General features: G+C 35.0%; 1 protein-coding gene across 3 annotated transcripts; it reads left to right on the top strand.

The window, feature by feature from the left end:
• Window positions 1–30,616: 30,616 nt before the first annotated feature.
• Window positions 30,617–44,682, top strand: LOC113556353 (Y' element ATP-dependent helicase YJL225C-like). 3 transcript variants are annotated; one of them, XM_026961232.2, is made up of 5 exons: window positions 30,617–31,117; window positions 35,645–36,729; window positions 38,267–38,343; window positions 39,643–39,878; window positions 42,342–44,682. In XM_026961232.2, the coding sequence occupies exons 2-5, from the start codon at window positions 35,761–35,763 to the stop codon at window positions 42,374–42,376; spliced, it is 1,317 nt and encodes a 438-aa protein (XP_026817033.1). In that variant the 5' UTR covers window positions 30,617–31,117; window positions 35,645–35,760; the 3' UTR covers window positions 42,377–44,682. The 3 variants fall into 3 exon arrangements, with proteins under 3 accessions (XP_026817033.1, XP_026817035.1, XP_026817034.1); XM_026961234.2 differs by having other exon boundaries at window positions 39,643–39,722; XM_026961233.2 differs by having other exon boundaries at window positions 39,643–39,846; window positions 42,342–42,384.
• Window positions 44,683–60,655: the final 15,973 nt, after the last annotated feature.

Below are 60,655 nucleotides of genomic sequence, written 5' to 3' on the forward strand. Positions count from 1 at the left end.
GTTTTCATACGAACTACGTAGTTTTACTAAAAGCCAGTGAATTTTAACTAATTAATATTGGGCTATCACCGCACGTCAAACGTTTCAAATTAAAAAACAACAACAAGGGAATTCACCTCTGCTGTATAGTAGGTTTCAAGTGCATATGTACAACGTAATTATAAGTACTTATAGATCACTGTGAAATGTAATAAATGTGTTAAATTTGAGTTCAATTATATATAATTGTGTAGATAGAAGTGCGAAAAACGATTCCGATTAAAAGAGACAAGATAATATCTATAGATTATGTCAGAATTTAATTCTAATTTCTAAGTAGAGATTATATGTTATTTTATATTTAAAATTTATAATGTTATTGGTATTTTTTTAGTTCATTACGTTGAGCTAATTTTCTTCAAAAACATTACATACAATTTAAATACAGAACAGTGTTAATAAGTTTGGAGTATAAATTTAATTTCCTATTTTCGACACCCCAAAAATACCAACCAGAGCGGATTCGCTACTCTTAATGTCGATAATTGAAGTATATTTTTTTTTCAAAAACGTTATGATGATAGACAAATGACAAAAAAAATAAAATAAAAAACAAAAATCATTGTGAATATGCTTCACTTATAACCTAAAACTAGTTAAAGTGTACAATAATAATATTAATTTTAACGATCTACAATATATTTAATAAAATTCATATATTAATACGATATATTAGTAGTATAATAATATGCGCAAGCTCGACCACTGTTGACGATTGATATTATACTTTATTCCGAGATGTTATCCACGTTTCTCGAATAAACATTAATCCCCGTGTACCCATACATATAATATTATATAATACAACGCACTAAATTTGGTTACAATAAACACGTTTTTTAAAAAATATTATTTATGATCTCTCTATACACACACAAATAAACAATACATAAGTCATAAACCATGTCACTAATATATAATACAGATCTACACATATTATACACGCAGATTTATACGAATATTTTTATAGGTACATCCACGTTTCGTTGCTGTGCGTGATGTATAAAATGGAAAAGTTTATTTTGTTTATATATTAACATAAAATAATATGTACGGTAGGTAATATTATATAGTAATACAACAAAAACGTCGCGATATGTGACAATTTAGACGATGAGATGGACGCATTATTGACTGTCGTCGCACACGTCGCTGTGGAAAGTATAATGTAGAATAATATATTATTATATTAAACATGTACCTATATATATTGTGTTAACTATTTAAATGCATAACACTCGAACAAGGCGTCAAAATACAGTCTAAACACAGAATGATGTCTCGCTGTACCTGTCCGACTGCAGTGCCGTCCATCACTCAGACCCGACCGTATACACTACGTATTCATGGCCATCGCCATCGTGACCGTAACTTGTGATGTTGTGGGGGGAGATGAAACAGCGGCGACGGCGCTATATAGATGTGTGTCATTATATAATAATATATTAATAATATACCATAGACAATGCATTGCAAGACGAGCCAATAATATGCGCACTGATACGTCTGCGATAATACGCACCTATATTCAACGCATACACACACACACCACTCACACGTAGATATATCATTTATTTGTATATATATATATTGATTATGGATATAGCTAGGTACTGTTACTTATATATACGCGCCGGAGGTGTTGAAAATTAATTGTTCATCGACCTTGTCCTGCTGCGCGAGACGATATTATTATTATGTCCTTGCAACCGTGTAGCCACCCCTGCTTTAGGCGATTGAGAAAATATAATAAGATGTAGAAATGATCGAATACAACGTGTTTCGTTTTTCGTTCAAGTATAACTATAAAGTTCACCCTCAAACTTTTTATGTGCAGTCAGATTGATAAAGGTAAAATGAACCGATGATTTGAAATAGTTATTACTTATTTTTGATCGATACCCCATTGACCTGCAGAATATACAGGTACAGCGCTATCAACCGTGGTGTTTAACCAAGTTGGCTGAATTAACCATCGAAGGAAAACTATTGGATCAGACTCGACCGCATATATACACGCACAGAACAAGGAAGGTGCAGCGAAAATGGTCATTTAAATGATACACAACACTTAATTATATTAGACTTTCGACTGAATATGATGGTCATCTACAAAACTTTATCAAAGTAACCGCAGAGACTGCAGTAGCCTGGCTAGAATCATTAGATATTGAAATTAAATAAAAATTTATAAGTATAAATGTTTATAGGTGTTAATAATAATTATTTGATGAGTTATTATTTTTCATTTTATATCATAGAAATAAATAAATAAACTATCAAACCCGCGCGAATGAACTGGGTAAACATTAAAAATTCACACGTGTACACTATACACATTAAAGAACTTTTTTCCTTCGTTTGTATATAATATAATGTCATATTTTTTTGTATTGATTCACTGTTAAGAATATATTTTTTAAATATCAGAAAAAAAACATGGTTTACATTTACATTGTTATAATTTTACAAAAAATATATTCAATATATTTTGAAAGTTCTTTAATAGATATCAATATTTCATTTGAACTTGATAATTTTATTAAAAATATAATAAAAATCGTAATGATTAGTTTGCACCTATCTATATTGTATATCAAAATGCACAATTATTTGTTACAGTTTATCGGTTATAATCCATTCTATCACAAAATGTTACATTAAATAAAATAATCAGTAAGCTTAAAACAAACTCTTTTAATACATTCGATGAAACATATTAACAAGTAACAACACAAAGTATAAAATAAGATTGCATGAAGAAAATATTAAATTGTTAATGGATTTAAAACTTAAAGATAATTTAATAATTTGAGCAAATTCACAAAGGAAATCAAAAACCGCGTCACGGCTTGAGTTTAAAAATCGAAAAGTTTTATCAATGGTTTATATTGTTAATCGCTTGAGCTTTAATCGTTAGTACTGCGGCAATTGTTTCAAACTTCAATATAAGTAAACAGTTCTTTGATATATAATTCATATTTTGTATTAATCATAACATGAATTCATCAATTAATTATTTTTAATAATTAGATAGATTTTTGTTTTTAATCATACGAGCAATAGATCAATTTATACTATATTATAGGTATGTTGATATATTTATAAGCATGTTTTATACACATTGAAACAAATTATGTTTTAAAAAATATTTCACAGAATTATTCCAACAGTATTTTCCCACGATATAGTATGCTTTAAGTTTTTGGAACATATTATAACACATAATTAACTCCCTTCAAAAGTTATAATAGACTTTTAAGTTTGATAATAAAATGCTTCCTATAAATGTATATTAAATGTATATACCAAAATACTGTATTTTAAAACTACTATTAACAGCGTAGTAAACTATATTAAAACACACACACACACATACACACGTGTTTATAAAACATTAATAATATGTGTGTAAAAGTAATAAACAAAATTCAAAAACAATTATTACTACGCAAAGTTTTGTAGACATTTTAAGTATAAGTAAATTAAAAGCGATTGTTAAGCTTTAATACGGATTAAATTACTTACAAGAATAATCACAGTAAAAATGTAGACTAAACAATACTTAATGGTTTTATATTAAGAATTTAATCTTTGAGAAAACTTTACACGTAATACACACGTAGTCATTATCTCAGAATAATAGTAAAAGCAACCACAGTGTAATAAATTATTAAAAAGTCGAAAAACTATAGTTCATTGATGAAAAGTAAACTTAAAACGAAATTGTTATAATATTAGAATAGTCCTATTCAACGATATTGTAACTCCCTTTCCTCTGGTTTTAACGCTCCTCGACGTTTTATTTTATTAAGTGTGTAATTTATAACACAAACATTAATTAACAGTTGATAAAAACTTTGTAATCAATTGTGTAATTATACATAAATAAATTTACCGTTGGAACAAATTTATTTTTTTTTTTTTGCTGCACCACTGCTACAAGAATAAAAATATTAAATCTAATGAAATTATAATTCATTGCTGGCGTTTAAAATGTTTCCAACTGTTAATTTTATATTTTTTCATCTACATAAAACCCCATTCTACTACACTTAAAACGTTAATCGGTCCTGCATAGTAATTGGGATGGGTCTGGTACCTGTTCGAAAAAAAGTGTCCCTTTAACTAAAATTATTTGAACTTAATGAATACTATGCTTGTTCCACTGAAACGGATAATAATAAAGAGAGCTGCACATATGCGCCTATAATATGTATATATAGGTTTTATGTGATGTGAAGATACCTAGCTTAATGTATACGAATCTAATGTCATGTTATATTTTTGATTTTCCAATCTCGAAATTTGACTGATTAGGATAATAGTTGATGTTGTGTATACTATTTATATAAAGATTTTTTTTATTTTTGTAAACGATCGGCGAGAAAATATGTTAGACAGTGAAAGACTACGTGAAGTGCACTATTATATCTTGAGTTTTTTAAAAGTTACGTTTTCAAATTATTGAATAAGTATTATACAAACCATAGATCCACATATGTGTACGTATTTGTTTATTCAGCCAGGGAATACTTCAAAGACTTAATAGGATTTCTTACATTATAATCATTATACATACCCAATCTAAACTCTGAACGGCATTATAGGTATATATTAATTTTGGATTTACGTCAAATATTTTACGTATATATACATGCAGAATAATTATATCAACTACTTTAAGCCAATTACCCCGAAAGACGAGTTGTACATATTTTTTTAAAATCACGTGTCGTTTATTTTCGATAGATCGCGTAATGATGATCTTTCCGCTACACGCGTGTTACTTAATATTTACCCTTTAGGCTTTATGTGGAGCATCGAGTTTGTGTATATAAGTTTTATTACCAATCACTAACCATCAGTCGTCACGTATTAATAAATATAAATCTAACAAACTTGAAAAATTTTATATAATCTTAGATGGGATTTGGTTATGGACTTTCAGTCCATTCAAAACAATCGATACGTTTCATAATTTATACATAAAAGACTCTTATACAATAGCTTTTTTATCACTATTATTCGCTGGTACCTAAATTTTATCTTTTACTGAGTTTTACTCGATTTGTAGATTAATATTTATTTTATCAGCTCAGACTACTATAATATAAATAAAACAATTTTGGCTATCCAAGTTATTCATACATTTATATTATATAATATAATATATATATATAAATTAATACATTTTTATTAATTAAAAGTTATATACATTATTCATCATTATATTATGATATTACGTTGCCGACAAATATTAAACAACGTGGTTTGCAAATAATCTTATTGCACGTCTATTACCACAACCATTGAAATAAATACATTTTTAATTTACGAAAAATAAATCAACTGTCAAGTGATTAGATTATTCAAAAGTATCCGTAGATATAATATTTAAATCACTTACGAGTTTAGAACTATACGAGCATTTTAATAGGATATAATGTCCGATACTCTGATGTTTACAAACTCTAACCGTTTAACAAATAATTTACCGTAAAAAGAGATAAAATAAAATATATTCCTTAACTTTCAAAACTATTTTAAAACTTTACTACTTTAAATGAGGATTAAGAGTTTTCCAGATATTTATATAAAATTTATAAGTTTTAAAGTTAATAATCGATTATTAACTACCATTATTATAGAACACAATGAATTAGGTATTGTAAGTTTTTCAATAATGTAAATATGTAATAATAATATTTAAATATTACTTTCACTCAATCATATTATATACCGTAAGAAACCTTAAGTACTTCAGAAGTTACATACGGCTAATCGTTCAATTGTAAAACGATCACCAATTATTGTTCATTTGTCAGTATCTATATACTTCAAGTTGTCTATAAATTGTGAGCTATTCATTATTTAACTAAAGATTTGCTATAAAAATGATTACATATTTAAAATATTTTTTATAGAATTTAATGATAATTGCTGTCACATTAAACATGAAAAAAATACATCCTAAACATCGATTACTGACACACTCGTTCCAAGTAGATTATGCCCATCATACGCGAGTATGACACATATACCTGTGTTTTCGGTTAATAATATTGTTTGCTGAAACCTCGAAGTGTTAGTAAATGTTAAATCCGATAATTTTATAAAATATAAATAAAATTATTCAATATTGCTAATTTAATATTTTAATTTTGTAGAAAAAAATAATTTAAAAATAATTTCATCGTAAAACACATAACAATCCGCGTAATTATAATATAGGAAGTATTGTATAGGTATACGTACTAGATACCGCATTTATACTAGAAGAGATGTAATAAGGACGTAAATTAAAATAGAAACGTGTATTGATCGATTAGTTGAGATCTATATTTATAAATACATTTACATAATATTATTAGGTATAATTTATACATAAATAATAATAATAATATTAACACACGACGCCTGTCGCAGGTATACCTCGGTATAGTAGGACCTCGGTCGTGAATACCTACATAAAATGCATGCATTGACCGTCATAAAATTCTTGAATTTTATACTATAATACACACTATCGCATCGAAAAAAATAACGTGATACACCCCAGAAACCATAAAAATTAGGCAACATACGGTTTACGTGGAAATAACGATATCGCGTGGACGAAAACCGTATGCGATACAGAGAAAGAGAAAAAGAAACATAGTTTGAAAAACTATAGTATTTTTATAAGATATAAGCGTGTTCGTCACGACGGCAGTAATTTATAATAATGCAAAACACAGTTACTGTTCATGTCGACTCATCGGTTACCATATTATATTTGTTATGGAGACTAATCAGTTATCAGAAGTATTATGTGATTTTGGCGTTTATTTCAATACCACGGTAAACTAGATGCCGGACATATAGTAATGTCATGTAAAATATAAATATATAGAGTGATACACCAAGCATGTTTGCCTCCTTTTTTATTCAATAACGCAATCAATCGAAAACTGATTTTTAGAATCTGTAAATGTACTTAAATACAATATTTTAAGACCGTCGAGATGTTTTCTACTACTTAAGGAGTATCCATGTACCTAGACCTACATATAAATTTAATAAAAATTATTTATTGAATATATTATACTTTACAGTAAAATGTGGGTTATTATTTGAAAAACATAAGTTTGTATTACCACAAAACCCTCCTTAAGTATAATACAAAAATCTCTAGAATTTTAAAATCTGGTATTAGAGTACATTTAAAAAATCCAAAGATCCGATTTTGAATAGTTGCATTATTGAAAAAAAAGGGTGGCATGGTTGGTGAATCATTCTGTATTTATATTATTATATTTATATGGCTTACTATGCATATACAATAATACACCGGAATGGATTTTAGCATTATCGTTGTTATCATAAGATGATTATCGGCGATGGCAATAACAGTCCGAAACATACACCGTCGGTCATATCGGACGGTCGGCCGACTCGGCATCGATATTGTTGTCGGCCGACGGCACCTACGCGCCCTCCCGGCAAGCCCGCAAAAACGTCGACCGGTGCAAAATATGTGCCATAAACATGTTATTATACTCGCCACCGCACACAATGATTCCGTCTGTCGTGCGTATATTGTACTCGCTCGGTTGTTTGTCAAGCCTGAATAATCATCAGATGATATTTCAGCACGTCGACACAATGCATCCGTATATAATAAATATAATATCATAATAATGTACATGTTACCAATAACATAAAATTATAAAAAGGACGCCGTACCCACGTCTACAGTTGTTTCCGTCTTACAATCATACAAGGTACAACATAGCGAATTATTGTGTTCATCAGTCCCAATATCGTGTTATAACCATTATGCATCGAGTAAATCGACTTATAAAATATATGATATATTAATTTTTAAGTAAATTATGGGATTTTTTAAACTGTAATATTGTACATATTATCAAAACTTGAAAATCAAAATATCGTAATAAACCCCACGCGAAAACACGGATGATATTCTTAGGTGCCTATACCTTTAAGAGTTTGATAATATAGGTCAATTTACTCTATTATTACTGGAGGTTAGGTACTACACGTGTAAAATTGGAACTGCTGAACACAAATTTGCTGTCGTACGTTAGACGAAGACAACACGCGCAGCCACGCAGGTGTGGCGTCCACTTATCCACGATAATAATACGTATGATACGCTGCGGACGAGGCCGTCCGCGGTGTCGGACGGATGTTTGTCCGACAAAACGTTGCTATACTACTGCACACACACACACACGACACACCCATAAATAATTATTTGTGAAAATCGTTTCGCGCGAAAAGCGATCATTCAGCAAATTGCTGCAGTTCTCGTGTGTGAAATCAAATTTTCAAACACTGTACGAAATAATAATATTGTTGTCTTTTGCGAATCGCTGCAGTTGCAATATACTGCGCCGCTGTGAAATCGTTCGTTTCCGTTGCACATCGCGCGGCAACCGTGCAACCGTCGTATATATGTACATATTATATGTATTATACCTTATAGGCGTAATAGTTTACACGTGTTTCGTGCAATCCTTTATAATAATATAAAGCTATAGGTTTAGATTTTGCGCATTAGACATGCACCGTCGTAATATATGTATACGTTCAGACGCCGTTTTAACGCTGACTTCGGGAAACGGTGCACACGGAGTCGGAGTGCTGCATATTATATTTTATTATTATAATTTTATAATATATACTACCCACCTATATAGTATATAATAATAATAATAATATTGTGCGCGTACGTGTAAAAATAAATATGTTTTACGTATTGTATATAATAGTATATATTATATGCTATGTGTATATATTGTACATTATATTTCTGCTGAGCGCGTATGCTGCATACGTATACAATATATAATGACATAGTACTTTCCGGACGACAATGAATCAGCTCCGCGAGGTATATAGGCACATAATATATAATATGTATATAATATTATACAGGAGGTGTTCACACCGCGAGCGTTCTCCTTATATAGGTTATATAGGCGGCGATGGTAATACGCGCGCACTCGTGATATTATACATAATAATATTGTATAAACGTTAAGCCGAGTTCACAGCTACGTCGTCTGTCGTGTCGGGTGATGGCTTTTGTCGAATTCGGGTAATCATAGGCTATGGTATCATTCACTAATCGTCATGATCTACCAGGAAATTTACACCGAGTCGGTTCGAGCTCAACTTTTGGACATAACATGACAGACTACAAATAGCTGTGAACCCAGCTTTGTACGCACGATTACCCAGTGTTCGAATTTAGAAACATTTAAAGTGGAAGAGCTCAAAAATTATTTAACACAGACCCGTTCGAAGTTCCCCAAAATATAAACTTCTACAGGCCTACACTAAAATCTAAAATTGTATAAATTATAGAAAGCGATGAGGCGTCCTCTTACACCCCCACCCCCAATTTAAGCATATTGATTACCTATACGTAGGTATATGCAAGTATATGCCAAAGTGTTTTCGCAGCACATATTCAATATACAGTTTTCTTTTAATTTTTGACATGATGTAAATCATCGTATGCCGCAATGGTCCGTGCACTGTGGCGTGTACACACATGTCGTATTTTTTTTTTTAGCATTATTCGTTTGATCTGAATTTTTTTATTTTATTTAGTGTTTGGTCCGAGCGTATAGCGTTAAGATTTTCGGCCAAACCGATCATGTTCATCTATACGGTTGGCATTCCCAGTGGCGCCGATTGCTATATACCTTAACCGTGGCAGACGTCACCTGACGATAATACTATAGTAGGTAGTCCGTATGATATATAGGTATACATGTTATATATATATATATTAGGATACAAGCGCATGGATTTTGTCTCGTATTTTAGTGCAATACCATTTGAAACGTCCACGCCACTGGGCATCCCGTTAGTGTATGTATTATTGTGAGCACAATAACGTATATACTTCGCAACAAGGTGGTTCTTCTTTTGCTACGAGGAATTGAGAAACCCCCGCGGGTTAATCTTATGTGTGTCCAATTCTTAATCTGGTTAAAATAGTTTCTTCGTTTCGCTCGAGATCTGAGTTTCCCGCCTGACTGCTGATATTTTCTTTATTCGATTCAGTCTTGTGTTTTGATTATTGCAAAAGACATACCACCGGTTTCGCATATTACGTTCTGTGTTGTACGCATTACATTTCGCCGATTAAAATGAAAAAGTACACAATACTGTATGTACATGTGTTTCAATATACATAATAAATACATACTTAGTGCTTAATATTTTAATAAATATGTGTGCGCGCGCGTATTACACCCGTCGCCGGACGGGTTCGAAAACAACGCGAACAAGCGGTCGCGCACGCCTATGTTATAATAATATCATATTAGTTATCATTATATATATTATTATAAAATATTCGACGTGTGTCTGCCGTCTGGTGTCTATCGCGCGCGTGATAATCTCCGCGTAATTTAATTTAATTACGATCGGTCGATATTATAATATATAAAACACACCTGTCCTGCAACAATAAAAATATCTGTTGTTACTATATGATTATTATTTATTTTTTTTTTCCACTACACCCGCGATACCGCGAATGCTGCTGCAGAGAGAGAGAGAGAGAGAGAGAGAGAGAGAGAGAATGAGATAGATATATTATGATACGATATTATATAGAGAGACGGACAGATAGACTTTTCACGCGGTCGTCCACGTGTGCATTCACACACAGTCGCCAGCTAGCACGTAATACCGCGGACATAGACAGAGAGAGAGTGAGAGAGAGAGAGAGAGAGACGGAGAAAGCTTTAGTGAGAGAGGGTGCGAGAGAGAGGCGACACACATATACGCGCTAAGCGGCGCGGGGGAGAGTAGAGATCGAACGACGGACGACTAGACGAGGAGGGTGCGAGAGAGAAACGCGATGATGCGAACTACGGCAGCGCGTGCGAGTGTGTTCGGCAGCGGCGGCGGCGACCTTTCTATACGCATATAATATACGCGTATTTCCACGTTTATGTTATGCATACATATATACGTGTGCGTTCGCGTTCGTTTTATACACCTATATAATATTATACGTATTTCCAGATCTGTGTATACATACGTATATATATACAGACGTACAGTGTAATCTGCGTATAAACGAGCGCATATAATACATATATATATATATATAATATATGTGCGCGGCGCGGGCGTTCGCGAAACGAGCAAACGCTAGGCCGGTGCACGCGATTCCGTCGCGGCAACGGTTTAAACACACACACACACACACACGCGCACACAAGCGCGCGGTCGACAAATACGGTCCCCCGGGGGGTGCGCGCGTGCACTGCTGTAATATTCCAAACGCGAAGTGCACGCACACGCACGCAGACCACCCCACACTTCCGCGCCGCGAAACTTGGCCCCGATATAACATTATATGTTATTATTACTATTATTATACGTGTATACCTCGCTACACGGCCGTTTCCACGACGGCGGCGGCGGCGGTTTGTGAACTTGATATAATAATTATTTACAATATTATTATATAATATTATACATTATACAGTCGGCGCAACCCCGTCCCGCGTAGCGGACACACGTCGCCCGTCACAATCGTCGTCGCAGCCGTCCCGCACTGCTCCACACGCACACGCGCGCGCACATCGCCCGCATCCGAACTCGGGAGCTTCGCGTCAATTTGTCCGTCGCTCGTATGTTATAACGTTATACACGTATACGATATTACGTCCCGGTCGTTCGAGTGCGTGTGCGTACCTATATTATATACATATATATTTATGCGCGACCGGGTACTCCACAGTCTATACACTCATTATGCGCGTGTGAGTGTGTACTATGTGATAATATTATACGCACGTCATGTCGGCCCGCCGTCGCGGGGATTATCGCAGCAATCCGCTGGTATAATATATCGCACGACGATAATAATATATAATATAATATAATATATAACGCGAGCACGGTTGACCGACCTTTGTGTGCGTACACGCACACGTGTGCACAGTATTATAAAATACGCACACGCGCGCACACGCAATAATATACAACATCCGTCGTGCCCCCGTGACGCGCCCGCGGTGCGCTGCCGCCACCGTCGACGTCGTCGCCACCGCGCTCGGTGCATTCTGCGTGCGCCGCACAGATACGATCGAGTCGAAATTTCGCGCCCGCTGCCGACGTATCCGTGTTATTATTATTCATATTGTCATGATGTCACGAGAGTAGTCGCGCGACACACCTAACAACGACGATATTATTATTATAATATTATATTATAACGACGACGACGATATTATTATAACGTTGCGCGGCGTGCATATTATTATTATTATTATATACGCTAAATAATAACGATAATAATAACAGCGATATTAATGACCCGTTATTCCGCCGTCGCGTTTATGCACGCTCGGGTGTGCGTGCGTGCATGGCTGTGCGTGTGTTTACAATAGTTATTATTATTATTACTATTATTATTTATCGTGTATGTCGTCGTCGTCGTCGTCGTCGTCGAAAACGTAATGTGCTCGGCGGCGGAAAGAGCTGAGACCTTGAAACACCGCTGCCGTGTGTTGTGTGTGTATATAATATCAATGACGCGCACGCGCACACTATTGTTTATTATTAGCAGGGCACGACCGACCGACGGATACGGCGGCGGCGGCGGCGACGACGACGACGACGACGGTTTGAAAAGTATTTTTTTATAACATATTTTTTTTTATTTTCCGCCGAACCGCACAGCCCCGCGAGATATTCGCGTCACCCGACGTGCGCGCGTTACCTATATTATTATTTATATATTATATACACGCGCGAGTGTGTGCGATAATGTATAAATATATATTCCCGACGGACACCCACGTTCTCCGGGGCGTATATATATATATATATATACGTATACACACAACATTATAATATTATGATATTACTATCGTATATATTACACACACGCGCGCGCGCCGCGCTTGATTCAGGGCCGGATCGGCTCGGCGAGTTGTAAAATCTCGCCGGCAAGCCGTTCCGATAAAACGCAACACGACTCGAATAAATAAAATAATAATAATATATGTTGTGTGCGGTTGCGTCGTCGTCGTCGTCATACAGGAAACGATGTTATTACAGTCACGGCGACGCAAATCGATACGATTACAGCGGAGGAATAAAAAAAAAAACCAAATGAAAGGAATGGAAAAAAAGACGGGCCTTTTATACATTTATATATTTTATATATAAAAAAAAAAGAAAAAGCGGTGGAGACGCCCGCGCCGGCAGCAGACGCGCATTATCCCAAATCTCGCGATCCGCAGCGTTGACAGCGAGGAGCACGCGTGTCAGCGGGCCAACAAAAAGCGCATACCACGTGACGTTTTCTACCCTTAACAATATATACGTTTGGTAATACCTTTTTTTCCCCGTCGACCGTCGTGTACGCGTAATAATAATAATATTATATACCTGTACACGCACGCGCACGCGAGTGTAGTGCCTGTGACGATGTAGTGCCATGGTATATTATTTAGTTTTACTGCCTACTGCACGCCGAACAAAATGTTTATTTTACTATACACTTTTATAGTATGCGGCACAGGATATCAAGATATATTATACGCGCGACGTACGTTGCTCCTAAATCATTGTACTGCTGAAGCGATTGATTTAAAAAAAAAAAACCTCCCCCGTCCACAAGCACTACATAGCGCCCAAGACCGCGGCATTTTCGTTTTTCAATTAAATATTATCGGTTAAAGTTTATACAAATCGGGTATATAAACCTGTGTGTAAACAATTCAAAGTCAAAACTGTAATCGAGAAGTTTTATTTTAATCGGATAAAATATTCATACATCGAAAGAAAACTTTTAGAAAACAATTTCAAAGACGAATAAAAAATATGTATATTGTAAATATACTGCGTCGTTGTAGATAAACTTGTAAAGCTACTCCCCTAGTCTTCTGTTGTCGTTGTAAATTATCCATTTATTTGTATAATATTTACATATTATTATTACGATCATAGACATCATATTTACATTAAAAATAAATGCGCGCATCGCAATATAATATATCATATATGTTATACGGTATACTACGCGTTCGAGATGTACGTTGTACAGTATTGTTATGTTTTTTACTTATTATAGATGCATCGCGTGCACGTCACAATATGACACATTATAATTCCCGGAATTATTGGATCGAGTCATTTATTCGTTTCCGTTTTTGAGACCCGCGATCAGCGATCGCTCATATTTGCTCCGTTAAACCCGCCACCGCGGTTACTGCAGGCTAACTGCTCTGAATAACTATTATAGCTATCGACTATGCGCACACAATACACATCGCATTATTATCATATTATATAGTGCACGATAAAACGTTACACGGACCACCTGCACCAATATACCCGTCCGCCAAATTACTTTTTCCGTGTTATATATTATATCAGCTCCACACCGCTCCGGGCAAGTGTTCATTTAGATCTTATAATATTATTTTAATACGTTCACCGTGATCCAATAAGGGACATTTTATTCTCGCGTTCGCCCACATTCACTATGTATAATACATATTATAATATAGTGATATATCACGCGCGTATATACTGTACTGCAGCAGAAGCGGCGGCGGCGGCAGCCGGTCAAAGTGTTCGTATATAATAATATTATATATTATATATTTATATTTATATTATATATATAGTAAAAGCGCGCGCGACTCGGGAACACCGAGAATTTATAGCCAGTTGTAAGTATAAATAATATATATATATACCTGATATCTAAAGTTTTCGAATAACTCTGCATGTATAATAATAATAATATAAAATATTATTCGTAATAATTCGTATGTATATTATCGTAAGTGCGTGTGTATATTACGGAATATATATATAGATCAAACACCGTCGTCGTCGTCGTCGTCGTCGTATATTTTCTCCCGAAGCGTTTAATTATAATAAATAGGTGCGCACGATATCGTTATATTATACAATGGTGGAAGTAACGACTGAAACGCCAGTAATTTTATTCGCTATCCCGCGATATTGCTCCGCACAGACCGACTGCCATCTGCAGAACTTCCGCGAATATAAATATTTTAATTTTCGTTTTCGCTGAAAAGAATTGTGCGGAGAAAAACAAATAACAATAAATTAGTGTATTATGTTATCATTATTATTATTATTATTATTATTATTGTTGTTGTCGTTTTAATTGTGTTTTCGTTACCGCGCGAGAGACACCGTCGTCGTCGTCGTCGTCGTCGACCTAATTATTTATGACAGCCCCGCGGTTAGTGCACACTGCACACTGCAGCAGCGGCAGTACAGCAACAGCACTCAAATTAATATTAAACATCCGCGAAATGAACGCGTCGACGGCGCGTAGAAGATGGGCGCCCAGGGTGTATGAAAATAATATAATATATTAGGCGGGTATACACGAGAGTCTGCGGGTAGCCGCGGAATTCGCCCGAAATATAGGTTGTAAGTTCAAAGTCGTTCCGTTTTGTTTATTTCTCGTGCGGCGAAATTCCGCACGCGTGGCGTGATGAATCGTTTTTGTCCGGCGCCGCTCAACCAGTTTAACGCGTATACGTATATATGTATATTATTATAATGATATTGCGTTACCGACCGTACGTCTGGTACATGTGTATAATAAAATATTTTATTATTCGCCGCGATAACGTTATTATACAGCATTTCAACTAGCGTCGAAATTAGCATTCAAGTCGCTAAAATCTCCGACGATCGACATCGTCGCTGCAATGCCAATATATATATATAATGATAATATAATATATTATTATTGTTGTGTGTGTGTGTGTGTGTGTGTGTGTTCAATGCTGTCGCGTATATTGCACTCTTCTTGGTTCTTTATTACAAAGCGCTACACTGTTGCAACAGTCCGCACGACTGATGAGCGTCTGTCGGGTAAAGTGACATTTATATACTACAGAAGCGCGCGATTCGATTGAAATATTTAAATAAACGCCCGTTATTCATTTGTCGGTATACAAATACGATGTAGGTACATTTTTATCTTTTACACAAACTGTGCGAGGGAAAAAAACCATTAGTATAGTTTTTCGCTCGTTTCTAGACATTCGTATTATATACACTCATGATGCACGCAACATATATATGCAATATGCATACATACATACATAATAAATAATAATATACTGCATGCACGTCTAATACAGCTCCACTATATATAATAATAATAATAATATAGTCCGTAGTACTGCTTATTGCTGTTCAGGGCAGTCTTTTGAAATCCGTTACGTATATAACCACTGCAAGAGTGTTAACAATATTGTAACTTCCGCTAATGGAAAACTATTAGTTTATGTATATAGTACAATCGTTTTACGGTGGGCGCATGCAGTGCGTGCGTATTATAGCCGTATAGGTAGGTACCATAAAATTAATATATATATATATATATATATATATATATATGTGTGTGTGTGTGTGTGTGTGTGTGTGTGTGTGTGTGTATACATCCTTTATGTATCTATACGCGATTCGGAAAAGTGTGTAAAGCTGCGGTTAAACGACAAACAACCCTCGGTAACATTTATTCATCCATTAGATTAGACAAACAATTGGGGGAAGTTTATATATTTTGGGACTATAATATATATACGCATACCGTTAAAACGATTGATAATATAGTCAGTGTTTTTACGAGGGACCGCCGATTTTATTCGTCAAAATCACGACTGTTTCATCGCTTTCAAAACATATAACATGTATAATATAATAATGTCACGTAGACGTAACGTTACACTACCGTACTGTACATGTTCAGCGCTGAGAATCAATTTTCTTCCCCTTTATATTTACCTTATTTGCTTTAGACATTTTTTCTTCCCGTAAACTTTTTTTTCTTTTTAAGTATCGGTCTTACAACAATTCAAACGAACGAATTACGCGAAGAAAAAAAAAGAAAAACTTTCGTCGGCTTTGCGAAGTACAAAGAGTGTGGAGAAATAATAATAAATAATGAAGTGTATTATGTATTTTGTTTTCAAGTGTCGGGAATTTCATTACACCTGTCATATTATTATTAACAGTTGTTAATCGCGCATAATTACGCATGCAATTAAAGCGATATTATTAAATAGAGGGTTATAACAGCATTATTAACGCTAAAATGATTTATCGATTTCGTTATGGCGCTAACAAAACAATAGTTAAAAGTACGGGACAGATGAAATAAATTATTTGACCTGTTGAATTCAACAACGGCAGCTGTACGCAACATTATAGGAATTAATCGTATTTAACAAACCGTTTTGATTTCGGAAAATCGGGAAAACGTCTCGTCATGCACAACAAATAATATATCATACACACACACACACACACACACAAATATATATATACAAGAATACACAATTCATAAAATATATGTTCTCAAATCATAAAAATAATGGGATAATTTATTGTGTTTTTGGTGTAATTACATTGTATTCGAAATTTGAAAGCAAAATAATACGGCAGTTATTATCAAAACAATAATAATATAGGTGCCTACGTACAGCAAATATAGGTATATACATAAATAAATTTATCATGATGAACATGAACTACTTGAGTTTTCCTATGTACGATGACAATTTATTATTCGTGCATCATAATATTGTTGCACCCGAGAAGAGACGCACATTAAAAACACTTGCGTATAATACGACATACACGTATATATAGGCGTGCATTATTGATATTTTAAATGGCTATTTAAATATCCGATAATTGAAACATTATTGTCGGTGATTATTAGTCAATCGATAAATTTTATTGCAGTGCGTCAGTGTTAAGCAAATGATTTGAACGATTACATTTTTTGTGTAATACGATCATGTTAAAGGTATGTCGAAGGCATTATTTTTGGGAACAATTAACTTTCAATATAAATGGATGTCTGAAGAGTGCATACTGGACTTGGCATATTTTATAATAGGCATATTATTATTATGGTATAGTATATGCATACCTAATATGTTTTATACATATCGTAAATATTTGATTTGATAATTGTTAACGTAACTAACGCTATTAAAATTCAAACCCTAATAGCTGTTATTCAAGTAAAATAGATAATTCAATAAATACGTTATAAGATACGAGTCGGTGTATAATTAAAATTATAATACCATTAAATAGATGTTATTTTAATTATCTATTTTGTATAATATGCTGCGTTAAAATGTAAATATTGAAATTGGTTAATCAAATGTTGTCCTAAGTGGCTGAATATCAATATTTAATAGTATTTGATCCTCGTCAAAATCTAGTTCACCGCGCCGTTGAATGAAACGTATACATACATATATATATATATATTACAAAGTATAAGTTTGTAAACATGAAATTCCCGACCACGCGTTGGGATTATGCGGCGAAGTAAACACATTATGAAAATCGAATGTTTGTTTTATTTATACTGTTTTCAATTCCAGGCGTCTGCAGTATCATTTTGATAGATTTTCAATTTTGTCAATCTTACTATTACCCTAATAAACATATAAAAAAAATGTCATGTGCCAAGAGAAGTCTACTGGACACTTTATAACATCATCAAAACACTATACAACATGTATTCATATACTTTGCTGTGTATATGCGTATAAAACATTAGGCGCCTATAATATACGTCAGCGCAATATAATATCATATATGTAATAAAGTGTTATACGTCCACAGAAAATGGAAACTATATGATATTGTGTGTTATTGAAAGAAATCTTCGTAAACAATAAACATCAAAAGTGGATGAGTTCGCGTTTCAAGAACAACAATATTGACCAAAGTTCGTACACTTAACTTCGGTCCGGTTTATACGAGTATATATACCGTTCGCATTAAACTGACTGACAGCCAATGCAGACGGGTAAATCAAAAACCCTATCGTTGTCGACTTTAACCGTCAGTTAAACTTTTTATCAGTATACCACAGAATATTGTACTATATAATACATAATAATACACACACGTATTTTATAAAATATAAAATTATATATTTAAATACTAACTGATATATATTCAATTCTACTACGGCGCAAGTACGTAATTTATAACAATATTTATAATAACACTGTAAAATATTATAAAGTATAATAATGTACGTATCGCATACTCGCATATGCGCATATATTCATAGTTCATACATACGCAGTGTCCAATAATTATACGTGCCATTATATTTATCGAAACGATTTGTTTGGTTTACGATACGTATGTAATTTGGTTACCGTGATTTTTATTTTTTTTAAACGTTATATTATAATACGGCATAAGTAATAAAATTTAATGAGTGGATTTTATTCGTGTGTAAAAATATGTTGATGACGGTGACGAATATTAATGTAGTGCGTAGACATAGGTTAGGTTCTATTATAATATCCAATGATATTTCTCAAATATTGTTATGGGGAAATAATACGCCGTCAGATAAAAATTGGATAACTTTTTTTCTCTTATTTTTTTTTTTTGTTTTGTTTTGTATCAAGTCTAAAGACTAAAGTTCGATATATTAATTCGTTGTTAATACTTTTTTAATCGAAGTTTTGAATAATCTAATAAAATCGATGATCTAAAAATTAATTACCTTTGACTATTACATGTATATTTGTTGATAAGTACTCGATATATATAGGTGCTAACATGACGACTAAATCGAGCAATCAACTTCGATGTATTTTAAACGTTTGTAGAGTAGTTTAACTATATATCATTATTATCATTATATTATTATTGGACGAACAAATAAAAACAACAGTTTAAAACTATTAAAAAAAAAAACAAAACATAACCTTTATTTATAAATATCAATGAATGTATTAATAATATCTTCGTATCCCAGTGGTAACGCTACATTGTGTAGTTTTTATAAAGTGATAAATTTTCCGCGTGTCATTTAAAATCCATTATTTACATAGAAAATACAGCGGGACTTATTATGATGAAATTATTAATAAATAAACTTTATTAAAATTCAATATTTACACGCATAAAAACCTAAACTATTTAAACTATTTTTATTTTCTAAAGAATAAAGTTTTATGTTTGTTGAACATTTCTACGCGATTGCGTGTGCGTAGACGCGCAGTGTAAGCTTTATTAAGTTTAATAGATTTTGTTTTTTAGAAACAAAAAAAAAATATTGTAACTGTAATAATGATATATATATACAGCAGTTTTTAATGAGCAAACGCGAAATATTAAATTAAATAAAAAGTGTAAATGTGTTATACTTAAGCCGTTTGAATTATTATATATTTTTTTTTTCGAATTTAATTTTATCAATACACGATATTAAACTTAAGGACAGGAATAATGTAAAAAGAAAAATAATTCAACTAACGATATTCATTATCATTAAACCAAATTGTTTTTATTATTTTATGAACGAGACTACTGAGTGGAAGAATATATTTAACCTGTTGAGTTGAACAACAATCTGAAATCTTGCTAATTTATTCTTACGAGGGAGAATTAAATGGCATCACGGGAAAGTCTACTCGCGGAAGATTAATACTGTTGAACGTTTACTACTCGAAAAAATTAAAAAAAAAAAAAGAACTATCGTCTTTGATAAACTAGAAATTTTCCGGGAACACTACCAAACGAAAATATGTTATTATATTATTATTATGACCGGCAAAAGTTCACAATCTATATAGTATTTATATTAAGTATGTAAAAATGTGACATTGCGACCTATGATAATTAATTTTGTTAAAATACATAATACAATAATTTCAAAATTATTCTGTTGCGGCCTGTGTACATAGTATATGATAATATCATTTTTGCAATTCACGATTGATGTTCATCTGTAAAATAATGTACGGATCTCGCTTTGTGTGAAGTTTCAGATTTAATGTTTATGTGATTTATAAGTTTCAGTTTGAAATGTCGATAATGCGGGATTGTGTATATTATGTACAAAATACACTACAGTATAAACGCGTATACTCGGGAACTGAGATGTTATAACTACTTATTATAACTTATAGGAACGAACTAGTTGTGACAACAAAATCGAGCATACTATTGTACGTTATTATAATTTCAAATATACCTTAATTGAAGGCATATTTTAAAATAATAATTCGTAATGTGTACGAAATCGACACGACAAATTATTTTCTTCATTTTTACTTTTTAACACGCACCCGTTTCTAACGCTAATCCGTCTCGGCTCGTCGCGTTCGAAGCGGTGCACAACGTCGGCGACAGCGGCTCGTCGAAATCCGATCGTCGCGCGCCGTCCGCGTATTAAAAAAATAAAAATATATTCCGTTTCCATATTGTATTATGCTACGCGTCGTCTACTACACAGTAGCCGCAATAGGACGCACTTGGTCGAGAATATGAAAACGAATAAATAAAAAGTGTCGGTGGCACACGGCGGCGGCAGCAGCAGCGGCGGTGTGTGTGTGTGTGTGTTTGACGAGTTGGTTTTTTTTTTCATTCGTTCGTTCGATAAAACTCGTTCGCGTTTAAAGAGTTAAATCGACCATGTCGTCCTCGCCGCCGTCATCGTCGCGCGGCGTAACGGTCCGACGGCCCGCGGAATGTTTTTGTAGTAACGTTTCCGAACACGTGGTATACATAAAATTACAATAATATAATATGTATATTATTATTATTATTCGCTGCCGTACGCGGATTGCGATAATTTTGTACCTAACCGTCCTAACCGATTGAACGCCCGACTTTCACGAATTATTTTGATCGTCCGAAAACGGTCAGCTGCCGGGTATCGACTACGATGATAGGTTTTATATATATATATATATATATATATATGGTATATAATAATATAGCGAACGCGTCGTCGTCGTCATTCTCCGACGATGATCCATCGGCTATCGGCGATGGTGTGTTTTATTAAACCGCCACCGCCGTAGCTGCAGTCGCATACCGCCACCGTCGCCAACACACACGGCGGATATCTTTCTTCCTCTCTCTCTCTCACGCATCGTGCACACTGGCACTGCTGCAGTCACACTCTCTCGCCGCACTCTCATTCCGTCTCTCTCGCACGTATATCGAATGCCGTCCGGTCGGTGCGTCGCGACGTCGTCCACGGAATTCGTATCCATCTATCGATATAATATATATATATACGCATATAGGTATACACACTGACGACGACGACGTATATATCGTATATATATATAAATATACGTGACAGGAAACGTGTCCCGTCGGGAATAGGAGGAGGACGTAGAGGAGGCATTGCGGGGAGGAGGAAAGAATAGAAGACGAGTAAAAAATGGCACGGTGGAAGGAAACCCGCCGTGGCCCGCGAGGACACGGCGGACGGGCGCAGGAGGCGGAAGACCGAAATGACCACGGCGACCGCGGGCGGCAATCGATTGTGCCGGACAGTGGGCGCGCGCGAACAAAGAACCGAGAGGGACCCGGGGGGCGCGCGCGGTATCCTTAATTTCGGACAGCTTTCACCGCACACACGTACGTGGCCGTCCGATAGCACCGCCGCCACCGCCGCCGCCGCCGCCGCTGTCTGTGCGTGCGGCGTACATCGTACAGCCGGCGGCGGTGCGAGTGGATTTTGTCCACGGCGTCAGCGGGCAAAAGAGCCGCGGGCGTCGCACTTTAATGCCCGTGCATGCGTGTGTGCGTGCGTGCGTTGGAAATACGCGCTGGTAGATTGGAAAAAGGGGACGCCGCCGGAAAGTGCCGGGGTGCGGTACGGCGCGGCGAACGGGGTAGTGGTGGCCGGTGGTTTTTGAAATATATAGATAAAAGGGTGGAGGCGAGTTCGGCGTTGGCGGTGGCGGCGGCGGCTGGCTAGCTGCCGGACACGGATAGCACGACGGCGGCGGACCCTACTCACCCGCCGACGCATCGGGCCGCCGGCACCGCCACTCACACCCGGTCCACCCCCATATGCCATTATGATTGTGACCCGAGCTCAGCGGCGGCCGCCAGCTATCTCGCTCGCTCTGCGGCTCTCTCGCGTATACAAACACATACACACACACTACACTCTGTCTCACTCGCTCGCGCGCGCCGTTCTAATATCCGCTCCGAGTTCCCCTCCACCACACTCCCATCGCTATAGCCGCGGTCGCAGCCGCCGCCGACACACACACCGAAACCACTCGCCGCCGCTGCTGCACCGCACTGCGACTCGCTGTACACAGTACACGCACACACACACACACGCGCGCACTCGCGTATAATATATATATTATAATACTCTCTTCTCCCACACGCCTACGGGCATCGCGTTCGTATATATATATATATATATATACGTATATAACATATACGTACGCACACATACACACACCCCGCTGCCGCCACCGCCCGCCGGACCGACGGCGACGGTTGTCTGTCTGTCGTCCGTCTTCCGGGCCCGCGGATCGCGTGTTAAGCCCGCGGGACCTATCCCCGCGCCGCCACTCACCGGCCGGCCCGCACACGTCCGCCGTCGCACGGCTACCCGCCGGCCCGCCGACCGCACCGCACCGTCGACGACGCCGCGCCGCGCCGCGCCGTTGCCACTTACCCGCACACGCATCGTTGCCCCGGACACACCCGGCGGTCTTATCTGCTTCCACAGTCGCGGCATGCTACGGTTCTCTCGTACCGCCACCGCGCTCCGTCGACACCGCCGCGCCGTGGTCGTCGCCGCCAACGGCCTATATGCATCGCTGCCGCCGCCGCCGCCGCCGCTCCCCTCACCGCCGACGATGGTCGTCGTTTTCGTCGTCGTCGTTGTTGTCGTCGTCGTCGTCGTCGTCGTCGTCGTCGTCGTACACACTATATACGCACCGCCACCGCGCGCGGCTACATCGACCCAGCCGACCGTGTGATGGCGACGTGTTTCACAACACCCGCCGCCAGCCTATCGTATATGTGTGCGCGTGTGTATAATGCATATATATTATAATATATAATATATATGTACGAGGCGAGTGCACGTGTGTGCGTTCTGCAGTACGGTGACCGTAGTCGGCGGGGGGTAGAGGCGAGCATAATCATTAGCGCGCGCGGTTCGCGGAAACAAGGACATTATAATAATATATTATGCGTAGTAATATAATATATGTACGTGCATAATAGTATACTGCCCGCGCGCGCATTCGTGTGTGTGTGTGTGTGTGTATGCGGTGGCCGTCGTGCATACCGCCGTCGCTGTGGTATGTGCGCGCGTATGTATGGTGTGTGTGTGAGTGTGTGTAATGTGTATACCGGCAGCCGGTCGCAATTATCGACGGATCGGACGCGCGCGCGAGAGAGAGAGATAGCGGAGACGCGAGAGAGGAGCGACCGACAGACAGGGAGCGAGCGAGAAAATACAGAAAAAAATAGAAAATATAAAAGAAAACCAGTTCGCGGCGACGTAGGTTTTCGGGGGTTTTCGACGACGACGACGACGATATCATCCTCGGCCACCCCCTCCCCCCCCCCCGCTCGAGCGTCAACCGCTGCACCGTGCACGCCACATGCGTATCTACATTTATTATTTATACGTTGTGAACGCGTCGTATTTTTTTTCACATTTCTTTCTTTTCACATATAATATGTATTATTATTATTTGTTTTTTTTCCTTTTGCCGCTCGTAATAAATACGACGCATAGGCCGCAGCCACCGCTGTCGCTGCCGCTCACGCAGGACGGGCGCGGCGGAAAAACTGATTTCACTCCGCCTCGCAGAGCAGACCATTGTGCCCGTTCGCGCGCGCCAGTGTGTGTGTATGTGTACGAGTGTGTGTGTGTGAGAGTGTGCATGAGTACGCGTATGGCGTTTATGTGCGTATGTGTGTGTGTGTGTGTGTATGTGTGTGTGTGTGCGCGCCGCCGTCGCTTTTGTGTCGCCGTCGCCGTTGCACCGCCAGTGCACACGTTAACATGTCGTGTGTATTGTAACAATATTATGTTGTCGTCGTCGTGGCAAAAAGAAATATAATAATAATAATAACACACGAAACGCACGACGACGACGACGACGACGACGTGAAAATGTACGGGATACGCGTACATAATACCATCCGTTCTAGTGTAGAGAGGGTCCCCCGCGACCGTCGCGAACGACGACGTACAGGACGACAAAAAAAAAATAAAGTATACGTATTATATTATTATATTATATATATAATATACGGACGAACCGAGTTTCTATTCTTATTCTTATTATTATTGTTGTCGTTATTACTATTATTATTATTATTATTATTATTATATTTTTTTTTCCGTCCGTCCGTCCGTCCGTCCATCCGCCTTAGCGATTCGCAGCGGGTGTGTACGTGTTTGGGTCATTTCGAACGGCGACGCAGCGGCGGCGGTGGCCGGACCAATCGTTCTACAATGAATGTCCGTGATTTCGTCGGATATCTTTTTTTTTTCCGCAATAATAATATTTTTATACATTATTGTTATCGCGTAGGTATATACACCATCGTACACTATTGTATTACATTTACCGAGTGAAAAACTCGCTCGAGTATATAGGCACGTCCAATCGGCGGTGACCGTCGGGTCGATTTTTAAAACCCCAAGAATGCGCACCGCCACCGTCATAGCATATAGTTGTCGTCGCCGTTGTCGCCACCGCCGCGGCACGGGGTCTTCCGATTTCGCCATCGCCAAAACGAAACGACTGCAGGAGAGTACATTACATCATTATAAGTACGTGTGTGTGTGTGTGTGTGTGTGCGAGTGTGGACATGTCGAGGCGATTGGGATTTAGGACACAAAGGCCGATGCTGAATAATGTCGGCGGTGCCAACACCAATAATGGTAACATAATCCCGTACATTGTACTCGTCTCAAGTCTCCAACGAATAATGTTTTTCGAGGAATCGTCAAACGTTCACAAGCCACCCCGTAGAGTGGTCATAATATATACTCATACCTGCTACACCATATTATATTGTCTAATGTCAATATATTTTTTCAGTTACAATGCACACGTACATGATATCAAAGAGGATGTTCAGAGACAACGTCGAAAACATTATTTTCGTTATATTGTAAAGCATCAACTGTATAGTAGTCATATTCATAAATATATTATATTATATTATTGTACAAAGGTACTGGCGGGCCGCATCATATACTTGTACAGTTGCAGTGTTTAATGCGTTTAATGCGTTTATTGCGCCGCGTACAATATAATATATTTATATGGACGGTTGAAGGGATTAACTCTTATAATCTCCCGTTAGTATGCCATATTCTCCAATGCCCGGTTACATGCATGATATATTTAAAAACTGAAAAAGTCTAATGTTACCGGTTTCACTGGTCGCACCGCACCACGGATTCGATATAATTTTATTATGTACGCTGCCTAGTCCATCGATATTATCGTCGTCGTATACGTCTCAAAAATCGTATTAACGACATAATATTTTACTTAATATACGAAATTACAGACTGTAATAATAATACTGCGGTGTTCGATGGACGGTGATTAGAGCACCGTATATCTTTTCGACATTATTGACGGCATTAGGTATAGACATCTTATGTTATTCTCGCCGCCGCCACTAGACGGTTCCCCCTCAGACTTCCAGCGCATACCGATACCGCCACCGACTTTAAATAAACTTAACGACGAAATAATATACAAGTACTACTCGCACGATCACATAGACACACATACACAATGATTACGAGTTTTCAGTGATAGGTATACTATAACTGTTTATTATTTATACACACATTTGTATATATGTATAAAATAATAATAATATACTCGACGAGTAGAATAAAAAATAAATAAATAAAAAAAATGTCAACCGGTTTACGATATATATATATATATAAATTATTATAGCAACTGTTTTTCGAATACAATTTTCGTTCCTTAAATTACCGTCGTCGCATCCTTTCACTTCGGTCTAGAAGTAGGATGAGGCACCTGCAGTGTTCGTATTATACACGATCGGTCGCTGTTTGCCACCCGATAAACCACCTCCTGCGTGTATAATATGGAAATCCAATTTATATGTTTTTTACGCGGGCTCGATTCATGGTGCCGCCGTCGTCGGTGTCGACGGCGATTTTATACGAAACGCATAAACCGTGTAACGAGCTCCCGGAACTGAAATCATTTGTAATATTAATCCCCACCGGTAGGGTTCGTGAAAACGCATTATGAAAATCCCAATCGTTACCTCACGATATTCAAATTTCAACATTTTTCAATCGATTATAAGAGCGGCTATTATATATATATATATATATATATATATATATATATATATACTCTAATGTAGTCTATACGGCTAAGAAGAAAAAATATACGTACCCTCATCACCAATATATTGTCAGCAAAATTATTCGTTTGGGAATGTTTTTAAGTTATGTTTTTTTTCATAAAAATGTTAACCTTAACACAATAATAGGAAAAGCGAAAAAGTATTTTCCAATAATCACATTGGCAAAAACTATGAAATTCTCTGTGCGGTAAGACAAGCGATGAGTTGAGATACATTTAATACGCGAATTCAATCGTAAAAAAGAAATAAGAATCAATTTTGTGTATACATTTGGTAACGCAACACAAAACCCAAATATTAGAGAAAACTTTTTTCATAACGTAATGGAACCAAACAAAACGCTAATAAATTAAACCGCATTACAAAAATATCTGCATAATAATGGTGTCTGTTAACTTTAAAAGAAAAGCTATATATGCGAACGTTAAATAATATTTAATTTTATTGCGAAAGACGACCTTGATACAGAATAAAAGGTCTAAATAGAAATGAATAGACTTCTTATAATAATTCGTGTTTCTCAACTTTCTGGCCACGAGAGCTATTGAATTTACGCAGCTCGATATAGCAGACGCAAGCAACCAGCGCGGCGAAGACGTGTTTATTTATTTCCATTGTTTTTCATAACAGACGGTCGACGGACAATTTTGACCGTCAGTTTTTCGTCTCGCGTCGATGTCCAAAAATTGTACTATAAATAAACATGGGTATAGTTCTATGAAAAGAAAATAATGAAGCGAATAAATGAAAAAAAAGTGTACGCTGACCATACTGTATGTTTTAAAAGCAAACATTACGATGAAATGTGTTTTTGATTTGTCATAAAAATAAATATTTTCAATTATTCATAACTCGTGTATTTTTATTAGATCTTTTTTTCAACAATACTACACTTCGCGTTTTGACAAACCGTCCGGAAAAAAGTTTTTCACGCGAAAACTTTACGACAAACAACGTCAATATGGAAATGGTTTTAAGAAAAAACATTTTTTAATAATATCTTTGTAACTTATTATACGTGTTTATGAGTTACCGTCCTAGTAAAGGATTTATAATGTATTCAATGTAAATTTTTCAACACGGGAGATATAAAATTATATTTAACCCTGTCTGCATGTCGCTCGGCGCGAATAAAAATTAAATATGTAGCAATAATATCGGAATTGGTTGGTATATTAAAACGGTTTCTTTTGTCGACTATTATATATATATATGTATATATATATATATACGACGTCTACACGGTTATACACATGATATAGTATAATATCAATATATAGCAATATCGTGTCTAAACGATATGTATTATAATGAAATGCAGTATATAGTTATTTATACTTGTACACAATACATACAGCCATATAGGTATCAAATACAGATACGTTATAAGAACATTATGATTGGGTCTGGGTGGCATGATTGAGTCGTAGTCGTTTAATTCGATTATGGTACGTTGTACGAAAAGAAACGAATTTCGTTTTTCGATTCGCCTGCAAAAGGAAACGGACAGGTATGTATAGCGTGGTATCCGTGTATAAAGTGTAAATCATCATGTAACAGTATATGAATATAATGTACATAGACGGACGGAGAAAAAAATCAAATTAAAATAAGAAAAAAAAAATCCGACAAACTATTATATTATGTATTTTCTTTTTCATCTCGTCCGCGGCGTTATATATTACGCGCGCATGCAGCACCGCCAACTCTAAGCCACCACCCCCCTCGCGCCACGAAACATCCACTGCAGCCGCCAACACGAGATATATTGAAAAACAATTTTTTCAAGAAAAAAAATCGCACTTATGTAATATATAATAACGTATAATAATAATCATAATATATAAGTGTAAAATATCGTATAAATATATATATACACACTGTTATTTAGGTAAGAGGTACCTCTATACACCGAAATATTATTATTTATACGCGTAAAAAGAAAATATGCTTTTCGACCCACTTGCGTGTGTCTGCGGCGGCTGCGGCGGCCGACGTTCCGTATAATAATAATAATATACGCGTTTATCTGACGTAATATTTCTCGCGTATATAATAAAAAAAAACTCGGCGGCGGGGCCGCGTGTGTGGTGCGTCGGTTGCGGTTGCGGCAACCGTCGCGGCGATGACGAGGACGACGAGGACGACGTCGACGACGACGACGGCGAAGACGACGAATATAATATCATTATAATCGTTTTTTTTTTTTTTTTTGCTTCTCTCGTCCGTTTCATTTTTTCCCCCTTCGACCGACCAATATATATATATATATATATGCACAATATTATATTATTACATGCGCGATACGCAATTACGCGAGAGACGGCAAAACGAATTTCGTTTTACACCCGCCGAGCGGCGAAAAAAAAAAAACGATTCGAGTCCTATAAAAATATTTTTCTCGAATTTCTCTCTATCGAACACAAATCGTCAAATAGCGCAGAATGCACGTTCCGCCCACACTGTCGCGGTGCACAGACGACGTACACACTGCAGTGTGCGTGTACCCTTCGAATAATAATAACAATAATAATAATAATAATAATAATCTCCAAAACTGCTGCTCGTCGACGGTCCCGCGGGTTATCGGCTGTGCAGGCGGCCTTACGCGTACACACACACACACACACACGTGCGTGGAAGTGCCCCCTCTCCCGTGCGGACGGGTATTACTCTCGGTGCGGGGGTTTGGTGTGTGTGCGCGGTGTGCGTGTGTGTCGAAGGGGAATTATATGTTATTATATATACCGTCGTCTCCGGTATAATGTTATGTATATAATATTATATACGACGCGGCAAACAACAGCCACCCGCCACCGCCGCGCCAAAGCAGCGTCGGCCACAACGTAATATAATATTATAATAGTGGACGGTGGTGGTACGTGCGTGCGTATCGGGTTTTCGGGGGTGTCCGGTCCGCTGCCGCCGACGTCGTCGTCGTCGTCGTCGTCGTCGTACGGTTGGTGGTCGGCGGCGGCGGCGGCGGCGGCGGGAACGCGATAACGTGGCCTCCCGCGGTCGTCGTCCACCGCCGCCGTCGCTGGACATATGACATTTTCCAATTCTTCTCACTCGCACACACGTCGTTTGTATATATATATACGCGATATGCGTGTGTGCGTGTGTGCGTGTGTGCGGGTGAGAGTGTGTGAGTGCGCGCGCGAGTTTCGTATACACGTACATATAATGTGTATATATATATATATATATTTACGACGCGCACGACGACGGTGGCGGTGGCGGTGGCGGCGGCGGCGTTGGTGGTGGTAGTGGCGGCGGTGCCGGCGGCTGCTGCTCATTACCGCCACACGTTTCGCGGACGCCGGTCGACCGTTCTCGTCGTCGTCGTCGCACCTCACACCACGTTCACACGCGCTCCGCACAACACTTCTCACGCCGTCGCGCGCTTTATTTTATCGTCGCGTCGTTTTATCTGTCGGTCGCCCCGACGGTTTTCATACGGATTATTAATATTAAATATTTTAATTATTATCGTTGACGTCTCCCCTGTGGAATATAAAACTTTATAAATTTTTTTTTTTTTTTTGAAATTTTCGTTCTCCCGCGATATTTTAGTGCGTCTTTTTGACCGTCACCGCTGTGTCATTTTTATTAACAATTTTACAAACGTTTTGACATTTTTTTTTTTTTGTATTTTGAATTAATTTTATTTTTACCTTTTTTGTGTTTACTCGTTTCGCGTTTACGGAACTAAGTCTTCGCCAATCATCAACGTCGAGGTGTTGTCCGCTGACATGGTGCCAGATACAACAACCGTTTGATCAACCACGAGTCCTCTGCGAATACACACCAGGTATGTCGAATTTAATTTAAAATTATATAATAGTAATATTATTATTAGTATAAATATAATAAATATATACATAAATATTAGTCTTATATCACATATCTTCATACTGTTTATTGTATTAGTTAAGAATTGTCTTGTGTTAAAATAAAGAAATTAAAAAAATAATTATTATTAACATCAATGGCCTGTGTTGGCGGGTAACACGGCGACGGTGGAGACGATCGTTTTTGAAAAAGCGCGCCAACTATAGACAGATCTCTCCGCGCGCCGTAACGGGCGGCAGGCGCCGTCTGTTTCGTCCTGCCAAACGAATACGCTTTTATTTTTATTATTATCGAGATTATTGTTATTATTATTATTATTATTGCTTTACTCTGTTTGGGTTTGCGCATAATATTATTATTATTATGATTACGATTATTTCTCTAGCACCGGAAGACAGTCGTAAACGTCGCGCGTCGTATACTGCCATTACTAATTCTACTACTACTACTACTACTCTACTAATAATAATAATAATAATAAAAATAGAAATACGTATATTGTATATAGAAATTTGTTATTATTTTTATTTTCGTACGCCGCACGCGGACACATACGAGCGCGCGAGACCGTCTATCAAAACCATCTGTTCGACCGCGTCGCGACGTCGGTGTCGTTCGATTGACATGCACGGGAGAGGAGAAGACGTATTATTATTATTATTATTATTATAAATTGTTATTGTTGTATCGTCGTGGCCGACGACGACGATTTAATAATTTTTTACGCCGAACGGATTAGCAGCGGTGACGGCGACGTGGTGCGAGTACGAAATAATAATATAATCGGCTCGACGAGAGATCGTATAACACACACGCGCTGGCTGCGGCGTATTATTATTATTATTATTATTACTATATACGCGAATACAAGCGTGTGCGTGTGTGTACTTACATTATATATATATACGTGTATAAGCGGTGTCCCCACGCGTCGCCGCCGTCCTTTCTTTCCGCGCGCACGCAATCTCGTAATTACCGACGTCGTCGTAGTCGTTAATTTATATATATATATATATGAAAAAGAAAACGCGTTCTAAAAATACGCGACTCGTCGCCGGCGCAGCCGCCGTGTGGTCTGTCGACCGTGAAAAATTGCGCGGCAAAATCATCACTATATGTATATCGCAAACGCGCGGGTACGTTACGTCGTTATGTGTATGTGTATGTGTATATATGTAATACCACGTTTACGGCCTCTGGTCATAGACTTTTGCCGGATTTATATTACACAGTTGTTGTTTTTTTCTATCCCCTTTTCGACGGGTTTTCGTTCTTGCCGCCTCGGGAGTGCCCCATCATACGTATATATCTAATATTATTGTATGGTCCGTTTTCTAAGCGGTTTCCGCGCGAAAAACCAATAACTCTCTCTACGCCCCCCCCCGCCCCTTCTAAGCTTACTCTGTTCGTCTCGGTCATCCGCTCGTTTCTCTCTCCACACACACACACACACATATATATATGTGCGTGTGTGTGGGGGGAGGTCGTGATACACGGTTCCGTTTTCGCCGAAAAATAACACTTCCTCGCCCTCGCCGGTCATTGTTTGTCGCGTTTTAAGAGTATATTTTTGTTTTTAAAGTTTCGAGACTCGTCGATTTTATCCGATTGAAAGTCTACGTCACGAAAACGCGGCGTGGCTAACACTATTCGCCTCCTCCCGAAGACCGTACGTGCAAAAACGTTGTTCGGGCGCGTTTGCAGCGAATCTGTCTTCTCTATACGTTTTATATTTTTCTCCGTTGTAATTCCGTTCTGTGTATTTTTTTTCCGTTTCCTCTGTGTTGGGACACACACACACACACACACACACACTCCGTCGTTAAAATACCAAACGCGCGATAATGACGGTCGGCGAGAGATAATCGCCAGTCGCGTCGTCCGCCCGTGGTTTTACGTATCCCAATATAAAAATTCGAACGTAATAACGCCCGGACGATGTGAATACGTATAAAATGTCATATCCCGTGCGCGTGGTATGTGTGTTTGCGCGTGTGTGATGTATAAAATGGAATAACGTGATAACGGTAATGACAATGATAATAATAATAATAATAATATTGTTACAATAATAACGACAATCGTGACATTTGTAGCGGCGGAAAACGTGACAAACAGGGTTATTAACTCTTTTTTTTTTTTATCGCTTCCCTAACCGATTTGTCGATTCGAGACGACCGTGTGTATAAAAACCGTTTTTTTTTTGAAGTGAAAACGAAATGCATCGCATCGCATTATCATGTACACTGTGTGCGTGGCCGCAGTCGTCATACATTATAATATTATGTTTTAGTGTTTTTTTATTGTGTTATTATTAGTATATAAGTGTATACGAACGATAAACAACAATCGCTTGATATTAATATTATTGCAATATATGTTTAATAAAACGGTCGTCTTTTACGATCCGGCCGTTTTCCCGGTGGAGCCCGACGTATGCCTACGTACTATTTATTTGAACGCTGGCTCCACGTCATATTATCATTGTTAATTATGTTTCTGGACGGTGTCATTTTATTGTCAAGTGGCCCACCTTTATTTCAGTGAAAAGCAATAATTATTACTATTATTTTTTATGCGGCGCGACGGCCGAGAACAAACCGTCTACTACGTAATAGCGTTAATGATATTTTAATAGCACACGTCGATGAAATATAGAGACGTCGTCTCTCGGCCGCGAATACGACGGCGTAGATGACGGGTTTGTTTTGTGCGTGCACCTTCTCCATAACACGTATTCCGTTACGACCGGCGGCGCGCCGTCACTATTATCATTATTGTTATTTAACGATTTAACAATATATTCGTATACAAGAACATTTCAAAAACAGTCACTCCAGATTACTTAACCGATTTAACGACGAGCACACCTACGTATGCTTGCCCGTCCCTCACCGCCACCTGTCACCCCGGTAAGGTTTCGCGCTAACGTACTTTTCCGGTATTTTCTTTGTGCCAAAACACCCGATTGCGGGAAAACGAAAACGCACGCACGTAAGAATTTCAAACAAAAATTTACCGTCGAAAACAACATCGACAATAACAACAACGACAGTCCCCGTCCCAGAATCGGAAATAGGCGACGCCAACGAAACTTTACGTCTGATCGAAGCGTTGGTGTACACTGAAGACATTGGCCGGGTGAATTTGGGATTATTGTGTTATCCGTCGCTTATTATTATTATTATTATTATTATTATTACTCGGTTAGCGTCGAGAGTACTATACGCACAATGATCGCGGTGGTGCAGGCCCGTTAACGTAAACGACGTTTAAATTGTTTAACCACTTAATTTCATTCATCCCTCCGCTCAGAACTGCTCACCCGACCGTCACCCACACCTTCATTCCGCCCACCGCGCGTCTCGTGGTAATATCGTTCGGGTGACAGCTTTTTCAAACCGTTTAATAACGACGACGACGACGACCATCATCGTCATCATCGTCATCATCATCATCATCATCATCATCATCATCATAATGATGATAAGCATCATCATCGTCGTCGTCGTCGTCGTCGTTCTCCTCGTTACGGACGACGAAGACGTGTCGTATATATAATATTATACGCGTTACGTGTCCACGGTTTTTCTTTTTTTTTAATCGGTTTTATATAACGTTGTTGGCGATGCGTCCGAAGCGTCGGTGACGGCGGCGAGTGAAATAAAATCGTATTTCGCCGACGTGAATATTTTTTTACCGCATATTCTTATGTAATATTGCGAATACGATATAAAACTTTCTACAGTCTCTTTTGCGTCATGTGGGCTTTTTTTCGAAATTCTCGAAATGCAAAAAAAAAAAAAATGCAAAAACCGTAATTATTGTTCTGTGACATCACTGGTGCGCACGCGCGTTTGTTATTGCTATGGGTCGGCGGCGGCGTCCATGGATAGCAGCGGGGTTAAACCGAAACTCGTTTCGAAGGGCACTCCACGCGCGTCGTAAAACCCGTACACGCACACATGCACGCGTACCGCGGCGGCGGCGGTGAATCTTCTCCCTCGCCTACGCCGTCGCCGGGTCGTTATATTTCTACCCGTCCGCCGCCACGTCACACACACGTTATATACCTGTCCTCCTTCGTTGCCGGCCGGTTACACCCCACACACCCGCTCGCGTTACCCTCCACCGCCGCCGCATCCTATATCCTCTTATCCGTAGGGGATAACTCGCACCACACACCCCCTCATACCCTACACACCATCCACGGTCATTTCGCACGGCGCGCGTCCCCTACAAACATCACGCCCGCTCTCAAGCCCATCCGCTGTGTCCGCTTACCACCCGGGTTTCTCGGGTCCTTTTTTTTTTCTCTGACCCCCGCGTTTCTGGGACGGCCGCCCCGGTGAGGGGTGGAACACGGTGTGGCGCGATATTTATTTTTCCCTTATATTATTACTATGTTTATGTATATATGTGTACACATTCGGTGAACAAATAACACTATACGGTCGTGCGTCGATTTTTGTTTTTCGTTTTCCAGACCATATACGTAGCCGTCGTACCCGAGGAGTACGAGCAGCGAAAGGAGTAGCGGCCTGTTTAACGCCGAACAAATCGTCTATTGTTTTTGTAGTAGAAAAACGCAATAAACGCGTCATGGAGGTGGGTCTGAAGAAAGACTCGCCAATCACTTACAGCAACGGAAAGCGCTTGTTCACCATCGACCAGAAGGTGGACGCGCTGGTCCGCATAAAGATGACTGGCTGCTCGAAGGCCGAAGTGGCCAGGAGCTTGCACGTGGCCGAGTCCACGTTCCGCGGCTGGTTTAAGAACAAGGACATTGTCATGAAAGCGGAGGCAAAGTATAACGAGATGAAGTCCAAGTCTTCGTCTGCGTCGTCGGACGGCTACAAGTCGGACGAAAATTCCAGAAAATCGTTCTCTGTGGACGGTTCGGACAACAACTCGTCGACGTACACGGATGAGCGCGAGGGCAGCCTGTCCCGGTTCAGCAGCCCGGACCCGTGCGTGACCAATCCGATTCGCCGCAGTCCCGAGAGACATCATCATCACAAGCTTAAGCTCAAGAAACAACAGCAGAACACGTTGAGCTTGTGCAACAACAACAACATCGTCGGCGGCGGTGGCTTGCTGGGCGGTGGTTTGTTGGGTGGCGGTCTCAACGCCGGCCTCAACGCCAGCCTGAACGCCGGTCTCAACGCCAGCCTCAACGCCGGGCTCAACGCAAGTCTCAGCGCCGGGTTCAACGCAAGCCTCAGCGCGAGTCTCAACGCGAGTCTCAACGCGAGTCTCAACGCCGGTCTCGGCGCGCCTGGACTAAACGGTGGCCACGTTCCTACAGGCCTGAACGGTGGTCTCACCCTCTCTCAGCAAACGCAACAGCTCCAGCAGCAATTGACGCAGTTCACCAACCAAAACATGCTACACCACAATATGCCGCCACTTGGCAGCCTCAAGGGCAGCAACGCCGCAGCCGCAGCAGCAGTTGCCGCCGCCGCCGCAGCAGCCGCGGCCGCGGCTGCCGCCGATCGCGCGAATCTCCGCCTCAGCCCAGCCGAACTCCAATCCAAGATCAATAACTACTTTGGTCCGGGCCCGATGATGGTGAGTCACCTATGTAATAATGTTACTTATACGATACATACAACACAAGGATAATATAATCCATTACTTATAATAAATCAGTGCCTATAATAATATAATATAATACATAATATCACAATGTCCACAATGTAATCTGTTGTATTGTGTGCGTGTGTGTGTGACACGTGTATAATTGTATACGGTCTGTGATCGTCCTCGTCTCGGTTCCGGCGGGTCGGTGTGTACAGGTCCTTTGACTCTGCGGGTCCCCCTGCTCGCCCCGCGTCGGCGGCGGTGGTGGTCGGTCACACACACACGACGCATCATAATATTATACACGTACACGGCCGTCTTCCTTTGAGTGTGCGGTATATTATATTATATTATTATAACGTGCAATAATATATTATACGATTTTTTTTTCGGAAATTTTTACAACCGACGCACACATCGTCGTTGTCGTCGGTTTCACGAGATTTATACGTAGCTTATATATATATATATTAACAACCCTCCACGCGCGGCTAGAGAGAAAAAAACCTTTTTACTTTTCCGTATAATAATACTCGTACGCGCCTTTTTTCTACCCCGTACCCCCCGCACGCCGTGTGCACGTTATATATATATTGTTGTCGTGTACATGCGATCGCGTTCACACACACACACACACACATATATATATATATTATATACGCTTTGACGCCGTCGTTGCCGCCGTGCCATATGTATACAATATATATATATATATATACGCGTTTAGGTTATTACGGCGGCTTGTGCGAGGGACACACACACACACACACACACGTGTAAACACTCGCGAACGCACCGCACACGACGACGACGGTCAACGTTATTATTACTCGCGCGCCTCTCTCGCGCACAGCGCACAAACACACGTGCACACACACACATATATATATATACCATTTCGAAGTTTTCCTCCATTTTTTTTTTCTCTCTATCCGCCGGCCTTTATTTCGTTTTACAACCAACGGCAGGAAAAAAGAGAGAAAGAAGCGAAACGTTATATTATGTGCACTGTGCTCGACCGGCGCGCACGTTAGACCGTATTATCTCGAAACCATTATTTTATATATATATATATATATATGTACGCACACGCACACACCCATGAGCACACGTGTGCAGTAACGACGACGATGGCCGTAATAATGTATATAATATTATTGTACACATGGCAGTCTCGGGGCCGCGCGTAATAATTATTATCGCGAGGTTTTTGTTTTAACAGACGATCGCCGTGCGCCGCATACCTATGCGTGCGCGCGCCGCGTGTCGCGTTCGCCGCGCGCAAAACAAATATTTATCGCTCGCTGAAAAACGCCCCCCCCCCCCCCGAGTGTCTCGTTAGAACGATGATATTATGAATAATATTATTATTATTATTATTATTATAATTGCGTGTACACCGTGCGGTGTGACACACGCACAAGCGCCGACACATACGTTTCGCTATTGACGTATTGTCGTTGTAGTCATCGCACACGATATAATATTATAGTAATAACATAATGCGTATTTGTTTCTGTTGCAGGCGACTTCGCTACCAGGTTCAGTCAACAACTATCTCTCTCCAAATTTTTCCACGGAAAATTCCTACAACAAGTCGAGGTAATTTCGCTCAGCGCGTTTTTTGTGTACATCTCGCGGCGCGCCGTGCATGGAATGGGTAACGGGCGAGATGAAAAAAAAATAGCGAATACAGTACATAATAATACGGCGAAAAAAGAAACGGAAAAAACGAATACGGACCACGACGAACCGCGCGACTCTCGTGCGATAATTGCGTGACGTCGCGTCCTCGCCGGCGACGAGTTCGCGGCGGCGGTGGCGGCCGTCTCGTCGCGCCGCATCGTTTCGGAACCGGCGCGGAGGTGCAGCGGCGGCCGCGGCGGGCGGGAAGAGGAGTGCCCGGAGGGGCACTGCGTCGCCGTCGCGGTCGTCGTGCCGATCCGCGGCGCATAATATAATAATAATAATAATAATAATAATAAAATCCAATGACCGACCGACCGACCGACCGCCGCAGCCGCCGCCGCCGCCGACACACGAGAGATCGGCGGTGGAGATTTTCGTTTTCGGGTCGATCGATCTATTGTGTGTAAAATAATATTATTATTTTATATATCGCGTACACCGGTGTATTATATTATTGTTATCGTAATTATATACGTATCTCTGAGGTGTATGCAGCAGCCGCCGCCGCCGCCGCCGTTTTTATTATTATTGTTATTTGACGCGGTCCGATAAAACCGAGTCGCGCACTCGGTATATAACACTACACATATTGAGTAGACGGCGGCGGCGACAACGGGTTACGGCGATCGGGTTTTATTATTTTTTTTTTTCGCCATTGGATTTCTTTTCTTTGTCGAGACTCGACGACGACGACGACGACGCGACGGTATCGTTATCGTAAATTTTTTTTTTTTTTGCGGACCGCGAGGTCAGGCGTCGTCGTCGTCGGCAGACCGAGTGGGGGACGCGCGCGAAACACAATAATAATAATAATATAGGTAAACCTAATACGATAATATATTAAATTACGTTATTACCGCCTACTTTAATCGCCCGATAACGAGGACGACGACGGGGCGACGACGTGCTCTTGCGCTGTCCGCGCGTACTCGTCGTTGAGCGTACGCGATCACCGCGATAAAACGATATCGATAATAATAACGTGTGGGTATAACACGCGCGGGGAAAAAAATTATGGAAAATTTGCTGAGAACGCGATTTTACGATCGACACGTTTTTGCACGCTTAAAATAACGCACAGTCGCGTGGCGATTAGGACTTCGGCGTATAGCTGCCGTAAAACATGATAGTATTTTTTTTTTGTTGCCGTTGTATCGCCGAACGGCGATTTTAACGACGCCGTTCACGTTTTTTTTTTTTTCTATGTTACAGCAGTTTCATCAACACCATGGTGACGGCCACGCTGATGGAGCCGCAGGCATTGGACTTGTCCACGCACTCCAGGAATAAGTGTAAGGATCTCAAACCGTCATTAACCACAACCGCGGTCACAAACACCACCACCACTACACAAACGAGCCCGAAAATACTGAGGCACAATTCTTACAGAAACCTGTACAAGCCGTATAATAGCAGGTGCACCGACGACATCGTACATACTAGACAAGGCGAGAGACTTTCCTCAGTCCCCGAGAAATCCTCTCTAGACAATATAGCATAACGATCTAACCAACGAAAACACCTAACGATATATGTGTACAGTGACAAAACCCTACGACCAGTACGACCCACACACACACACACACACTCGGTAGCCGACGGCGACGTGTTTTATACGGTTTTACGACGCCGATATTCCGATAAATCACATTCCCAACAGCGGCGGCAAATAGCGACGTTTTTCGCCCATGATATATACACGTCCATTATATATATATATTTGTGTGGCGTGCCTATTTTTTTTTTTTAGGGCTTACGTTTTGTCGCTTTTTTTCACCCCCACGATCGATTATATATATATATATATAGGTGCCGTGTACCGCACATACCGCACGCACATCGATCATCGTATACATTAAAAGACTCTCTCTTGAACGGCATTTGATATACGCGCGCGCGAAAAAAAATGTTTTCATACTCTTCCGCAGTATATATATACACATCCCGCGTTTGCGTGCAGTATTATTATCGCAATTTCTATTCCCCGCCCGATTCCGATCAGCCACCGCAATGTTTACCGACCGTCTATTATTATTAATATCGGTCTATAAAAGGCCGGGCCCGTGCGTGCCGCTCGTCGAACATACGTGATTTCGTCGACTTTTTCCCATCTCCGCGACACACTTTATAATAATAATAATAACAATATATAATATTACTATACCTCGTCGCCGTCGAGTAAACACACTTCGCACACAAACGCGCCGATCGCGTCATCAGCGGTGGAGTGCCGTCGTGGGGTTTTAAAGAGGGAAAAAAGTTTTTTTTCTCGGTTTCGACGACCTTTTTTTCCGCACGTTTTTCGCCTTTAAAATAAATAAAAAAAAAAAAAAAAAAAAAAAGGCCCAATCGTTTTTCGCGGTATCGCGATTATCGTTATTTAATTCGATAATATTTCAAAAAAAAAGCGTTCTGCGAAAACCGTCAAACGCAATTCGTCGAAAAATAATAACGCTCCCGTCTCGCCTAATAATAACAATAACAATAATAATAATAATAATGACGATGATGGTGATGATGATGATAATGATACCCGATGTCTCTTCCCCGCTGCCCACACGGTGCAGTCGGGTGATGATGTGTAGTGGTCGTCGCTCGCGTTCTCGGCGTTTACCGCGGTTCTTTTAATGGACTCGCTTATTTTTCACCCCAGTTTTATTACTCTATAAATTTTAGGGATCGTGTGTGTGTGTGTGTGTGTGTGTGTGCGGACGGGGCGCGGCGTCGTTTGTCCTTTGGCGGTGTACGGCACACGTCGCGCAAAGACGCCGCGGCCCGCAGAAAGGGACGTGTCCGGGGCGGGCTTGCGAGCGTGGTAGTTTTTATAGCTGTGTATCAGTAAATTTCCGTAACAATTATTATTATAGCCGTGCAAACAGAAAAGAAAAATAATAAATAAATAAAAGCCGCTCGAGTTGGTGTGTTAATCTTCTCTTTTACCGATGCCGCTGCTCGTGTCTTTTTACCATTATTATTTCGTCCGGTTTTCTGTCTTTTCTTATATATATATATATATATATATATAATATTATATAAATTTACAATAACAACAGTAATAATGTCGTTGTTGTTTTTGTCGGAGAACGGCAAGATATATCCTAACATCGCGCCCGTGTTGGCGACAATAACACAATAACAATATCGTAATATAATATAACGAGCTCCAAACTCTAACCTGTGGGCGGTGTGCGTGTGTTTTGTGTGGTGGTTTAATACTTAATACCGAAGGAACGGCTCGAAATGCTCGAATTCTTGGCACGAATAACTGTACGCGCGGTTCTATGACAAACGGTCTCTTTTTGAGTGGTTGCAGATTTCATATATATATATATTATTAATTATTTCGCCAATTTATAAATTTCGAAAAAAAAGAAAAGGAAAACGCTTATTCTTTGTTCTCGATTTTAGGGATAGAAAAAAATTAAAGGAAAGGCGTATTAGAGTTTTAGAATTATCGCTTGGACGTGCACGTAGTCCGATAAGTAATAATAATAATAATTTCAAACAAAATACAAAAACCCATTAATTTTGATTTCCGTTGGATGCGTGACTTACCTACCCTGTGGAGTATCTATCGAAGATTCAATCCCAGCCCATTGTAGTTTTTTTCATAATATAAAGTTTATAATGTAACGATAATAGCAAGAACACATTCAGCCCCCCCCCCCGTGACTTCAACACACACTTAACATCTTAACATAACGGTTACAAGCTTCTTACTCATACCTTTGACTCGTACTGGCCCATATACTATAGTAATACAATATAATACACATATTTATATAATGTGTGACAATATATAAATGTAGTATATTGTATTACATACAATACGCATAATAAATCGAGATTTGAAAAAATAAAAAAAAATGTATTGAAAATGATGAATAATGTTTTTTTATTTTTATTTTTAGGCATTAACCCCAGGAACCCATTGTGGCCATTGTAAACCAAAAAGAAAAAACCTAAAAAATACTTGTCGCCCACATATTTTCCGAAGAACTACAGAAGATCAAACAGCAAAAGGACGACAAGTCAACCTATCCGTTTCCCTAGAATCAATCTCCTAAGTTTTTTTTTAAAATGATCAAACACTACATTATACTGCAATTATTCACTAATTTCCGAACAAGTTCATTCTCATATATATGTATATATATTTGAACGCATATATATATTTTATGTATTAACGTCGTAATGTTTATGAATGTGTAGATTTTTTTTTTTTAAACATTTAAGACAGTGTCAGTTTTGTGTTTATACATATTTATGTGTATGTACCTAATTGTAAGGAATAATTTTAATATTTAACCGTGTACGTCTATATTTGATACGTTCGTATTATAATAATACAATTAAGTATTCAAGAGTAAATCATTTTTAACATATTCTATAGACATTCAATACGAACCATACAAATATAGACATTTATTTATTATTATAATAATCTTTTTTTTTTTTATCAAATTCTTTCAAAGCTATAGACTATATAAATTATTACCATATTGTTATTGTTGTTGTTTGTATTCCTTTTCGTTTTTAACTAAAATTGCAGGTATTGTGCAGTTTATGATTATTACTGTAGACGCATTGTCTTAACCGAACAACTCATCAATATGATTTAATTTTCACTATTTATAATAATAAAAACGTATTACATAGTTAAAATACGAAGTCTATGTGTATAGATATATACTGCTTGAATCCTAAGTTTAGCATTATTGCAATATGTAACTGTATTTATTATATTTGTTTGTAAGTACAGTGTGACTAGTTCGCGGGTATGCCGACATGGGATCGAGAGCCACCCGTGTACGAAAGCTAATGTGTTATTATTTTTTAAATTTGATATTTATGAGAGCGAAACTCGTTTGCGGGTCGCAGGGTAGACCACTGGCAAGACGTACATTATTGTTTTGAATACTATTTATAGAGTGTGCACACCATAAAGTGTAGTTTGTTTTTGTATGACTATTAAAGTCTTACAATTTTTGAAAATCTCTGTATACTTTCCATCAACCAATGACGCGCGTTGACGTTTTTCAGCTAATGTATTTTTCGCCACAATGTTTTCAATCTTCAACGTTTAACCAAAAAGTTTCCATTACATCTCACGATCTCTTGAAATGTTTATATTATTATACATAATTTTCCCGGTTCACAAAATTATTTGATATATTATTTATGCAATTTGTTTGTATACAGACGGATTTTCAGTAAAACTTTCTTATACCTGTCGGAATACTGTACAATCAGCGAAAAGAAAACTTGTCGGTGCAAAAGTAATTCGTACTCGACAGTGGCGCCGGATATAGACAAAGGCATGAATGTACTTAATCACTGCAATATCAATTGCATTTTTTTTTTCCTAAAACCATCAAAAGTATATTCTGTAAGAAATTCAATAACGTTATACCTACCCACCTATCACGCTTTTAGCAGATACACAAACGTGTTTCGGCGCCGCTGCTGGTTCTCGCTCTTGGTCGGAAGTTAAGATTTAGATGTTAAGGATTATTTGATCAGTCACAGTGATGACATGAACATATATTATATTATTATATTGTATATTATGATTTTTTTTTCTGCTGAAAACCCGCAATAGTATATTCTGTAGGAATTTTAATAACGTTACCTACTCACCTATCACGCTTAAAGTACATACATATGTTTCGGTGCCAACACTGGTTCTCGCTCTTGATTGGAAGTCAAGATTTAGATATTAAGGATTATTTGATTAGTCACAGTTGTGACGTGAACATATTTTATATTATGATCCATGAGTGATTTGATGGCGAATGGGATATGATTACCTACCTAACAAATATAATATGATTTCAAAAGTCTGTATATACATGTTACTATTGTACACACTCTCACCGCATGTACATAGTATGTATGACACATTGCGGTTGACTGAAAATCGCTAAGATCGTCAACATTAATTTTATATTGTCTTTGATTTCTTATTTTTTGAATAGCCTCTGTTTAATAAAATATTATAGCCCGACAATTATAAGAATTGTCCTTTTATTTCTCAATATATGTTTATAGGTCTTTTAGCTAAACAAAAATTACACAGGCGTACCAGTGTGACTATATTATCAATATGTCTGTGTCTGATTAGCTAAATTATCTACTTTTAATATAATCTTAAGCATTTGTATTTTTATTTATATTTACCTACTGTTAAAACCATTAAGGCTAGTATTACCATAATTCACTCATGTTTATGTACAATATACATTATTATTTAATATTATTATTGTATTATGTATAATGTATACCTATAAATATATATATTTATTTATTTATTATTTTTTTTCTCTGTAAATATGATATATTAATAATTGTTAATAAAATAAACTTTTTGTTAGTTTATACACCGGATTGCTGTTAATTAATCCTAACCCGGTATAACGGTCACGGTAGTGCATTAACACCCGTCCATCAAATAAGGTTTCACAATATATACTCGATGCACTACAAAACTTTTTATTAGGGCATCGAAATCTCTCTGTTTTCGTTGTACAGTACAATGTTATGTATACTCATAAAAAATATAAAAACTATACATACATATATATATAAATTATTTACATAAATATGTATTGACAAGATACTATACCTACGGTTATATTATATATACATATTGTATAATATAATATTATGATGTAACAAAGTCAAAATCATCCAGACTTTATTGATATTTTGAGACCAGTAAACACCCAATAAAGCTTCCCTTCATCTGCAGCCATGTCCCCGACCGACCAGTGCAGTATTCGCGACAACGCTGTCGTTGCGTTAATACTTATTATGTATACATACACACACACACACACACACACACACTTATATATACCTACGCGTTTAACATTATTATAATATTATGCATATTGTATACATAATATACGACACGTTTAAATTATTCAAATACCTGAAATGCCTAATGGTGTTTGGTTCTTGTCGTCGACGAATAGCGCTGGAACACCGAGCGCACTTAATAAAATAATAATAAATAATAATATGATATTATATTATAAACTTAATATTATAATAATAATGATATCAGCCATACGGCTCGCAGTTTATCGGACAGACACGCCCGACTATGTGTAACGTGCATAATATTATAAACGTACGTGTAATGTGCGTGTATATAGTGCGCATTGTCGATAAACACATAGGTAATAATAACATATTTATAAATTACTTTTCATGGAGAAATTTTTTAAACATTATAGACCATATCGTACGGTTCGAATCCAGAAAGGGCGAATTTTCAGTTAAAACGACCTATAATAACGTGGGACTTTTGTATACGAATTTCATTAAAAATTTAATGTTTTTGTTTTATATGCCACTTGTTATACATAACACTCGATATATGTATTATCCTATCTCGAATTTAAATTAACAACAATAGAACTAGGTATTTTTATATATTAAAAATCCTGTATTTTTTCGCGCACTAATATTTTTATTAAAAAAAAATATATATCGTCATTATTTATACCCATAACCCATAGATTACGTTTAGAATGCTATAGGTGTATGTACATTTCTTTTACCTATATGGTGACAGAAGCGTTTTTATAAAATTATAAATTTACACCTAACTTATATGACATAAACATCAAATATTTAAAAAAAAGTAGAAGTTATTATTTGTACGATTATCAATATTTTATATATCAAAATATTTAGAATCGACAATGATCTATAATTTTTAATATGTTTAGTTAATAATGAAAAAAAAAATGTTGGAAGCATTTTTATACGTAATCGTTTTTGTACAATTAATTTTCTTCTAAAGTAGATTAGGTTACCTAAATAGATTGTTACACGAATGCTATAACTATAAGTACTAACGATATAATAATATATAATAACACATATTAGTTTATTAAATAACACAAAAACTTTAACGCTGTATCGTATTTAGATAATATAATTAATGTATCAGTTAAGATCATGTTTTTTATACATATATATGCGTTTCGGAACAATACAAGTTCTAAACTTAACATCTACAATGAAGCATCAGGCCCGCGTGCTAGGGAGGGTAATGCATTTCCTTTATTTGGATCTACGTATAATTAACAGCTATATTAGTTTTATCGAATTAAAAGGAAGTTTACTTTCTGATCATGTATAATCGAAAAATTGTAGTTAATAAACACTTTTTATATACTTAAAAAATCAATAAAAATCAAATATATTTTTAAAACATTGAATCCTTCCACGAAGAAATCCTGCACAATCTGTAAAGCCCATAAGCATTTTGACGCTTTTCTACGATACGGTTTAAATTTTTTCTCTTTCCAACGCTTTAGATTCTGAATAGAGGATGAATGTATTGGTTTTATATTTGAAATGATTTATATTTTTTTTCTCTATGTCATAGAAGTTTTTGGGTCTTAAATATGCTATGATTTAATTTATCGTGGTTGATTTCTAGTAGTTCTAGTTAATAATTGGTACTTTAGGAGATAAAAGGTAAAAAATTCTCAATATTTTTCAAAATAACCGAAAAAACAAAAATTGTTTATGTACAAAAATTTTTTATTGTTTAACTTAAAAACGAATTATTATCAAATGTTTATTTCAGAATTTCCTATTCTATTTATAGAATAACTTTTATAATTGTTAATAAACTTTTTTCAAAAATTCGTGAATTATTTTTTAGTTAGAAATCAATTTAAATTTTTTCTTTTATATCAAGGGTATAATAATTAAAAAAAATTTACCGAAAAGTTACATACATTTTTTATGGCAGTTTGAATTTCAAATATTAACGATATATTGTTGTATTATTGTATAATAACTATTTTTCTTGTATCAATTTTTGATATTTTGTTTTAATTCAGTAACGAATAACCGTAGATCCTTGACATTTTTACCAAATGTTTTTATTGCCATTTTCTATAAAAGATAAAATATTTAAAAATTTTTTTTATTTTTTTTTTATATAAATGTCGATAAGATTTTGAATGTTTTTGAGTTATTTATTGGCATTCATTTTTCAAATGCTTATTATTTTTTATAATTTTATTTATAAATTTATTTAACGATTTATCAAATCGCTATTATGAATAATTAATAAGCTATACTTATATACTTTATTTTAAATTATTTTGATTATGAATGTGAATGCTTATTTTTAATGATTTATTGACATTTATCATGAGCGTCTGGAAACGTGCTTTATATAAAGCAATGCTAAAGAGTACAGGGGGAATAAATAAGTAAACAATAATAATAATTAGGGCTCGGAAGTTAATGACCTTAAAAAAATTAAAAAATGACCTAAAAAGTGTAAATATGACAAAAAAATGTCAAAAAATGTCCTTCAAAATTACAAAAATTTGTTTTAAATTAATAAAAATACATTTTTTTAATTTTACTCTATTTTACTATAAAATTCTATATACATTTATCAAAGCTTACAAATTACTCAAAATATGACACAAAAGTGAACTAATGTGAAATCAGTAAAAATGACTAAAAATTAATCAACGCCGAAAAATGAAAAAAAAAGCAAAATAAAAATTAGTTATTCAGATTTACTAGCACGTGAAAAACATTTGTGGCCAGGAGAGCATCGTCTAAATTTTTAGACTCTAAAAAGTTCCAAAATTAACATCCGAACCCTAATAATATTTTGATTTATAGTCATAGTTAATATTATTATTTATTTAATATTTAAGTTAATTTATATTTGTAATTACTTTGATTTAGTTTCAAAAAAAAATAATCGAAATAAAATCACGGGATAAAATAATTTTCAAAACTCATTTCATATTTTTTATAATTATAATAATGTATAATATATATTTAAACTAAAAACATTAGAATACTAAATTAATATTCAATGTATAAGTAGTAATAAAACTCAAAAAAATTCTACAGTTTTTGAAAATGGTTTAAGTAAAGTATATATTATAAAACCTGAAATCCGTTAAAACTAATTTTCATAACCACCTTTCATCAAAACTGATTTTGACTAATTAAAATTTCGATTAACTCTAACCCTTAACACTTAACTTGTGGCATGGATTAGTTTTAATTTACATTTTTTAGTTAGAACTAGTTGTGTCTAAAATGTAATGGTAAAAACTAAAATTAATTTTTATATTGTTAATTAAGACTAGTTTTAACTAAAGAAAATTAGAAATAAGTATATATTAAGATGTAATATGTATTCATTTTTGAAAAATTATTCGGTAAAATAGATGATGATAGTGAATATAATTTCAATAAAGTTTGCCTAGAACTCTAACATTAATTCTAGTTTTGTATAGATCATCCTTGGTTTTTATCAATTACTAATCTAATTAGATTGGGAAGACACGTTTTGCTTGTGGTCGCGTCTGAAATGAAAAATTCTTCTTTATTTTCAGATACGTTATTAAAAATAAAAATAAATTTAGTTTTTTTTTTTTAATAATTATAACAATAAATTATATTAATTTTTTTAGTAATAATAATTTAATACAAATGTTGGAATTTATTGTTGGATCTAACTTGTAGTTTTGCAATTTATTTTAGACAACTAGTCTAGTAGAACTTACTAGAAATTGTAACTATCATTAATTTTATTGAACAAACTTTATCAAATATTATTGATTAAAAATCATCATATATACCAAGAACCAACACAATGTTTTATATGATGTTATAGTAAGTTTGTATTAGATAAAAATATCTAATACTAAATAATATTATACACATAAAATAAAAACAAAATAATAATTTTTAAGAATATTTTTACGAAAATTTTAAAATGGCCTATAAACAATTATGTAAGTCATAACTTCTCAGAACTGTTTTAAAATGTAAAGTTTTAATGTTATCTTTGAATTGAAATAAAAAAAACTGTTGCTGAGGAAACTATCTTTTTATTTGTAAATGTATTAGACGGCGTAATGCATAGGCAAAATAGGTACATTATATCATAAAATAATATAATTGAAAAATCTTGGTAAATACTCTGCCATATAATGGATTTCGAGCATACTTAATAATAAAATATTTAAATTGTTTGTAAAAAAAATTTCTACAAGGAAAAAAAAACAGTTGCAACTTTAAGCTTTAAATTCTGAGCAGAGCAATGAATGTATTGATTTTACAATGATGTTATCATACTTGGATTTATCTACTTATTAAGTAATTACCTATTACATTTTTTTCTTTTTTTCTTTGAAAACACTTTTTCTGATAGGAAAAATGCTCTGTTCATCAACTTCAATAGATGCTTCTGGATATATTTGATCTAGTAATTAGATTCTAGTTAGTATTTTTGGGTGGTAAAATAGAAAATTATCTGGTTCTTTTTTTTTTTTTTAATAATAGTGTAAAAAACAAATTGAATATGAACACTTGTTATAATTATTAAAATATCTGTTTATTTATTGTTTGATATAATATTATAATGGCGCCATACTAGTAAATAAAAAACAGAAATATATGAAATATGTTTACAAATACAATACATTATACAAACAAATACAGAACAGCAATTGTATTATCAGTTTTTGTCAATACTGATTACTGATGTTCATACATGGATTATTTTGTAGTTCATTATGGAATTATGTTTACTTTACGTTTTCATATGATACAGTTTTTAAAATGTTTTAGATTTTGTATAGCTATGGTTAGATATTTAAAACTATTGACTTATTTTAATGAACAGTGCTCAGATTTTATTGTAGTATAAAGTACTGATATACGCACGATATAGTATGAACAAAATAGCTTTAAATATTAAAATAAGGTTAAAAATAGGTTAGCACTCAATACTTTATTGAGTCTATTATATAAGTACAGTAGCTAGGTGTTAATAGTTTGTCATCATTGAATAACTCAGTATGTATCAATACATACTACATTTTCATAAATAAATCATTATTATTCATTACATATGAAAAAAAAGATTTTGAACGAAGACGGTATAGAGTAATTACCCATATGTCAGAATATATTACTATAAGTATATAAATATTTCAATATTATGATATATTTATATTGGTATTATAGTAACTTAATTTATTTTTCTATTAACAATAAATATGGTAAGTTTTTTTGTAACGATTTTAACTCGGATTTTAGTGATTGAAATTACCTGAAATTTTAAAATTAAACGATTTTGTATTTTAATTAATGATAACCTAATATTATTTTTCTAGTTTGGTTTTCGTAAAAAAAATATTGAACCAATCAAACATCAAACTATCTTCATTTAGGTATATTATACCGTCTTCCAGCATAGTATTAAGCACTTATGAACAATTTTGAATGTTTAAGAACTACACATAAACTTGGAAAAATAAATTTTAATTTGCAATATTATGCGAAAAAAAAGCTGCAGTTAATACTGACAGGTGTCATGTTACGTGCATATACGGTATACCATACTGCAAAAGTGTAGATAGCTGAATATTTATGGTGAAAGCATACACACAAATACTTTAAAATTAACTATTCTATGATATTTAACTGTCGACTCTCTCGAGTTTCGGGAATTAAGATATTATATTTATTAAAACTATGTATACAAATTTAAATATAATTGTAAATATCAAATGGAGCGTGAAAATCATAAAAGTTATTACTCTTCCGTAATATGGTAGGACTGTTTTTATAATTTTTTTAAATTATGAGCACATATGACCAAGAACAGCAAATTATCACCTTGATGTTATTTTTCTCTTTTCAAACATCGTGATTCACCTGGAAATATATCGTAACTTACTCAATTGTTATTTAATAACTACAAATTACAATGCATTATTCAATAATAATCACTATCTATCTATTTAAAATTATATTTTTAATAATATTGTTTAATTACTTTACTTAAATTTTAAAATTAATTATTTCTATTAATTAATATAGTATGTACCTCGTTAATGTTTTTATATCCTATAAACACGATACTATTCAGGGCCAGATTTGATAGAGGATTTTAAGGGCACTTTCATCGGGCAGCAGATGTTTGAGGGGCATCCTGATGCCAGAATACTATGAAAATATTTAAAACATTTTGACCCTCGGTTTAGGATATTTATATAAAAATATATCATCTTCAAAAATAAATATTGATTTGTAATTATATAATTTGGGGTTCAAAATTAATACGTCAAGATTTTAATAGTAAATAATATATTAAATAATGTAACTTAAATACTTAATTTTTCGGTCTTATTTTTGGGTTTTAATACGCGCGTGGTGCGTGTGATATCACTCTGTCAATGAAGACGGAACATTTTTAATTAATTTTTACTCCTAAGCGGTTTTTACCACTTTTCGTATAATTATTATTATATCAAATATTGATTTAAATTTTTTTTTCCTTAACCACTTAGATATTAGGTATATCAAACTTTTTTACTTTTATATTAGAGACCTCAAAAAAAAGAAGATTTGCTCCGGGGCATCTAAAAGTCTAAATCCGGCCCTGATACTAATTGTTTGATGTTTATTTTTAGAGGTTATTAAAAGGTTTTTAAAATTCAAAATTAGTTAATTTATTTAGAGTACATAATTATAAAGTATTTAGTGTATATTAGTGTAAACTGTACATTATAATTTATAAGTATATTAACTATCATAGAACAACATGCAATATCTACTGTTATATGATACCTATCAGTATAGTTTTTATAATATATAATATAATTAATATATTCCGTTTCTAGAAATTATAAGTACATTTATATATATAATATATATGTTACAGGAAATGTGTTGAATCCGGTACTATATAGAAATCCTAGCTATTCTGTATATTACCTAACTTCAAGCAGGAAAAATTATTATATTAGTGTTATCTATACACGGTTACATTTTCGAAATATTCTGGCTATTTTTGAGCTATTATAGACAATTGAAATTTTCGATTTTTCTAAGTGTTTTTTTTGAAATGCCGATAAAAAAATGTCGGGAAACCAAAAATAATTGAAAATGTAATAAAAGGTTTCTTGTAAGTTATTCTTATTGTAGTACAAATGCAAATGCACATGCAAGACAAAATGCCAATCTAAAAAATAATATATTATGTAGTTTGAAATTTCATGCATCAATATATGCTGCAATAAATAAATAAAAATAAATAATAAACATATTTTGATTTAACACATTACCTAACATAATATTGATGTTCTATAGAAATCCTAGGAAATGTAAAGCTTTCCTAGCCATAATATAAAAAAACATTTAAATTTAATACAGTTCAAGAAATTCTATAGAATGCCTAGGAAATTTATAGAAATGTCTATATTCAATACTTTGCCGGTAACATATACATATTTATATTAACTGTATTAAGTAACATACATATAATGTATATTATATAGCAGTGACGTAGCCAGGATTTTTTTCGGTGGGAGGGTTTAATTTTTGATGACTAATTATGACAACAAATGAAGTTTGCACTGTATTTCTGACAATATAATTCATATACAATTATACATATTACCTAACCTAAAGTTCATTTTTTTAGCTATTCTCCGTATTCGGGCTAATAGGTTATCATGGCATCACGCATATAAAATTATATTTTCAAATAAATTAATACAATTATTGCCGTCTGACATTTCAGGGGGGGGGGACTTAAGCCCAGTGTTAATGTATTATGCGAGTTAATAAAAATAGCATTGTTGTGTACTTGTTTATGAATAAGTATAGTATGATATGGTTTACCCTCCACACAATGTTACAAACAACCCAGACCTTAAAAACTGAATATTTAGATTTTGAAATAAATACAAGATAATACAGAAAATTATTGTTATTTTATATGTACAATTAATTTAATTTTGTTTCTGCACCTCTTTATAGGAAATTTGTTACTTATACATTTTCAATTTTCATATTTTATTAAAAAAAAAAATATGTCCAACAAAGATTTATCTAGATAAATTAGTTTAGATAATACATTTATTCATAACAATTATCCTTCAAATAGCAAATCTTGTTCATTATATTATAAATACCTAATATGAGGTAATAATTACCTATAATTAGGTAATATTCTAAATAATGGTCTACATTCTATACATCTTCCGAACAGCGTTTTTTTTGTTATTTATTTTATGAAATAGTTTGTATACTATAATGTCTATAGTTAACTATTTAAAATTTAAATTCTCGTTTGTAGTGTAATTTTATTCGCAATCACTGGGATTCGGATTTGAAGGCAAAAGCCTTTTTTTAAATAATGATAATAATAATAGAAAAATAATTTTTACATAAAAATATGTGTCATTTTTACTTATAAAATTAATTTTTGATTTATAAATACCTTTTTTTGTGTTTAATTTTCAATTGATTTGATAGTTTGTACACGATATGCGTCTTAACAGAACAAATCGATGGTTCTTATTATCTACGATATTTATCGACATCGTTTATCGAGTATTTGGTATGGCCAATTAGTTTAACGTTTATAAAAGTACCCATTCTACCTCTCTATAGATTAAAATATAGTCATAATGCGTTGATACTAGATTCAAAATTATTCGTCAGTCCGCATTCGTTTTTTAATACAAACTAGTTAAAATATACAATATACAATCAATCATTAATTTTTTAATAAATTTTGTAATTGTTTTTTTTTTTTTAAATAAATAATTTTTTTTGTTTGATTGGCTATCTTATAAATTCAGTATGCAAGTACCTACTTGAGCGTACTTTCAGTGTAAAATTGGTAAAATCAAAATCCAAAGGCTAAATTAAGATATTTGGTTTAGTTATTTTGGTATATCTACTTTAAGTATCTCTATTTATGTTTATTATAATTATTAAAAATTTTTATTCTGTAAGTATTTAATAAATTATATGATACGATATAATCTACTAGAACTAACAGCTAGAAAACAAAGTTTTCTAAATTATCTGTTTTATTGATAATGTTAGTACTGTACTGCGTGATGTGTGTAACAAACAGGCTGCAATAAATTATAGTATCGATAAATGGTTTTTAAAATACAGTAAAGTATATGACTAAATAAAAATAAAATACAACGCAGAACGCTTTTAAAGAGTGGTGCATATAATATTTATTTTTGTACTTACTTTAGTTCTTATTGTAAACAATTGAAAACAAATGAATATTATTATATTTACTGTCTTTACTTTAAAGTTTTATATATATTATACACTGCAGCTTGTCCGTCGGGCCACTGAATATTGTAAGTACAGTACCCACTGGCCACTAATCATTGGAACTCTACATATTGGCGTTAAACAATATTATATGATTTCAATATTTCTGTATGGGTATAAATGTCTATTACCGTATATTAACGTCTATATGTGTCCGAGCTGCACTAAGCTTCAGTGGAAGTTCTTTTCCTACTGCAATAACTGTAATTGATATCGCTTGTATGCGACATCTACTTATTGAGTTATTACAGTATTCTATCGTATGTGTATGTTACGTGAAAAGTGATTTTGACAATTTATCTTAGAGTTCCTCGCAGTTTTTTCGCATTGTTGATTTCTGACATTTATATTAACATAATATTATAATATATTATAGTGCATATAATAGATTTGTTTACGTATAAATATAATTTTAACCCATCAGTGCATTGGTGTATAGTGTAAATGTCTGCTTTAATATGCGCTTTTGCGTCTTTTAACGCAATCATCATTAACCCCATCACGAACAGGCCTAGTGGACATTATACTTAACCGCGTTCCACCGACTAGCCCTTTAAAGTGTAGCCGTATTGTGGTCAGGTGCAGTAGAACCGCAGCAGGGCCCTGTACTGAATATAGAATAATGTACGCACCCTTACTCATAATTATGTATTATAGTAACCCAGAACAATTAAATACATTCCCTATATCGGCTATATCATAGCGGTACATATTATTTATTTATTTGCGGAAATATAAGATTTTTTTTTCTTCGATTAATTGTTATTTATACTTCAAATATTGAAGACAAATGAGAAATTGAAACGTACTCTAGGATCCAGATTTTTTTAACAAACAACGCTTGCAGTAATGTGTAAAATGTCTCTAAATAGTATAGAAATATGATATAGTATGTATATAATAATAATAATAAAGGAATCGGGTTTGAAACGGTAACGACTACGGAAGAGTTAAATGATGATCAGAAGGGCGGATCCATTTTCCTCCACTTTTCATTTTCCACCAATAAATAAAATAATAAAATCGTCATTCATTGTCAGAAGGTTAGATTAAAAATAAAATAAGAAATTAAATATTTCAAGTATAATTATAATAATATAAAATACACCGTACGCGCCGAATTTGGCGGATGGCTAAAAACAGAATGAATATAATAAAAAAATACGTACGTCGATAAAGATGCATCAATCAATAAATAAAATAATAATAAAAATTACATAATAATTAATAATAAGTGGTTGATGATAATGCAACCAAACAATATGTAAAATATAAAATATAGTAAAATCACTACAGTACATAATATTATATATTTTTTATAATTATAGGACAAATGAATACATGTTTGAAGAAAATAAAAATTAGACATCATATGAATAATTATTTTACTTCTTGTAATTACATACCTATAAATCAAACGACCAGAATTTAATCAACAGATACACGCAAAATGTGATCCTAGCCATATTCTATCTTTATAATTCGGAACGCAACACTACGACACTGGCTAAAATATTGGAGGAAAATAGTCATAATTTTAGTCAAAAATAATGTGGAGGAAAATGGAAACCAACCTTTTATTTTTTTGGAAGAAAATGGACAGCGGAGGAAAACGGTATATTGTTTTTGGAGGAAAATGGCTACGGCCGATCGGAAATATTTTTATTAATAAAAACAAATACAAAATTATACACTTGTCCGCGCCCGATTATATGCGTTTACTTGCGTACGACCATAAATAATAAAGAATGGATATAGGCCATGAACCTTTATCACACGTTCTTAAATAATTTATTAATGTAGGTAGGTGCTTTTTTTCTAATCCATGATAGTTTGTATTTTTTCTAAAATATAAGATATAAGAAATATATTATTTTTTTTAGTTGAATGACGGACTATATATATATATATATATACATAATATACGTGGGTATGTTTCCCACTAATTTTTAAATATTTAAAAATGAAAAGATAATGTTGTGTTATATTTGTCGTTGGTACCACAAACAACACACTGATGAACCATTTTGTACAAACATATAAAGTAGATATTTTATAACATAATTATTACACACAAATCACACAATATGTGACTGTGTTGTTGTGGGCATAGGCGCCAGGTTTTAAAAAACTTAATGGGTGCCTTGCCCAGCCTTGGTATCATAGACATAAATGCACAATTTGGGGGGATGGAGCTTAGCCCTGGTTAATAACAATGTCCCTGTAAAATTTAAAAAATGCACGGAACCGCCTTGGGAGCTAGTTACAATTCAATTTTCTAAAATTTTAATTTTGGTTTTCCAAATTGCACCTACTGGTGTTATGATTTTACTACTTAACTAAAAATGTTTACATTTTTTACGGATTTTATTAGAATATATAAATATTAAATAATACAATATAATAATATTAACCATGTTGTACACTAAAAAATGCAATTTCATCATTGATTGTAAAATATTTTATTAATTAACAATCATACAACAAAATAAATGTATACCAAATTGATAGCTTCTTTATAAATAATAATAATAATAAGTTAAACAAAAAAAGATATGATAATGTTTTCAATTTTTAAATGTGCTTCTTGAAAACTTAAAGATATTCTTTGAAAGTTGTTGAAACTTGGATATTTGGATATAAATACACGTTATAAATATCCAATATTCTAATGGGTGCCCAGCCATCATAATAATTTCAATGGGTACCTTAGCCCTCGGGCACCCATGTACATGGCGCCTATGGTGAGTAATATACAGCTTTATAATCATAAATTGTACTCAAGTCATTTGAAACTTGAAATCTAACAGTAACGGGCTAACTAGTAAAAATTCCCTAAAAATATCCACTGAACTACACCGTAGTTTTAAAAGGCTTAGACTAATTTCGAGCTATTTATACAAAATTTATAAATCGTTCTTAGGAATATCTTAGGATTTTCTTAGATAAAACACCAGAAACTATTAATTTAATATTCATGGATTTTTTTTTCTTAGTTGTCTAAAAATTTCCTAAGAAAAAAACCTTGTAATAGTTTTTATTTATAATCATACAATTTCGTAAGAATATAGTTGAGTTTTTAATTATTAATTAATTAATTTAATTAAGTGACATATTAGTTATACCAACCTTAAATCTATTTTTTAACTATTGTATTAACTTAAAACTGTTTTTTTTTCTGCAGATTTTTACTTTTTAGTTTATTGGTTTTCACTAATTTTAGTTCCAACTATAATTTTGTAGATTTAAAGTTACCAGTTCCATATTTACCGATTCTAATTATACTTTTTTTATTATTTACCTAGCGATCACATTTTTCTAAAGGGTAACTTAAAAAAAAAATTTATTATAATTTTCTGTTGTGTGTTTATACAATCAAAATTTTAATTTGTGCTGAATTACATAAATGCTTTTAAGATGTTCGTTAAAAGTTATGAACAATATTGTTTTTAGATACACTTATGCGGTTATCAATGAGACTGCCTATTCAAACATTTTCAAGAAGGTTATCATTAAAGTTACCTATCTGCGCATTTTAAAGGCGTATATTATAATCTTCATATATTGTATAATTTGAAAATTTAGATTAGTATCTTTTTATTGGGCACATATAACAATAATATCGATAATCTCGATCGAAATATATTTTAATCATTTATAGTTATTAATACATGCACACATGGACATATAATATGATATATTCTGTATCATCCTACATAGATTTATATTATTTTGATCATCTTTATTATATTATGAAAGTATTCAAATTAGCTATGAATATTTCTTTAAAATTTAAAAAACATAAATAGGTATATTAAATAGAACAAAATGTATTTCATATCAGCTAAGTCAGATATTCATATCATGTCCGTATATTTATACATAATAACAGCTAGTGTTTTTTTTATTATTATTATTGTTAAAAATGCATTTAAATATTGTGTGCGCCTAACCTAACCTAACCAATTAAGTCAGTTGTATATTGTCATCATTTTTTAATAATATTTACTACATAAGTACCTACACTCAGTTACATTTAATTACATTTACTCGTTTACACAATTATACATATCCGGCAATCACAATCCCGACCACTATACTGCTTGAGCAGTTGAGCTGAGTGCACGATACATACAAATACATGCAAGTCAGTTAGTGTGTCGTAGCCAAGTAGGTGCCTACGTTGCGAAGTATTAGATGACTGGGTTCACGGCTTAAACGTTTCATACATTGCGAAAATAAATTGATAAAAACTCGTCCAATAATGTATACAAATATCAGATGTTGGTTGTTATTATAATAATATTTTCATAGGAGACAGTGGTTGTGATTTTTAGCTATGTAGTGCTCGAATTGTGAGGGACGCGGAGTTCCTTAACTATTTTATAGCAAATTCAAACTATTTTTAATATAAATGGAAGTGGGGGTCGTATTGTGTACAAGCTAATTAATACCTACAATTGCATTAATATTATAAATCGAAAAATAATTTGTAGCGGTTTGGATTAATATTTATTAAAATAACCTTTATGTAATCGACAAATTAGAAAATTAAATACTTATACTATATATACTATATACACATAAAAAATTTGTTTGTTTAAAAATACGTTTAAAGTATAAGTATAGTATCTAAATAACTAATAAGTTATGATGACTAATGAGTATTAAGTATTGAGTATTGAGTAATGAATAATGATTAATGAATGAATATGATTATTGATTATATTATGAGTATAACTAGATATAAATTTTTAAAATCAAAACAACACATTTTAAAGAAATAAAAATCAATCAAACTATCGAAATACAAATAAATAAAGATTTAAAGATATTCGTCATTTTGAAATTAAAATGTCAACATTATAAATAAATATAAACTTTGCTTGTATATATTTTTAAATCTTTTAATAATTAAAAATTAAAAATTATTAAATTTCTAATAAAAACGTATTAATTTATGTTTAATAGATAGAATTTTTTTAAATATATCAAATAAATAACTTCAAATAACTAAAATCATTGTCGTCTAAACTATTATATAATAGCTAGGGCTTGGAAGTTGATGACCCTAAAACATTAAAAAATGACGAAAAATGTCCTTAAAAAATGATCTAAAAAAATTACAAATATTTGTTTTGAATTAAAAAAAATAATTTTTTTTTAAATTGTACTCTATTTTATTATAAAATTCTATTAACATTTATCAAAACTTAAAAATTACTCAAAATATGACAAAAAAATGTCCTTAATAAAATAATTACAAATATAATAGACATAGCCAAGCATTAACCGACGTTTTAATTTTCAGCATTTCGAAAATATTACGAAAAAATAATAAAATTTAGGTAGAATAATATTCACTTCAATACGACAACGACGACTGTTATCGGTGAGATAAAATCGGTTTAGTCCATGATAATTTCAAAGTTTTAAGTAAATTATCGGCATAATGGTAATCGACGCAAGAAACAATAATTAATGAACTAATATCAAATCAGTAAAAATGACCTAAATATGTCAAAAAATGACTTAAAAAGTCATAAACACCAAAAAATGCAAAATAAAAATTAGTTGTTCAGATTCACATACTAATGAAACATATTTGTGACCAGGAGAGCATCGTCTAAAAAGTTTAAAAAAAAAAATTCAAAATGCATCAACTTCCGAACCCTAATAATAACTATTCCTTTTTTTTAAATGTTTAGTTGTAGACTGTTATTATTCTTTACATAATAATATAGTCTGCAGAAAAAGATGACCAAGGGAGACATGCAAGATTCACATAAACGCACAGTCTATTTCTCACAACATCACGTTGTTCTGACTTTAAAGTGGTATTGCAGGTTGCAGGACGCAGGTATCGGCATTTTTCAAATATTTTTTTTAAGAAAATGTTGGGTAAGAGTCCCAACAGTGTTATATAAAACACTAAAAAGACAAAGCTTTTATTAAATAATAATAAACCTATTACATTATGTTGTAAACATTGTTTGATGCATAATAATTATATTAATTCATTTTTATTTTCAATAAAATATACTTGTAATTTAAAAAT

Source organism: Rhopalosiphum maidis, chromosome 3, assembly GCF_003676215.2.
Source record: "Rhopalosiphum maidis isolate BTI-1 chromosome 3, ASM367621v3, whole genome shotgun sequence".
NCBI lineage: Eukaryota > Metazoa > Arthropoda > Insecta > Hemiptera > Aphididae > Rhopalosiphum > Rhopalosiphum maidis.

Coding starts and splice junctions, on each gene's coding strand:
- LOC113556353 (XM_026961232.2), top strand. CDS start 35,761: ATGGAGGTGGGTCTGAAGAAAGACTCGCCAATCACTTACAGCAACGGA. Junction 36,730..38,266: donor TTGGTCCGGGCCCGATGATG/GTGAGTCACCTA, acceptor TTTCTGTTGCAG/GCGACTTCGCTACCAGGTTC. Junction 39,879..42,341: donor CATCGTACATACTAGACAAG/GCGAGAGACTTT, acceptor TTTTATTTTTAG/GCATTAACCCCAGGAACCCA.